This window comes from Oryzias latipes, chromosome 22, assembly GCF_002234675.1.
Source record: "Oryzias latipes chromosome 22, ASM223467v1".
NCBI classification, from domain to species: domain Eukaryota; kingdom Metazoa; phylum Chordata; class Actinopteri; order Beloniformes; family Adrianichthyidae; genus Oryzias; species Oryzias latipes.
The window spans coordinates 9,789,152-9,861,240 of NC_019880.2; the positions used below are offsets into that span (position 1 = coordinate 9,789,152).

General features: G+C 38.0%; 1 protein-coding gene across 1 annotated transcript; it reads right to left on the reverse strand.

Moving 5' to 3' along the window:
• Positions 1–8,674: 8,674 nt before the first annotated feature.
• LOC101172371 (5-hydroxytryptamine receptor 1D) lies at positions 8,675–34,810 on the reverse strand. Its single transcript, XM_020713796.1, has 2 exons — positions 34,344–34,810; positions 8,675–12,734 (listed from the first exon to the last, which is right to left on the reverse strand). The coding sequence occupies exon 2, from the start codon at positions 11,922–11,924 to the stop codon at positions 10,782–10,784; it is 1,143 nt and encodes a 380-aa protein (XP_020569455.1). The 5' UTR covers positions 11,925–12,734; positions 34,344–34,810; the 3' UTR covers positions 8,675–10,781.
• Positions 34,811–72,089: the final 37,279 nt, after the last annotated feature.

The window sequence follows — 72,089 nt, forward strand, 5'->3', positions numbered from 1 at the left end:
CTCCTGTAGCCCAGAGAACCATAGCCACTTCCACTCCAGCAAGTCCCGTTGTTCCATCCACTCCAAACTACTCACAGCTTTCACGTCTATCTGGTGCAACCCCATATTACACCAAACCTCCTGTTCGGTTGGATTTCCCTACATTTGGCGACAAAACTGATTATGATGCACTAAGCTTTATCGAGCAATGTGAGAACTACCTGGATCTTAGACCTTTACCCAATAATGAGCTATTAGGCACCCTTTCTGCTGTTTTAAAAGGGCCAGCTCTGAGTTGGTGGAAAGCCACAAAAGCTGATGTACTTGACTGGTTAACCTTTAAGGAAGCCTTTCTGTCTGCTTTTCTCCCCACTGATTACATGAACGAGGTGGAAGAGAAACTAAGAGTAACCATCCAACAGCCTGATCAGTGTAACGCTGCTAAGTAAAGTTTATTTATTAGGGAAGTGTGCAATAACCGGAGAAGGTGTAACCTCCTTTTATATTTTGTTGTATATTTTTTAACATATCTTTCTTATATTGTCTTATTTCGCAGTTTTTAGTTTTCTACTCTTACTTGACTTTTTATTCCACCGGAAAAAAATTGCACTGTAATTTCGTTGTACATGTACAATGACAAATAAAGATATTTCATTTCATTTCGTATAAGGGATTTTGCTTATGATTACAGAGCATTATGCCTGAAGTGGAAACCAGACATGTCCGAAGAAGAAATAGTGCGTCGAATCTTAAATAACATAAATCCAAAGGTCGCTGGATGTCTACGTGGTACAGTGTCATCAGTTTCCCAGCTGGTGAAAATAGGATCTATGGTGGAGAAAGACTGTACCGGAGTTAGAGATTACTGGCAGAAGGTGCATTCTAGCTCAGACCGACCAACAAGAAGACCAACTGATAAAAAGACAACATCAAAAGGGACTGTTGGTGTCACCTTAGGACAGCCGAGCCATCGCAGAGACCGGGACCCAAGACTTTTGGTGGTTCCCATTACCATAAGAGGTGTGAGGTGTGAGGCTGTGTTAGACACTGGTAGCACTTATACCCTAATCAGAGACGGTTTATGGAGAACCATCGCTCACAAGAAGGAGTCAGGTCAACAGGGGGAAAGAACGAACTTTGTAATGGCAGACGGAACAATTCACCAGGCTTTGGGGAAGAAAACCATCAGGGTTGAGTTGCATGGAGGACAATGGCCTTTGGACATGCATATAATGGATGATGGACATCTGGCCTTCCCTCTGATTCTTGGTCTGGATTTTCTCACAAAGTCTGGAGCCCTTCTTAATCTTGCCAAAAACACTTACGGCCTGAAAACAGACCGTGGATATGTATTTTATGCATTCATTCCTCCCAAAGACTCTCCTTCTGTAAATACTGACTCTAATGTTCATTCATCTCTGCCGGGTGTTCATCTCTACTATGCTTTGCAGCCTGATGAACTTCCTTCGTGTTGGACTACTGCTAATACTGCTGCATCATCATCATTTCACACAGAATGTCCTAAATCACTCCAACAGTTAACCATAAAATGGTCAACAGTTTCTGGTAAAGTTTCCTCAGACTTGCCTACAAATTTATCTGATATCACACAAGAACAAAATAAAGACCCTACTGTATGTGACCTATGCCAGTCCCACCTTAACCATTCTCCTCCAGGCCGCATAGGTTTTGAGACCTGTCAAGGAGTGTTTTATCGGCGGGCTCCTCGGAAAGACCAAGGCATGAAGTACCAGTTGGTAGTTCCAAAGTCACTGAGAGCAGAATTTCTCACATATTTCCACAAGAACCCTCTAGGGCAGGGGTCGGGAACCTATGGCTCGCGAGCCATATATGGCTCTTTTGATGGTCACATGTGGCTCGCAGACAAATGTTTAATTATAGTTTTTTTTTTTTTTCATTAGACCAGTCCTTCTCGGGCGCGATGCGATGCCAGAGGCGTGCAGTTGTAGCAGTGCTTAGAGAGAGAAATCTGCGCCAGCGCTATCAGTTACTATTATCTATTATTTCACAGAGTTTGTACCAGCTGGAAACCTGTGAATTGCCGTGCCTAAAACTACGCGCTCCCGTCTCTGAGAAAGAGCGCGCAGATGCGGGGACGGGATGTGTGAGGGAGAAAGCAGAGGGTGGGGCTGAGGTGTTGTGGGGACAGGCAGCAGGTGAATCGCGCAGGGATTGTAAAAACGTAAAACCCGCTTCCCGTCACTCACTGCAGCGTGTGAGTGTGTGTTTGGCTCCCCGTCTGCATGTGAGCAGTCTTTCTCACATCTACAGAACATTCAGACCTACGATGACGTTTAAAGTCTCAACGCCTGCATGAAGCAGAAACTCACCACGTATCAACCAGACTAGACCATCAGCAAAACTACCACGAGAAATACTCATCATTTATTAGCAACAGAATAACAATATTAAAAAGAATCCACAGACTTATTGTACTTTAAAAATGTTGAAATTAAATCAAATGCACACATTCACTTGTATATTTAGTTTTAAACAAATTGTCGCGGACTGAGTTGGATGGCTGTTGGGCCGCGTTAAAAGTTCTGGAGTTCATTGAACGCGTCAAGCAGAGATCTGATTGGCCCTCAGTTCTGTCGCTCAGCCTGTTGTTAGGTAGTTTGGACCAATGGGGTTCAGCTATGGGCCGAATAAGGAAATGGGAGGGCTGGAGCGGGAGCAGGGGAATATAAAGTTGGGAGAAGCTCTCTCGTGTCGGCGGGAGAGATTCAGGAGTTGCTGAATTAATTGAACGGCGTTTGTTGCGGTCTGCAGTAATCGGAATAAAGAACTTTAAAAGAGGTTAAGTCTCCGTGCCTCAGTGTGGGGAAGGGACACTACATTATTGTATGGCTCTTTCGAAATTACATTTCAAAATATGTGGCATTTATGGCTCTCTTGGCCAAAAAGGTTCCCGACCCCTGCTCTAGGGGGACATCTTGGACAGTTAAAAACCCTGTTGCGAGTTTTGGAGGTTGCTTGGTGGCCCGGCATAAGAAAGGATGTGTGGGAGTACACCAAGAAATGTCACATGTGTGAAAGTATGAAGGCTGATAAAATCAACCCAGCTGGATTAATGCAGTCCACCTCAGTGCACAGTCCAGGAGAAATGCTGGGAATCGACATCATGGGTCCATTTACCAGAAGCAAAAACTCTAATACTATGTTGGTGGTGGTGGTGGACTATTACACCAAATTGGTTGAAATGTTCCCTTTGAAAGATGCTAGAACACCTCGTCTAATCAAAATCCTGAAGGATATTTTTACCCACCAGGGGGTACCGAAATACCTGGTCTCAGACCAGGGTCCCCAATTCACTAATCATCTCATCAAAGAACTGTGTACCACAGGGGTGGTCATTCCTAAATTGACCACTAGTTATCATCCTCAGACCATTCTCACAAAACATTGCAACAAAACCATAAAGACCATGATTGCCTCAGTTGTTGGACAGTATCATACCACGTGGGACCAATGTATTCCGGAATTCCACTTCGCCATAAATGCAGCATGTCAACAGACCACCAGAAAGACACCTGCAGAGCGGGCCTTAGGAAGAACTATCCACGGACCACTGGAGAGACTCATCCACAAACCGCAATCTCCTGATCAGAGATTGGCATACTCTCTGGTTGAAGGACAGTAGACGATGGCGGAAGAGGTTAAAAGGAGAATGGGGTTGCACCAGAAAAGACAAGCTAAGTACTATAATAACCGTAGGAAAGATGCGCACTTCCCAACGGGTGACTTAGTCTAGGTCTGGTCACATCCATTATCCAAAGCAACAGATAACTATCAGCAAAGCCAGCGCCTAAGTGAGAAGGGCCAGCAACATGTATAAGAAAACTGGGACCTATTAATTATAAAGTATGTATAGGTGACTCACAAAGAGAAGATGTGGCACATGTAGTAAACTTGAAAAAGTATCATGGAGCAAATCCCGATTAGCCATCAGCTGGAGGGGGGGCCTATGTAGCATTGCCACACAAATATAGGATTGTCATTTCGCTGTTGGGATAAAAAACAGTAAATACTTTCCAAATTATCCACCAATATTAATGGTCCAGTATGTCATTGTTAAGTTTCCAGGTTAGCACATTATAATAGTTTGATTTGTATTTGGTTTTGGATTATGTTTTTGTGGACTACAAATATGGCAGCCAAGAGACTTCCTGCTGGTGACTTCCGGTTATTCAGGTGTGTGGCTGATGACAGCTAATGACAGCACAAAAGAGAGAAAGATGGAGCCAAGGCGAGGAAGGGGACCAAACTGGCTGGGGTGATGTTTGACTGCCGCTTGAAGGATGGATTAAAGCAACGGATGGTTCTATGGATTAAAAAAGGTGAGGAATATACCGGAACTTTCTGCCACACTTCCTAAGGTCTTCCTTCACCAGAAAGTCTCACGATTTCCATCACAGCTGATCCGGTAAGAAGTCGTTGACCATCAGAAGGCGGACGGAGCGTCACAGGCCCCACTATCTTTGAGACTGCTTTGTCCAGAGGGACAAAAGACGCCAAAGAAACTTTAAAGTACTATGTAAATAAGAAAAAGACTGGTTCTAGTTGGGTGGTGGTTTCTACTAAAGGTGATGTTGTAAATATATGTATATATTTCAATATATCATAATTACCTGGGAAACCTCATTGTGTTGGAGTTGTTTTGTATAAATGGAGAAAAAGAATCAATCACATTCAGTTAAAGAAGTAGATCCCTGATTAATTTTTTTGTAAATACTCTCATTTAATGCTGAGTGTTACAACTGTGATGGTATGGGGATTTTCTTTTGATCTAGGGTCAGTAACACAAGATAGGAGGCAACCTATACACACAGCTACAACGTTGTGCAGTACCATACACTTTCCTCTGGCATTATGTATATGTTAATGTACACTCACTGGCCAATAAGGCACTTGTCCAACTGCTCGCTAATCAGCCAATCACATGGCGCAACTCAATCCAGGATGAAGAAAAGTGATTTAAGTGACTTTGAACGTGGCATGGTTGTTGGTGCCAGACAGGTTAGTATTAGTACTTCAGAAACTGCTGATCTAGGAGGATTTTATCCCGCAACCATCTTTAGGGTTTACAGGGAATAGTCCGAAAATAATCCAGTGAGGAGCAATTCTGTGCGCGGAAATGCCTAATTGATGCCAGAGTTCAGTGGAGAATGGCCAGATTGAATCCAGCTGATAGAAATGAAACAGTAACATTAAAGAAATGGTTACAACCGAGGTCTGCAGAAGAGCATCTCTGGACACACAACAAGTCCAACCTTGAGGCTGATGGACTACAGCAGCACCCCACTGAGACCACACTGAGTGCCACACCTGCCAGCTAAGAACAGGAAGCTGAAGCTACCCAAAATGGACAAGAGAAGATAGGAAAAACGTTACTTAGTCTGATAAATCTCCATTTCTGCTGCAACATTCAGATGGTAGGGTCAGAATTTGGCGTCAACAACATAAAGGCATTGATCTATCCTGCCTTGTATCAATGGTTCAGGCTTGCGGTGGTGTGGGGGATATGTTATTTGGGCCCCATCTGAGCTTCGTAACAACACCACAACCTACCTGAGTATTGTTGCTGACCATGTCCATCGCTTTATGATGGTGACAGAGCCTTTGCAGCAGTGGCTCCATACCTCTGGAACTCCCTTCCCCTCAGCCTCATATCTGCAGACTCTGAGTTTTCTTTTAAAAAGCAGCTAAAAACCTATCTTTTTAAAATAGCTTTTTCTTAATTCCTTTAGTCTGTGTTCTACCATGTTTTACTGTGTTTTATCATGTTTTACTCAGAAGCACTTTGTGATTTTTATCTCGAAAGGTGCTATACAAATAAAGTTTATTATTATTATTTATGACCACAGTTTACCCATCTTCCGATGGCTACTTCCAGCAGGAAAAGGCGCCATGCCATAAAGCTGGAATCATCTCAGTTTGGTTTTTTGAACATGACAATGAGTTCACTGGACTCAAATGGTAACCAGATCTCAACCCAATAGAGCACCTCTGGGATGTGGCGGAACGGGAGATTGGCATCATGGATGAGCAGCCGACAAATCTGCAGAAATGCTATCATGTAAATGCGGACCAAACTTTCTGATGAATCTTTATAGTACTTTATTGAATCTATGCTACAAAGTATTAAGGCAGTTCTGAAGGCAAAAAGGGGTCCAACACAGTACTAGCAAGCTGGACCTAATAAAGTGGCCGATAGTGTATATCTTAGTTAGTCAGGGGTTTGTCCTGCAATAGAATTACCACTCAGAAAGTAAATTCAACCTTTGCCATGTGAAAAGATTTTCTTTTTTGCGCTCAAGATGAACATGTGCTTTGTGTATCATTTCCAACTATGATGTTTTGTCTTTAGCACTTTATGGGGCACTTTTGACAGGTATATACATATTATGGTTTTGTATTGTGCAATTATTTGGAGTTGGTTATTGAAGAAAATAGTTTGATATTTTGTTCTTGATAAATGTGTAAGGAGTCTAAAGAAGTTTTTATTTCCTTCACCACCATTGACTTCATTGCTGGCAAAGCTACAAAGCTCAACATGCCAGAACTATCTGAAGGGAAAAAGACTAAATAATAAACTTGTTAACATGGAGTGATCTGCAGTTTTGAAACTTCAGTTAAGCTGGTTTTGGATGAACTAGACAGGAGAAAGAAATAAAAGCAACCAACAAGTGCCAAACATTGAAGGAAACTTGTAGGAAACTTAAAAACAACTTTCTGAATTTTTAAAATTCTGTTTAAAAAACCATTTTGTTAGTGTGTTCATCCATTAAATCTGTAAAAGGAGGCTGCTGGGATTAATTTAACATGTAGATTACATTTCAATCTGTACGTTTATTCCAGGATTTCTTCTTATAACTTGTTTCTTTGCAAGATGCTTTAATGTCAGTGTAGCGAGACATTAATCTGAACGTGTTTCAAATAAAAAACTGAAAATATTGAATCGTTCTAAAAGTTTCCACCAATTGTGTTGAAGACTCAGTATGTGTCTAACACCCAACATGCTTTCAGTTCACCTGTTATTGTAGCTGTACTCCCCTACTGTGTTGTTTAACAAATTCAGATTTACAAAGTACCTTATTAAAACACATTTATAGGCCTCTGTGATTCCCAGAGGCATAAATCAATAGCTGGGAGGATGCTGGTGTTACATTTAATGCTGGATCCTGAATAATTAGATTGTGTTTGTCTAACACTATTAAACGAGAGACCCCTATAAATCGGGAAAGTACACACAGCTTTCTTTGTGTGGCTCGGTGCATTTGCTAATTAATTTGATGTTGTGAAGGTTATGTTTACTCTTGTCTTGTGACATTTTGATTATTTATTTAAACCAAAAATGGGGCTTTTAAATGAAAATGTGAAAGAGAACAAGTTGTGCTTTTTATGATCTAATTAGAGGCCAGAGTTCTCCTGAACCACACATAAAAAAGATGAGTGTTACTGTTGCTTCCCATTAACAACTGCAGCTAGTACATGACAGATTCAACAGCAACAAACAGCAGTGTGGAGTGAATTTCTTCTAGGAAGTGCAATAAGACAATGGTTCAGTGCTCCAAAGCAATTATAAACACATGGAAGGAATGAATGAATGATACATATATCTTAAGTGGCATTTATGAAAGCACTTTCTAATGACCAGCAGCAAGGTTTCAGGTTATTACAACATTTGATAGCACTCAAGTGTCATGAAAAAAATCATGAATGCTCAGTGGTGGGCCGTCAGGGTCTTCAAGGTCTTCTCCGGAGGCCTAAAAAAACATGAATCATGTCTTAATTATATTTTGTCCATGCATACTCATTAAATAATTCCAAATGGTCTGTCTATTCTTCTTTATTGTTTTTATGATAGTTTTTATGATAGTTATACTGCTTCCAGACAGACATGCTCATTTTGGAGCATTTAACCAATCGCATTTTTTCACATCAAATTAATACAAACAGAACATTATTAGAACATTCTACCACTGTATGGTCACATGTCTTTGCAAAATTGGACTGTAATGGTGGATTGATCATTTTTTACTGCCATCACTTACTGTGATGAAACGTTTTATGTTATAGTAAAATAAATCTACCGTGCCTTAATCACAGTGTTATTTTCCAATATTGATTATAATTAATTAATGTAAAATGATTTTATATTGGTATGGGTAGATTCGATTAAGACCTACCCGCAGACAGATCAATCTGGTTGGTTCATATGAATATGATTCGATTCACTGATTAATTGTTACACCCCACACAATTCTCCCAAATTGAAGTTTGTTGAAAATGACAGTAATTTTAGGTAGGTGCAGTTCATCAAATGACCACTGGGGGGCATTTTCACAAGTGAGGCAAGCTCCGCACTTTTCTCTGTAAAACAGTCTCAGTTTACAAGAGAAATAAACATCCTCAAGAAACCTTTTTTTTTTCTCCATTTCAGGATTTTATGGATGTGTAAATTTGAAGGGCTGCACAGTTGTGCAGTGGTTAGCGCTCTTGCCTCAAAGCAAGAATGCCCCTGGTTCAAGTCCCAGCTGGGGTACCTGAAACAGAACAACAATGGGGGACCTTTCTGTGTGGAGTTGGCCTGTTCTCCCCGTGCATGTGTTGGTTTTCTCCAGGGACTCTGGCTTCCTCCCACCGTCCAAAAACATGCTTCATAGGTTAATTGGTCCCTCTAAATTGTCCATAGGTGTGCATGGGTGTGTGACATGTGTGACCCTGCGACAGACTGGCGACCTGTCCAGGGTTTCCCCTGCCTTCAGCCATAAGTGGCTGGGACAGGCTCCGGTAGCCCCATGACCCCGGAAGGGATAAACGGAAGAAGATGAATGAATGTAAATTTGAACTTTTATGCATCCATCCTTCCATTTTACTCTTGTTTTTATACGGCCCACAAACTAGGGGGAGTTGTTTTGTGATTGGCATTTGAACATCAAATCCTCACAACAGGCTTCTCTTGCGCTTATCAACAACTGCAAGGCATTTTTTTTGTTGTTTTGTTTTTTTTCTGAGAAAATGCGGTTCAGGAACATTTTTGCAGTGCGCGACAATAAAAAAAAAGGTTATTCTTGTTTTCAGTTGTTTTTTAATTGATTATTTTCCATTAGGCATACCTTTTGAACCACTCACCTCCATTCCTGTTACACATTGATGTTAAAATGTTACTGGAAAGCAGTCCTTCTCCCCTGTGTGAGCCATTAGAGGATCAGAATGAAATATGACACATAGAACATAAACTGTCTCAGTGACTTTGAGGATTCCAGACATTCCATTACTATGTTTAGCGTCATTAAATGCTCTTAAACGTGACACTGTCCCCCACGGAAGTAAAATTAGAATCAACCCAGAGCATTAAATCCTAAATAAAACAAACTCGATGTCCAGTTTTGTTTGTTAGTGTCTTTTGTGCTTCTTCGCACTATTTTGGAAGAGTTTTCTAGAGAAAAATGTGTTGCCATGACGCTCAGATATTAAATATTCAGACTGGACATATTCCATTTTCAGTCTGTGTAACCAAAACAAATGGCTCCACTGGAAAACTATCAGGTTGAAATGCAAAACACTTGACAATTTCTCCCTTCCTTAAAGCAAGTATTTGTTGCAGTGACCGCACACTAACACCTCCCTTTAGGAATAATTGCTTGTGGAGACACAGAGTCTTTCCTAGTAGATTTCCATGGAAACATATGGCAGCGGACGCTTACGGTGTTACATAGAGATTCAAACAACATACCTTTCTTGGCTTTTCCCTTCAGTAGGGTTAAATACGGTCACTAGTTTACAGTTATGCTTGTACACAAAAACCAAAAAAACAAACAAAAAACTAGTTGTTGTTTTGAGCAACAAATTGAATTTAACCCTGTGAGTTTCTATTTCTGAAGAAGCTCCACAAAGGACACAATAACATTTTTTAAAGACCCACTCCGATGAAATGGTGATTTTGGTATTTATATGCCACATATACACCAGGCTCCAAAACACTTGTCAATGTAAACGCATGCATATGTGCATTTCAGGGTTCCACATTTAAACGCATCGCTGCGCACGTTTTAAGTCTTCGTACCTCGTACAAAATGTGCTGCCATTGAATGAGTGACAAAAGAGAAACCAGTTAAACTTCGACCAATCAGGGACTCGGGTTTGGTAATGACGCGTGAGTAGTATCCTTCTGAAAACACACAAGTGCTAACCATTTAAAAATTGATCATAAGGGAGAAATTAATTATTGCGGTTTGTGCTTGGCTGGAATTTTTATGACTCCAAGTATTTCATATATCTAAAAAGGACTGTGAAAGAAAAAACCTGGAGCACGAATTCTGAGATTTACACCGCTTTGACATTTTGCAACAAGCTGCGAGTACATGTGCTAGTATTGGGTAGGGCCAGTCCAGACTGAACAACCTTTGCTAAAGTACGTACAAAAAAACACGTTCAGCACGTTCTTGAATGTGTCACACATGCCTGCTGTGAATGTAGCATTATGTTCTTCTAGCATTTATCTAATGATGGAAAACATATTAGGTAAAAAAAAGCTGCTCCATGTCAACAGTCTCACCCACACCTTCAAGACAAATTTGTGAAGCAAGTCCTGCTGCTCTGCAGAAAGTCTGTCCTAGAAAACAACACATAATCATAATTAAAAGCCCACTGGGAATGCTCAAAAGATGATCGGAGTGGGTCTCTAAAGATTTGTGCTTCAGTTTTATAATGCTCACAATGTTGATTGGTATCAATGACACATACAAATAAAAAACTAGCTTGGCTTAAAAGGATCAGAAGTTTCGTCTGCATTTAATGAGTTTCTGGAAAGCCTGCTTGAACTCATCGTTGAATGCAGTGTAGATGACTGGGTTGATGAGGGAGTTTAGGTATCCAAGCCAGGTGAAGAGATCAAACAGAATGGGGTGAAACCAGCATTCCTTACATATGGCCAGGACCAGCGTACCAACAAAGAATGGGAGCCAACAGACGATAAAGGCACCCAGAATGATGCCCAGCGTCTTGGTGGCTTTCCTCTCCCGTGCTGCACACAGACGTTTCCTCTCCAGCACGCTGTCTGCCAGCTTTACTTTCACACTATTCATGAACAGAGGTGACCCTCCACTTCTTGTGCTGCCAGAGTGTAGGTGTGCTTCCTGGTGGGAGGTAGAATTAAGAGAACAGAGAGATGAGCCTGCAGAGGTCTGGATGAGCTGTGCTGTGGTGAAGCGCTTTCCAGACGAGCAAGGGGTCTTTAAAATGCGAGAACGTGCAGCCATGTAAATCCGTCCATAGAGGATGATGAGAAGCACTGTGGGAACATAGAAGGCGCCGAAGGTGGAATATAGGGTGTAGGAAATCTGATCTGTATTCACCACGCACTCCGTCAGTTCCTCGTGTGCTTTAGCCTGCCGCCAGAAAAGTGGAGGCATGGATATGGATATAGAAATCACCCACACAACCCCGACCATCATCGCCGCGCGGCGCATGGTGCGACGCTTCGGGTACTCCAGCGCGTCTGTGATTGCCCAGTAACGGTCCAATGCAATCACACACAGGTGCAAGATGGAGGCCGTGCAAAAGGTGATGTCAGACGATAACCAAATGTCGCAAACAATCTGCCCCAGGGACCAGGTTTTGCTGACAGTGTAGAGGATGCTTATTGGCATGACTAAAATAGACACCAGCAGGTCCGTGACAGCAAGAGAGCCAATCAGAAAGTTGGCTGGTGTGTGGAGCTTCCTGGTCAGAAAGATGGTGGTGATGACGAAGGCATTGGAAAGCACAGTAGCCAGAGTAACAAGGGCTAACAGGACGGACAGGGAGACCTGGAGGCCAAGGAGCATGTCCTCACTCCAGGTTGGTGCTGCAGACTTGTTGGAACTCTCTGTGCTGTTAAAGGTGAGGTAATCCAAAGAGCTATTCTCAAACTCCATCTCGCCTTGACCCCTCCTTTAAGACAGTTCAGACCATTGCTACAAATTTAAGCCCCATCTTGCATTGTTCTGAAAAAAAAGGCAGCACAGTGGTGTGGCACACTTGGTTAGTCCTTCCTTTTAACGTGTCTCTTTGTTTTTCAGCTTTGTCATGGTAGAATAAAGTTATTTCCAAAGCTCAATCATTTTGAGCTAAAATCTTTACTTCTGTTGCTTCAGTGACAAACTGGTTTTAGTTCTGAAGTACCCCGTGTCCCTCCTGCAGCAGTGGGGAAGCCAAGTCCTAATTTGTATTCCGCTGCAGACTGGCTTTCTCTTATCTCATCTCCAACCAGCAGTCAGCAGGAAACTACACCTTCAGACATGGCTTTCCAATCTATCAGAGGCTTTAATAGGCTCCTCCTTTCCAATAAAGCTAAACACGCAGCTGCATGTAGGACGAAGATGACGGCAGATACAACAGTTCCCTTGTCTCTTATCTTCACAGTGGTCCACATGAGGCCTTCTGAATCGAGGTTTGTGTTGAGGCTCGGCTGTGCCTGCTGCGTCTGGGGATGTTAGGAAGGCAGCACATCACAGCCACACTTTCCAAATTAATACCAGGCAAGGGACAGCTTTGTTAGGGTCTGTTCTGTAGGGATAATTGTTGGCTACCCATGACTCGGCCGTTGAACACGACAATGGCAGAATTTGATGATCAGAGAAGGTTTTGATTCTTTTTTCAACTCCCAGTGTTTTTTTCTGTGACTGCTCTTTCCCCAGATGAAACAGTTGGATCCGGCTACTTCCGTGTCTTCTGGACTTTCCGTCCTGTGTGAGAAAAATAAGACGTAAAAAACGAATGCGTTATAATCCCATGTTACATAATCTGTTTCTATTTACAATTTTACACAAATTTGCGGAACCAAGATGACCACACTCTTGTTAAAGAAAATAAAGACACCCACAAATTATTGTTTAAATACTTTATGAACTTTAAATTAGTTATATTATCAAATTTATGTCCAGTGTGTTTGCAGACCCCAACTTTTTTACTACTTACTTAAAGAAATCTGTAGAATCAGCCACAAAGACTAAACTGCTTATTATCTTTGACTTATACCATGATTAAAAAAGTAATAATCCACGGTGATACTACAAAAAGAAGTACTGGTCACATAGTTTAAATGTTCTATAGCACTGCGCTGGCTTCTTTAAAAAAAACGTTTGCATCATCAATTGGACAAAAACAAATGATACGAGGTGAACTTTCTCTTTGAACTGATGCTTCATTTTACCTATCATGACGATCAGCATATATATCACTTTCCTTTGCTGCTGCAGTTGAGGTCAGTGCCAAATCATCAGGCTAAACTGCAATGCGCCGCACCGCAGGACAAATAGTCCGCTCTTTGTGAAAAAAAGTGATTTCAACCAAAAAAATAGGAATGAAGTACTACAAAATTATTGAATTTTTATTTCTTATGTAAGTGACCATGGTATAAGCAGGATAAAGGCCTTTGACGTGTGCATTATCAGAAATGAATGCACTCTGCGGAAACCACGCGTCGGACGATTCAGGCTTCCACAGCGTGCGTTGATTTCTGATAATGCACAGTTCGTCGGACATTACTCTTAAAATACTGTTTTAATCTTCCTTTTCTTTAAACATGTCCTACAAGAGGAAAATAATGACACTTTTTTTCAATTCAAACACAAGAAACAAACACAAAAACCACAATTTTCATTGGAGTGTGTCTTTTCTCCATCAAAAGTCAGCGCCCCTGAATTCCTGACATTGCATGGCGACCTTAGTTCACGAACAGGTCACATCCTGATGGGTCATTCAAGTCATTCAAGAAAATCTGTACTATGATATATTTTCCCTGGAGTAAAAGCAACTCTTCCCCTGCACATAAACAGTTGACAATTGAAAAAGTGACAATGTGAATGCTTGAAAAAACAAAACCAGTGTCACTCATCATGGTTTTTAGTACTCAGACACTATGCACCAATTATTTCATGCAAAATTGAAATGCTTCTAATATTTGTACCCACCTTTTTTATTCTTATTAGTGACAAACAGTTTATGAAACAAGTAACTGAATGTTTTCTACCACTGAGTTCTCAGGAAACCATTCTGTCTCTGTAATTCCTAACATGCATAAAATTGGAACTGTGGTGGTACAAAGAGAAATAGCCATGTTGCCTTTAGGTCAGAATAGGAGAACATTATCATAGGGTGACATGCTGTGACTTACTTTCAAGTGCAGAAAAAAAAAGATTGAATCTGAAATATAGAAATGTGGCAGTATGTCCTAGAGGGGATAAAGACTTCAAATGACATTTAATCACCTCATAAGACATTTTCCCCTCCAGGTATTCATCCTTACAGGGTTTTCTTTATTTTATTATTAATAAAAAGAACAGCAAATTTTAACTACTCATATTTCCTGACAAACTTTGTTTCTTAGCCAAGTAGACAATGTGCACAGTTTATCTTAAAGTAATTACACACCTAAATTTACATTTGTAATATGAATTTGTAATATGAATGGAATGTTGGTCAAATACATTGCAAATGATTTAATTAAATTTAGTTTGTCTTATTAGTGAAATGTGCCAACTGAAGTTGACTCAAGCCACATATAGAATGAAAGAAATTAAAAAAGATCAGAGGATGTCAAGTCAACAGAATATTGTGTTTGGAAACCAAAATGCAGAAGAAGCCCTTTCAACAGAATCTAGACTAAACAGTGAAAATTTTAAAACGAAGGAGCGGGAAACCAAAGTTCTTGACAAAAACCAACAGAGAACCAGACTCTTAAATAACCTCAGAGATAATTGACTAACTGACAGCAGCTGTGATGATTAACAACTGAAACCAGGTGAACCACAACAAGGGGAGAGGGCTGAAAACAAACCTAATTGAAAAGTAATACATCTTGAGAATTAAACCAAGGAAACTGAATAAAAATAAGGACTAATTATTAAAAAAAATTATAAATATAAAATCACACCAATAAACGACAAAAAAATAATTGAAACATTTTACATTTTGTTTAGACATCTGGTTTTGCAGGACTCGCTGTCTTCCTTCTAAGGGAGGCACCTCAGCTCTGCAAAATGTTTCAGTGTCACAACAACCTCCACGTGAAACTTAACCTTTATTTTAACTGTGTCCTATACATTTGTCCTGTCTCTGCCCCAAACCTGAAGTATTTGGGCACAGGGATTCGAATATGATTGACTGGATGTCTCAAAGTTTACACCTGAAGGTACACATATTTACAGAATTGGTGTTTTTAACACATTAGTTACTGAATTATCAATAGAATTGGACATAATTTAAGTTGGGTCACACTGCTGTGAAACCTTAACTGGCAATAATCCTAAACTGACTTCTGAAATTGAAAAAAAAAAAAAACTTAAATCTGGAGCACCTCAGGGTTCAGTTTTCGATCTTTCAGCTTTTAAATGCAGCACGCTGCTAACATATAAGGACACATTTAATCTAGTAACATAGAGCTCTACAGCATTGCACTGCTGTCTTTTTTTTACCATGATGGAGGATATCAGGTTAGAACAAAAGTAAACTTTATTTAACTTTATTTATTTGATGGACCACTGTCCTATTTTGCAGCACAACATTTTTATCTGGGGAACATTTGTAGTTGGGTTGGCTTTTCTTTAAACTTGTTCAGTGGTAGAACAAACACCTTCATTTAATTAATGTTTCCTTCGTGGTGAGAAGAATACATCTCTTCTACAACACTCGAACACAGTTCTTTTTCCACCAATTTCAAAGTATTGGTTTTCTATATATGGTCAAGGTGTTTTTATTAGAAAACAAACCTCCTAATGCTTTTTTTTATGTTTACTTGTTCAATCTGCTGTAAATAATTTAAACTCTACACAGCTGTCAGGTACTCTGAAAGAGACCTTTTTCCTTATCCAGTGCAGCCGGGAGTACAAAGACCTTTGTTCAGGAGAAGCAAAACAACAGTCCCAAGAATGCATGACTCAATACAGGAGATCAATTTCCTCAGAACATGATTTAGCTCTGCAGTTGCATCCTAAGGACCAGAGAGGCTTTTTTATAGACTGAAATGCTCTCATTCTGCTTGAGAGGACTGAAGGAAGCCATCTATTTTAAATGGGAAGAACTGCTGTGGGTGGACTCAGAAATCACCTATTTAACATTTACAACCTCAATTCTCCTCTAGGCTGTTCCATAGACACTCACTTTTAATTATATGCTACCAAAGTAAAATACACGCATGCTTTAGTGAAAAATAGTCCTCGTTCACATGTTGTTTTTTTCTTTGAAATTTTTTTTTCTCAAAAGTCCCACTCCGATCATCTTTTGAAGAATTGTAAAATTCTTTCTGGTGGTCTTTTAATCATGATTATGCCAGTTGTAGCCAAATCAAAACATCAGTATTGTTTTCTAGGACATAGATTCTGCAAAGCAGCAGTAGTTCTTCATAAATTTGCTTCTGGATTGTGGGTGGGACTGTTGGCACATAGTAAGCCCATCCCCACATCCAATGATCCAGCTGGTCAACGCTCTCCCGCTAGCTTACAGCCACCGACACCCCCAAGCTAACATAACCGGTGCAACAAAAATGGCGAGCAATATCGTAGTTATCCAGCCGTACAGTTTTGAGCCAGTTGCCGGCTCAGATGAGGAAAACAAAGATGTACATGGATCTATTTGTCTGCAAGTGTATGCATTGAAATGGAATAGAGCCGGGTTCGGGAACCTTTTTGGCCGAGAGAGCCATAAACGCCACATATTTTTAAATGTAATTTCGAAAGAGCCATACAAAAATGTTCCACACTGAGGCACGGAGACTTAACCTCCTTTAAGGTTCTTAATTCTGGTTACTGTAGACTGTAACCAGCACCGTACAACTAATTCAGCAACTCCTGAATCTCTCCCGCCGAGAGCGCTTCTCCCAACTTTTTATCCCCTCACTGCCGCAACAGCCCTCCTATTTCCCATATTCGACCCATAGGTGAACCCCCATTGGTCCAAACTACCCAACGACAGGCTGAGCGACAGAACTAAGGGGGCCAATCAGCATCTCTGCTTGATGGGTTCAATGAACTCCAGAACTTAGAACGCAACCCAACAGCCACCCAGTCCAACTCAATCCGCTACAATATATTTAAAAGTAAAAATACAAGTGAATGTGGGCATTTTATGTAATTTCACTACTTTTAAAGTACAATACGTCTGTGGATTCTTTTTAATAACCTTTCTATGCTGTTGCTAATAAATGATGAGTATTTTTTTCCATTATTACGACTTCTGGTTGCAGGCACGGCAATTCACAGGTTTCAGGCTATTACAAACTGTGTTATAACAAAAAAAATAAACTGATAATGGCGCAGATTTTTTTTTTCTTCAAGCACCGCTACTACTGTGCCCCTCTGGCATTGCATCACGCCAGAGAAGGACTGGTCCAATGAAAAAAAGATTTTATAATTAAAGATTTGTCTGCGAGCCAGATGTGACCATCAAAAAAACCATAAATGGCTAGCGAGCCATAGGTTCCCTGGAATAGAGCAAAGAGCTTGTGGCTTGCTATGCCACTGCCAGGGTTTTTTTGTCTGCTCCTGATTCTTAATAATTTAAATAAAGAAATACTCAGAAATCAGCTATGTTTTCTTTACATATAGCCATCATCAGAAAAATGCCACGAGAACATGTGAAAAACACCCAAAACCTCATTTTTATCAGACTGCATTTTAAAATCTGTTTTCTGACGTTTTTACAATTATTTTGTAATTTGATTACATTTTCAACCGAACTCTTTGGGAAACACCTTCTAAGATAATTTTTTTCCCCCTCATGTTTGGAACTACAATTCAGGAGCTTAACTGTACTTGTCATCTGATTCTGGGAATTTTCTAAAAAAAAAGATCAACAAAATTTCTTTCCTGCTACGGAAGCATGTTAAATAAATTAGGACAAACATAAGTATTTGGATAAGACTTACATGTTTTCCAATGACTAAAAGCTTGAAAGATTTCCAGTTGACTTGAGCTTGACTTTTTGGATAACCAAGAATCTATATTTTCTTTTTATTAATTAGTTCTTCTTTCAAAGTAAAAACTAAAATGAGAGAAAATTAGATGAGATAAGGCAAGTTAAAAAACGATCCTGAAGAAATTTTGATTACATATAGGATACAAGCAGTGTAGTTTTAAATGAATACATTTTTTCTTAGCAATACAAAAGCCTCAAAAACACAATTTTCTCTTAATATTTATACGTTTAACTAATATTTATTACGAAGTAACAAAATCTATAAATTGCTCAGGTTTGATGGTTTTGCATGTGAATTCTCTACAGTCTGTAACACGAAATCCTCAATACCTTATTAGACTGCTGCAAACATTAGCAAATGTTCAAAAGTGGTACCATGCATAACAAAAACCCAATGGAACAAAAGATCCATGTAACTTATGTCTTTAAAAAACCCACACAGGACAAACTTTGATCACACAGCACGCAACACATAATAAAAAGAAGAACGAATTCTCTATTCATAAGATGGTTGTGTCCAGATAGAGTTCAAATAGGAGAAGTCATGTTTGAATGTTATTTTGATCTGTTTATGTGTCATTCCCTGCTTTGATGAGTGTTTCTCCTGGTGTTTCCCCTTCTTAACAGTGCCTGTCTTTGTTTCTGATAAATTTCTTGACTTTTTTGCGGCAAGTATCCATAGACGAGTACCCAGAGTACCCATAGATGTTAATGAGATCTGGCACCTTGTATAATGATCCAACCTTGAAACAAATTGCATGCAAAATACCACTGTTTTATCAATGCAAGAAATGACATCATAAATTCATTTGTTGCAACAGCTACAGTTCACATCTCATTTGGTTTTGCTTTTGAGAGTAGGACAAGAGTCCGATAAGTGTTTGCTAACAGCACCAGGCATTCTGTTGTTGAGGTCTTGTTCTGATCCCTCATGCTAGCTGCTCTCTTAATACAATTCTGAAGAGCATCATTTGTGCATATGTGCAGCAACATGTTTGATAGATGGTTGAATAGTTTATCTGTTTACACATCAAACCAGTCAAGGACAAAGCTTATCTCCAAATGGCCTGGTTTACTACACAATAGGTTAATGAGGATCATAATGAATGGATGGGAGGAAAAGATTTATCAACTAAGCAGCCTTCATCTAAAATGGGGTAAATGCTGTTTGTGTTGAATCGTGGTGTTGTCACAGTGGGTTTAAACTTAATTGTATAACAGCAAGACACAGTTAAAGCCTCTGTAGTAAAGTGAATCATCAATATACTGAAATATTGTTAATTTAAAAAAAAAAGCTTTTTTTTGTTAAAAAATAATTTCCCTGTAGTATGCACAACATCCATTCCTGATTGACCTCATATGTAAGACATTGACTTTAAATCCAATTCATTCTTTCAGACTCTCATCATATCTGGCAGATGCATGTCTAGTGCAGCAGCCTGGGTTTTGGTCTGGGTGAAACAGTAATACCCTCTGAACCCAGCAGGCCCCCGTGGAAATAGGATAATTGATTTAGCTCGGAAAAGGAAAAACCATCCGCTGTCAGATAATGACTGGTGTTTACTAAAGTGTGCTGTAAATGGTAGAAATGTCCTATGTGTTTGTGTGAGCTGAATTCGAAAGGAAAGGGTAAAACTTTACATCTGTAATGCCAGAGGCCAGGTCCTGATAGTGGGATAATGACACAAAATACTAGTAAAGCCTTCTGATAACTAGCAGCTTTTTTATCAGTTAGACACATTTCACTTTGCAAGCTTCTTGATGGAATTTTTACTTGCACTTTGACCATAATTTCAATAAAAGATGGGTATAAAATTGTTCCAACTACATTGGTAGCATTGATGGCAGTGGCTAGGGCAGTGTTTTTCAACCAGTGTGCCGCAGCACACTAGTGTGCCGTGGGAGAGGGTCAGGTGTGCCGTGGGAAATTGCCCTCATTCACTGATCTGAAAAACATTTACCATCTCCAGGGATGCCAGCTCTTTATTCATCCAAACAGGCCCTGATAAAACACTGAGTAGTTAAGAATATGAAAGACCGTAAAATACTTTTATTTGATTCTATTAAAGAAATTTTGATAAGAATGACAGTACCGCGATTTAGCCACAGCTTCAGCTGTTATCGGAAAAGTCCCGCCCCTTTAACTGTCTCCACCAATCATTCTTGGAGGCTTAATCATACGTCATCAGTCTGACCAATCAGAAGTGGTCCAATTCTTCACTTCCTTGTTCTGATTCTGCTCATAGAGTCGCTCAGTTCTCACACAGCTAAAGCTCGTCTTTAGCGGTGTAGCTTTCCGTGGGATCAGGTATCAGACCGTGGAACAAGTGAACAAAACAATGAAGCTCAGAGAAGCGAGTCTGTCTGCGTTTGCCGGCTGTTTGCACTACATCTCCCATGATGCATTGGGTTAAAGTGACAGCGTCTCAGCACACAATGAATCTTCCTTGTTAAATGTCTTGAAACCACAGCGAACACGCATCAAACAGTTTTCAAATCTTCTAACTTTGCTTTTATTACATCTTTTAGAAAAAACAGCTGCAACTTCCAGCTTTTTCTGCCACAATTATCACAAAAATGCATGTGAGATTGCAGAGGGGCTGTAGATCAATACAGACCGAGTTTCTTCTTTTTTTTTTTAAGTTTTGGACACTGGTGTGCCGCGGGATTTTTGTCAAGGTTAAAGTGTGCAGTGGCTCAAAAAAGGTTGAAAAACACTGATCTAGGGAACTGCAAGAGACACCTGTTCTCCCTTTAAGATCTGGGTGCTCCTATGTCTATGATTCTCCATGGGCCCGAACAACACAAAAACCTGAACGAGTTAACTCCCCGTATGGGTGCGTGTGACTAAGGCATAAGCAAGATGGATCAAATCCTTGCATTTTACAATTAAATCAACAAAATACAGAGATGTCCTTGCTTCCTTATTACTTCGGAGGTTTTCTCAAATCAAAAGATGCATGGGCTGCACATGTGCAGTCACTCATGCTGTTACATCTGGAACACTGTCCATGCACTCACACAACACATTCGTACACAACAGTTGTCACAGGACGTGGCACTGCTGGTCTCGCCCCAAAGGTATCTTTAGATCTATGGTATCTCATTCTGCAATATGTGCTTATAATGACCTGTAGTGAGTGTGGAATTGAAATTATCCACCGGTATAGGGAATGCGTTCAGTTGAAATATCTACACTCATTATACAAACTGAGAGAGATAATCTTAGATCTTTCGTAATCCTATAGGAAGAGAACAGATCGTTGAAAATGGGACAGTAAAGCTTCTTAGCAGGAAAATGAAGATTTCTCTGTTAATGAAAGTCTCTCTATTTCTGAGAGTCTGCCAGGTTACATGGTAGCTTGTTAAAAGTGGATTAAAAGAGGCTCCTGGCATTTTTGTGTCACTTTTGCCCAAAATAAACTTTATCGTTGCATCAAAGCAGTTCGCACTCCCACAAAGTATCCTGTCATGCACCACAGTGAGACAATCCTGACTGTACATTTGTGTATTAACCTCAAAACACAAATTGAGTAAAAATAGAAACACCTGGGAGGACTTATATAATACAAATCTGGACATCAACAAGAACAAAAAGTAGATCAAGTTTAATGTCATCCTGGTTTAATGGTCGGTGGTTTAAAACCACGCAAAACAGTTTCTTTAAAACTGTTATGCCCCACTTGGTCCAGGAGTTGTGGGGCATGGCATTTGGGTGTTCTGCTCAAATAATCCCAACTAGGGGTTTGCATTGATAAAAGAAAATGTTGGATTTATCGGCAATTAATGGTTCCTATCAAGATCAATGAAAAGAGCAGAATGATTAAATGCTTTAGTGGGAACCATAGACCAAAATAATCTAGCCAACAAGTGCTACATTATCTGAAAACAAACAAAAATGAAAAATCCATCAAAAATATTAACTTAACTTCCCAGACAAACATCAGACAGAACAAAATAAGTGATGTGTCATAAAAATGTGGTAAAATGCAAAAGGAAGTGGATAGAACAGAGCAGACCATGGCACTATAGGTCACTCCACATGACTGCACTCTGTTGCTTTCGGGGGGGGGAGCACTCACAAAAGCGGAGGAAAAAACAGAGCGGAAGGTGCACTAGCAGCTAAGCTCAGAAAACAGGGAGTTTATGAAAGTCTCCTTCAACCTGTGACGTGCAGTCTTCTCTCCTCAGCAAATCTCACCTGTAAACAACATTCATAGCTGAAAATCACGAATGCACAAAACCCAACCAGGTCCTACTCTGTCAAAAGAATACCAACAGTACGATACTCTAAAGGATTTAAATAACAACATTCTGTGCTTTGAGAGGGAGCCAGATTAGCTCGTGCTGGTTTGCGGCGCCTTCCATCCGTGAAACCTGTGTTCGAATCCGGGCTGCTCCCTATTCCCTTCTCTGCTTCTGTGCCGGTCCCAAGCCCGGATAAATTGAGAGGGTTGCGTCAGGAAGGGCATCCGGCGTAAAACATTGCCAAGTTAACCATGCGACTCATCCTCGAAAGGGAGGTTGTTTCGCTGTGGCAACCCCTGATGGGAAAAGCCGAAAGAGAAAGAAGAAGATTCTGTGCTTTGAAAAGGTCAAGTAATCTCTAGCAAAGCACATTATTTTAGCTTTAAAATGTAATATTCATTACATTAGGGGTGTAAGGAATATTCAACTTAATTGATTAACAGATTCCTACGATTCAACAAGATCGGCCTGCTTGAGCCAATTTGTCAATCAAATTCATTTGACCTATTGATTACATCAATCTTGGATTATATCAATCTTGGAAAATATCATTTTAATTAAATTACAGTAGTTTTATTTTACTATAACCCAAAAACCACCAAGTGCATCACAGCGGACACACAAGTGTGGTAGAAAGTTCTAAAAATGCTCCCTTTGGATTATTTTGTTGTGATAAAACAACAGTGGCTTAAACTTTATGAAACTAAAATGTGAATGGATTTGCCATTAATTCTTGTATACTTGTTTGTACACATATTTCATTTACACTTGATTATCTGGCAAGAAAAATTCAAGGAATCTGGAACACTTCACCCAGATATCTATCTCTGACTCACACATGTTGAATTTTTGGCTAAGCATGTCCTGGATTGATTTTTGGTCAGTGGATGGGATCAATTCGGATCATTCAAAATGAACTGACATGAATTGGATTGTCATACACGAATTATGATATGAATCTTTACACCTCTATTCACTACCTACATTTACTGGTCATTGTAGGTGCATAGAGAGATCAAATAAAGCTATTGCATGGTTAATAGAAAAGTATCTGTATGGTTTATCTCCATCAAAGAATATACATCTCCCATCTCTTCCTGTTTCAGAAGATTTCATTGTGGGGAAAAAGATCTTAGAGCACACAACAAAAAGAAAATGGATTTGTATTTTTCTGTTTTGCTGACATTTCACCTTCACAGGCAACACATTACCTATTCCTGAATAATGAAAGACAACCACATCTCTTCACTGGCTTCAGCTAGTAAAAGCATCTTTTAACAAATAATCGATTATGATGTACTGTTATAGCATTCTGAGTGACTTTAAGGATGAGGAGTAGCAGCATGTATAGATTCAGATGTGACCTCTGCTGTCAATTAGAATTGAAAAATGTCCATTATTAATGATCATAGACTTTCAATGCAGTTTTAATTACATGTGTTACTGACAGCAGATAAGTCAGAGGTAGATGAAAAACAACAATAAACACAAACAAACAAAGACAAACATGGAGCAAAGAAAACAAACAACACTAGGTTTTTAAGGTTAAATCTGATATGTGTCTACAGTGTATGACAGTGAGCATGGCTTCTTCCTCTGCATTGCAGTCCATGGCAAATACTGAAACACCCCTCTAGTGATTATTGCTATTTTTTTTTTTTAATTTCCTATTAGATCGCAGCTGAGGATACATCGTACCCTGGCCAAACTATGCACAAAAACACGTCCTATACAAAGATAAATTTGTTATGCAACATGAAAAAATAAAGAATCTTACTTTAAGAGTTAACTAAAGCAATTTTATTAAATATATTTCCTGAATACAAGCCAAAGGTGGGAGCACTGCTAAGGGGCTCATTGTGACCTGATAAAAATGTGGTTCTACGAGCTGCATTTCGTCAGTTCTAACAAAGTAATCCCATACTTGGAAATAGTCCAGTAATCCTTCTTGATTTTTTTTCTTTAAGATTTAATAAGATCAGTTTTATATTACACAAAGAACCAAAGCTAATGAAGTTGGTAAATTTATGACTTTATTAATGGATACAGTTGATTAAACTTTCCTGGCCTTATGAGTTGAAGTAATTGCCCCCAGAACTAATAACTGGTTCTGCCACAGTTGGCAGCAAAAACTAGAATCAAGCATTTGCCACGACTGGAACTGAGTCCTTGATGGGAAGTACATTTGTAAATTCTTCTTTGCAGATTATTTTAAATTCAGTCCCATTGAAAAGGTTTTCGAACGTGAATGGTGTCATTAAGATTATGGCACATCATCTTAATCATACTTCATTCACTTAACTGGGCACTGTTAAACTTCCTATATTGCTTTTGTCTGTTTATTTCAGCCATTTAGATGTGAACATTACAGTGTTTTTATCTTTGTGCTGCAGTATTAACAATTATCTTACATGCATTCAGGCAGGTCTAAAAGTTTTTTCCTCTGATAGAAACGAAAAATATAGCCTTGTTCGGTAAATTCCACAAATTCATTTGGAAAATTATGCACCTAAGTGAATTAGCATATTATCATTGTCAACACAAAAGTGCATTATGTCAGAGACAAAGTACCATAGTAACCTGGTTTAACCTAAGAAATGGTGAACTTTGGAACAACACCAATGAAGTTGGTTAAAAGGCAGATAGATGCAAATGGATCTGTTTCCCAGCAGGGAACAATGGAAAATATGTGCCACCATCTCACGCATGCTCTTATTAAAGTAAGGGGCTAAAAGGTAATCATAGAATTGGATAATGTAGTAATGTTCCTACTACTGTCACATTCTGTGTCATAATCACAGGTTGCTCTTGTGCTGCCTATGTCTTATTTAGCTTGACTCTGTAAACCCCAATAGTCTGACAACAAATGTATATTTATGAAAATTACTTATGAATGTATTTATGCCCAAACCTGATTTACATCATAGTCATAAGGATGTTTTGGTGCAGAGGAGTAAGTGACATTCCCACTCACATGGATGTCTTTTCATTCTAGCAGCTTCTTTAACACCAACAATTTTTATTCTGTACCTTCTGCATATGGTGAATGTGCAAATAAAAACAAAAACAATTTCAGTGTGCTTGAAAATACCTGCCGATTCTAAAATCATCAAACAAACCCGCAGCAACCTGTAAAATAAAATTTAAAAAAAACACTGAAATCACTTTAGGGAAGCTGTCATGTGATTAGTTGAATCGATATTTCTATCAGAAAGCAGTTAACAGGAGCAGATGTAAAGCTGTGGGTGTAGAGTGCACTTTTTTTTTTAACTAGATTTTGCTATGTCACATCTGCTAGATTTAATCTAAATTTTATTTTCAAACTGTTTTAATTCCTTGATAATTAGTTCTGATTTCATTCCATCTTAATTTCTACATTCTGTATTTCTGAATAGACCTGACGCAGATAAATATGCCTTATTAACAGAAGACATTGTTGAGTAAAAAGTGGGCAATGTAATTTACAGCATATGTTCAGAGCAGCACAAAACAGCAGCCGTGAAGGGAGAAGTACCATGAAGACAGTAAGGCACTGTTGTGACAGAGCTGTCAGTCATCTTCTGCACTCCCCTCTAAAAACTCTTCTAACTGAAAAACAAGACAATTTTGTTGTCTTCTATACATTTTGTCAAAGCATCCGCTAATCCTGCGTCAGGAATTGCTGATTAGCTGGACTGAGGGAGTCCAGTTTCTGACTGCCTGAACACACCAGATCCAGGTGACCACCCTGAAGCAGGGTTAGCTGCAAAACAAGCAGGGCAGTCTCTCACATGGACCAGGGTTGGAGACCACTGGAACGCTTCATAGACACTGGACACTTCATCGTGTTATTTATTGTATTAAAGCTATATCTTAAATTAAACTTGGTTGTAGAGTTACGGTACTGGAAAAGGTGTCAACACTAAAGCTGAAGCTCTGTTATGAAAAGGTTGAAGCTCAACCAATTTCTCAGCCTTTTAATATTTTTTGCACAGTATTTGATGTATGGATTATTTATAGTACAGGTGCTTTAACTTGTTGATGGTAAATGGTTTGTGTACTTATATAGCGCTTTACTACCTTTTCTTGTGGACCCTAAACATGTTACAGTCACAGTCCTATTCATCCATGCACGCACAAATTTACACACTGATGGTGGCTACCCTGCCAAACACTGGCGCCAACCTATAACCACCAGGAGGAATGTGGGGTTCAGTGTCTTGTCCAATAATTCAACGGAAGATGCAAATCTGTGATCTTCCGATCAGAGGTACCGCTCTACCTCAGCACCACGGCTACCTCCAATTCACTTGGTCTTGATTTTCCTTCTGTCTGTAAACTTTTAGAACAAGAACAGAACAAAGCAACTCCATCCTTGAGCCGCTTTGTATTGTATCTCCTTTACAACTGACAGTAGTACAATAGAAGCATGACAACAACAGACGGGAGTTCTGCTCATCTAAAAACAAACTCAGACTAGGTTTGATTTAACCGGAAATGACAAAAATGTTTAACAATTTCAGTTAGTTTACTTTCACAGTGGATTAAACTACTAGATACATCATGTAGTTCCAACAGGGAGTATTTTTACAAAGACTATTTATCAGGAAAAGAAAAACGCAGGAAGAAAATCCAGATAGTTCAGGTGGTCCTTGACTGCCTTAAGGGTTAGGGCAGGTTGTGGCTGCCTCACTCATCACTGTGAAGTTCATGTCAGAGCTGAAGGCCCTCTCTGAGCATGCAATTGCATATGCACTCCATGACATTGGTCTAGACGTTCATGGGTTGGTTCCTTTGTATCTCTTTTCTCTTCCTCAGACAACGTCCAGTCATTATGCTTGTGCTCTAGTGATTTTCTTTATCTGCATGTTCCTCGTGTTTGGACTGAGTTTGGGATTCAGTTTTTCTGCTGCCTCCGCTTGGAATACTCTCCAAACTGAACTAATCTTTCTGCTGCACAGAAAGTGAGTCGATCCGTCAGCGCCTGTTGTTTTAATTTGTTACTGTCAACTAGTGTGACTCACATCTTTGGTACTTTAACATTCTCATACTGTTTACAACTATTGCACCCTATGTCTGTCTGTATTTGCGTCTATTACACTTTACATCACTAAGTTACTTTGTCGCACCTTATTTTTAACTTGTAATAATTCATATCTTATTTTTTTATTTCTCATTTTTATTATTTTTTGTGATATGTACTGCTGACCTCTTGGTCAGGTCACCCTTGCAAAAGAGATCTTGATCTTAATGATTTTTTTTTTACCTGGTTAAATAGAGGTTACTAACTCATTAACTATGAGCCGGTATGCATCTTCACCTTTGCTTTTACTCTTTAAAAAGTTGGTTTTCACACTGATGTGAAAACACAAAGTTAACCTAAGACCATCAATATCCAGCACACTAGGGTTTGTTTGATCCAGATTAGAGGTGAGCTTTTATACATTTCATATATTTGCATATGACTGTCAGTGAAAATGGACCAAACAGCTCAGTGTGAACACTGGTAAAAATGTGTTTTTGCGAGATTTTATGTTATATATGTTTTTGTATTGAGACCTTCATAAATTCTGGAAAAATCCCTCTTAATTTCCTGTCTCATTAGACACATGCTCCATTCCCATCTGCATCACTGCCTTGGTGTAGATGTTTCTCTTATTCCTCATGTCGATGTCTTCGAAGCTCAAAGAAAACTTTTTTTCACTCAACATGACTGACATCAAGCCACCTCTTGGTGACAGCTGGATCAATGATTCCGAAGGATCTGTCTTAATTGAATGGGATTTCCATGGAGCTAAATAAGGTTAACATCACACGCCACCACCAGAATAAAACATTACAAGCTGAATGATGCGAAGGGCTTATCAACAAGATCGAAGATCAAAGAAGTGCCTCATCTTGGCTTCTCACGTTTATCATTCTTTCAGCCTCTAAATGCAGCTTTTAAGGTTTGCTTGACTTTACTCTTGTTTTGTAGAAGAAACTAAATTTAAGTGACTTATGTGGTTTCTTTGTTTTTGGCTTGTATTTATCATTATTATCGTCTCAGCGGTTGATCCCATTAGTGAGGATGTACTCATACTCCTCATTTCACTTCCTGTATTTCCTGATGGTTATTGGCAATTCTTTGGTGCTGTGGCAGGCACCACGTGAGTTTAACTTCCTCTGATACTTCAAAGAGTTGCTGCACTCCCAGTCAGCTGTCTTACAGCTGACTGGTAAACTCATATTTACAGATGCTGCCCCACCAGATGCTCAGGTCTGATCAGTCAGCACAAATGCTGCACAGAGCCTAGAACTACCCAATGAAAGTCAGTGGTTGTAAAGTATTCTTGTCTGTTTGCTTTGTTATATCTTCTAGATCATGGAAAAGGTGACACACTGGAATAAAACAGTTTATATAATGTGCTGAAAAATAATATATGGTGGAACAAAACTGCAACGCAGCAACCAATTTGCTTTTTGTTCTTTCATTTAAACCAAACACCTTAGCCAGTAACCTCCTGGCCCTGAGCTCAACAAATTCCTGTCATGCACAGCCAGACCCAGACAAAAATGCAGTACAATCGTACGCTCCGCTTTATTTTTCTACGGTTGTGCTTGTGAATTACGAGACAAAAGTTCAGAAGAATAAGCTGTTCACATTTCACTCAGAGCCTCCAGGTTGACCTTTCTCAACTGAGTATTTGCCCATCCGTTTCTTCTTTTGCTTCCATTAAGCCATCTCTCCTTTTTATGCGCAAAAAGTATAGAAACTCTGTGAATAAAAAAAATCGGTTTTAGTCAGAAGAGCAATGGAAAAACTTGATAATTTTTGGGGTTGTTGTCCACTCAGTTACTTGTCAGTGACCAATAATTTTTGTCAAGTTTCTTAAGATATTCTCATATTTCTATCCTAATTATGATGTCAAATTTTAAAATAATAGTCAGCACTTTAAAATAAGGGTCCCTTTATAAATATTGGCTACAGCATAAATAAGCATTAATTAACCATTAAATAAAGTGTTAGTTAGTATTAGTTAGCAGTTATTTTTTTAACATAATATAACGTGTTACAAAACATTAAACAATGCACTTAGTAATGCAAATAAATAATGCATTAATAATGCATGTTAATAATGCATTAATAATGCATGTTAATAATGCATTAACCAATGTTAATAAAGGGTAATTTATTGTAAAGTGTTACCAAGTAATCATGCATCCACCCAATTTCTAGCTTTTTATTACTTCAGCTGAAGTACACAGCACAACTAATGAGCTTGACAGCTGCAGCACTTCTGCTGTTGGAGTCTTGACTAAAACCAGAAAGTAATACCATATCAGGGGGGAATTTGCCTCAAGTTCTTGATTACTTTGCCTCAAGCCATTTGCTGTGATGTCGGACATGAAAAAGTCTAAAGCAGGAACACAGTGCATTATTGTTTAATGAAGTAGCTGCCCCCAACCCACCCACCATCCCCTTTAAGAGTCATAGCATTAAACTTGCTGCTGTCAGCCCTTTTGGTTCAAATGTAAATATAATTTGAAAATATTGGTTAATTCTTGTCTAACACATCTGTGAGCATTAAAAAAAAAACTTCCCAATATTCCTGAATTTTCCAAAAAATAAAAGCTTTTAGCTGTAGTCACTCAGCTTTTGGTTTCTAATAAGAGAAACTGATTAGAGAGATTAAGTTTACGTTTTAAAAATATAAAGGTTTTATTAAAAAGTTTTAGTTTTAAGTAGTTTTTTTTCTTTAAAAAATGCTGCCTGTTTAGTGTGTTGAAGACTGAACAGAAAGCCCACACAGCTGCAGGAAAGGCAGAGACTGTGTTGACAGCTCATAGTACATGCGTCATATGACCTGGAGAAACACATGCGAAAGCAACAGCATTGATTTTTGCACCCGTTTTAAATGGCATGTTGACAAATGGCCCAACTAAAATTCCAGAGCAAAATGTGACACGCGTCAAAACTGTCCAGTCTGTTTCCACACATCTGCTCAATCTTTCTCAGAACTCATCATCAGATGAATTTTTATAAGATACTGCAGCATGTCTGTTGATATTCTGTGTCTTTTCTAATCATTTCACTCTTCCAGACCTGACATGCAGTCCACCTCACTTCTTCAATTTTGTGTTTTTTAAATAATCTCCTGTACTGGTGAGCCAGTTGGAAGCAGCAGCTTTTACAGAAGTCAGGGGGAGCTGGACTTCGTTTTAGGTGCACTCAAGTTTGCTTTCTTGGTTTCTGTGGAATCAGAAACCAATCATACTGTGGAATAAAACAAAAGAGCTCATAACCCTTGAAAAACCCACTACAAAGAAAACCTTGTTTTTTGTGTTTTTAACATGCTTTTGTGACATTTTTCTCATGATGGAAGACAAAAAATAAGAAAACTAGGATTAAATTCTGTATTTCTTTAATCAAATCTTCGTGAATCAGGAGCAAACGAAAAACGTAGTTAGAACAATGTTGTAGCAGCTGCAATCAAAGGCCCACAAGCTCCCTGCTCCGCTCCATTCCAATGCATCCACGTCTAGATCCATGTACATCATAAATCGCCACTTTTGTTGCACCTGTTATAATAATAATTATAAGGAGCTGTAAACTAGCGGGACAGAGTGTAAAAAGATGGATAATGGGATATAGTTGCAGATTTATTTTGTGCCAGTCCCACCCACAACTCAGAGGCAAATTTTTAATGAACTCATCCCACTCTGCAGAAACTATGTTCAAGAAAAGCGTGTGTTCTTTTATTTTTGGCAAAAAACAGTATAATCATAACTAAAAGACCACTGGGAACGCATTTAAAATTGATAAAAAGATGACTGAAGTGGGACTTTAAATAAGTAGCTTTCAATACAATGATGAAGATTACTCACTGCTGATTAGCTCACAGTGCTTGTGGAATGATGCTGCACTACTGTACACATCAGTCGAAGTCTGTCTCTGTGCTCTCAGTAGAAGAAATGCATATCTGTATTCCTGGCATGAAGCTGCCGACGGTGACAAGCTGAACATTTGGAGGTATGCTCTTTTTTGTTTGTTTGTTTTTACAGTAGCAGCAGCTCATATAATGATATCAGTTCAAAGGAGCAGACAAGTGCATAGAGCAACACAGTCAATGCAGATTTGACATTACTACACTGAAAACAAGTGAGAACACTGTGAACTAACAGCAGCACCAGCAAGTGTGCCTGGAATCATGCAAATAAGTGTGAAAGTAACAAAATGGACTCTGAATTCAACAATGAGGCACAGACTTAACATGCAAAAAAGCATATTAAAATTGTTGTTTTTTTGCCGTTTTATTCTACTATTTTTCAGATATACTGAGAAGGATTGTATTTATGAGTATCAACACCAGTAAACAACGTTGATAATGATTTTTGCATTCATTGATAAAGCAGAGTTGCTGGAGCCTTCTGTCTTTTGCATCGTCTCTGTTTGGCTCTGCTGTGGGGGTTTTTTCATAATCTTCCATTTAAAGGGGCTTTTTTAATTTCTTCATTTTTCCTGCTCAGGGCATGGATTAAACCAAAATCATTGAATGTAGTCTGTTTGGAATTTCCATGCATTTTCCATACAGTAAAGACAATCTGGATATATTGGACTGAATTGAATTACAAAAATCACATTAAAAAAGATCAATGTTGACTTTATTGCTTTTTGTTTTGCTCTTTAAGACAACGTTGAATGTGAATTGTTGCTTTTTTAATAAACTGAATTAATATGAATTAATACGTTCTTTATGTTAAAAAATGCACCCTGCTTCAAGGTCAAACAAGTCCATCGCAGACAGTCATTTTTTTTTTTTTAAAGACCTGCAGTTCAACCCAGGGGCTAGGTGAAAATGCCATATTCACACGACTTCTTCTGGCATATTGAAAACATATAAACATATGGTCAGGCTCAAGTCGTTGAAGCTGGTCTGAAACACAGTTTTAAAGCTGCATTCATGCTGTCGTTTGCAACACGCATTCAAGCAACCACTTCTAATGAAAAGTCTATGTAAACATGTGTTTCAGGCATCCAGGTTTAAAACTCTCACATTCAGGCTCTACTAACAAAATGCACAGACGTATTAGGTACAAGGATTTGGTAGTGATGTATGAATGACATCCTTTTTATCCATTGATCATGGAGGAGAAATTCATAACAGGAGTTTTTGCTCGGCTGGAATTATATGACACTAAATCTTTAATATATCGCAATAAAGCTGTGAAAGAAAAAGCCTGGAGCAAAACTTGTAAGACCGGCACGACATTTCACACCAAACCCTTTTCCAACTCTAGGTGCCGGATATGCGCTAGAAAATAGTAGAAAATGAAAAAGAAGCCCTTCCCTGCTTCTCCAGTGTGAACACTGTGGGCTATAACCGTGTTCAAGAACCCACGTTTAGCGCCTTCTTGAACGTGTGTCACATGTGTCCAAAGCTTAACCTGTAAAAAGTGCAGAATTTTCTTAATTTGCTATTTTCACCTGTTTTCGTTTGAACTTATAATTTAAACAGTTTAATACACACTTTATCCAATTATTATTATCATATTATTTCCTTTGCGATCCACAAATTTAAACATAAACCTAAAAGCGAAAAGCTAAAAATACTTTAGATTTATAGAAAATAACCTGAAAAATATTTATTTTTTTGCCAGTGTTCAGTGTTGGAGCTCTTATTGCATGTAGGCCTTTGCATCAGTGTTTGTGTAGGTGCATCCAGGTTAGCTGTAAAGTGTGAATGATGATACTCCTTATAATTTATTAATCTTATAAGCCAAAACTGTTGGCATCAACTCACAGTGCCTGCAGAAAAAAAGTGCAGTAGAGGATGAGAGCTCCAGTAAAGCTCTGTTTTTCATAGGAGGGAAACCAGTGAGACTCCAGGTAGGGGGGAAGAGTAATTATTTTATAAATTGTCTTGTTTAAAATATAAATGCTCCACATGAACATGCTTCTCCATCAGCCATTAATGACTGGTTCTAATTAAATGATAAAACTGAATGCCGGAATTTCAATAAGTCAATCATGACTTTTTCTCCCTCGTGTACTCTGACATCCCAAAGATAAGAGAAGGTTTATAGCATACCATTATGCCACAAACTTAGCTGGGATTGTCAAATTGCACACAGAATTTTTGTTAGTTATTGTCTGCTAAAGAATGTGTGTCGGCAGTTCACCCTGATGGTAAGGGTGTGTGCGAGTGTTTGTGCGTGTGGGTGGCATGTGCATCTAAAATGGACAGCAAGAAAACTATGCTAGTGTGAGAACAAGAAAGGGAACTTTACATGTGAGATCTGCCAGCATCATGGCAGGACGTTGTGTGCTGGAAAATGCTCTTCATCAAAGCACCGTGCTGCTGATTTTTAAGTTTCTCGCCGTTACTCACATCATCCAGCTACTTAATGCAAAAATGCGGCATCTTCCCCGAGAGGAAATCCCAGAGAGCATTTCTGAAAAGCTTGAGAGCACAAATGACAGATCCATTTTTTCTCCCATGCAGCTTAAAAAAGGTCTGGATATGGTGGGCTGCTCGCCTCTCCTCCTTCTCAACTAATGGCAAAGAAAAATCCTCTCATTAAAGATTTCCTCTTCAAAGATGAACCACCAATACTTTCTTCCAATCTGGGTAAACTTGCAGATATTGTCCCCAAAAGATTTTTCTCGAAAGGAAGCATGCCATGACACATGGTGGTACAACCAGTGAGACTTACTTCTTTCCCTTGTCTTTTAGTGACGACCAATTTAATTGAAAGCACATACATGGTGGGATTAAATTTTTACAAAAATAATTAGTGATCAAACTGTAGTGGATGCTTTAATTCTTCCAAAAATCCAGGAGTTCCTTGTTGGGAGTCCTTACCCCCCACATCCCTAAACCTATCAGTATCCTGAGCCTTAATGATCACACGCAGCGTAACACCGTCCTTTCCATGCTGTAAAAGTAGAGCCCTCAAACGGCGCAAAGGATAACACGCTGATATAATCCTCTGGGGAATATTTCAAAACTTTTTTATGAACAACTTCCCCTTGTGTTTTAATCTACAATACAAATAAAACTGAATTTAGCCGCTTCCTCCCTCTCATCATCTGCTCCGCGTTGCGCTGACGCGTGCGTAAAGAAAACCAGCCTGGAGCTCATTGTTTTAAAAAATATATTGTATTTACTTACCAATTTCCTTTTTATTGCCCCTTGAAATTCTGTTTTCATTCAGCTTGATGAAAATAAGCGCACAGAGAGGATCCAGCTTCGAAATACCGCTTTTACGCACTTCCCCTGGGTTCAAACTGGTTCCACTAAGCTCACCAGCCTTTCTCATATTCCAGCTGATCTGGAAGTTAAGGACTGAAAATACTTAACGCAGAGTGAGACTTCATACAGCAGCATCCCAGACAGTCCCGGTATCCCCGTCGTTCCTCTTCACCTGCAAACTTCCCAGTGGAATGAACCCCAGCTTTTTCTTGGATGCTGTGGGACAGTAAAGCACGGAGGAGTATCAGTTCTGATCCAGTCCGCTTCCACACAAAGAATGAGTCTTCAAAAAGTACAGTTCAGATCTACATAACCGATTCAGTATGGACAAAGCACGTGCCGCACGCTCCATGCCCAGACAGCAAGCGAGCAGCGCGCGAGGCAGCACGCGCGCACAAACGAGAGAGAGAGAAGGGGGGTGGTAAATGTTGGTGAATCCGATTTAGTGGTCCAGGGGACCCCCCAGAACCCGTCCCGGAAAGCATCAGCGAAACTGAGTGATTTGGAAATCTCATGAAAATATCAGAACCAAACATAAATGATTCCCATGGTAACAATTGTAATAAATCATGCATGCATGTTTTTATTTGTGTATTTATTTATTGTTACTCTCAGAATTAATGAGGGCATACTCTAGATTCATCAAATTTTCATGATTTCAAAACAGAACTGGAATTCCTTAAAGCAGCAATGCTGATGCAGCACAAAATGGAGATGATACTTGTCTGCAGCAGGAAAGCAGGTGCTAAAAGCATTCATGACACGTTCACTGTTGTAGTGGAGAAAAACTCCCTCTTATGTTATTAACCACAAACCACAAACAGTAGATTCACTTATACTACCAAAAACAGATTTTCCTTGATTTTTTTAGTATAAGGTTTTCTATAATGACCTGATAACAACAGAGGGACCTTTCAAATACACCTCAAAGTGCTGACAGCAAAGAACTGCACACACTTAACAATGATAAAATAATACAGCAAAAATGGAGACTATACATTAAATAAAATCAGGAATAAATCAATGGTAAAATGGCAATATATTGAAGAAAATGAATTAGAACATTAAGCTAAAATGAAGAAATAAGTTATTGGTTTTTCTCTGTGTAATATGCTGGCTGTTCTAATAAGACTGTGTCCCGTACTTTACTTCCTGTCAACAGGAGATTAACCTCTTCCTGTCACTGATTTGCAACGTACTATTAAACCAAGGACTACACCTTACTTTAGCATCAACTAGAATTGAAAATCACACTGAAGAATATTTTTTTAAATAACTAGAAATAAATTCAAGCATGAAGGGTTTTCCAAAGATAAATAGCTCGTATGAGTCTAGAAAGTTTTGCCTATAACCTTTGCAAGGAGCCTCTCAAATATGAGAACCTTGAACTAATTCCCTAACGTTAAAGAAGGTCTATGCAGTACTCCTACAGATTGTTAAAATATTAGCTAATAAACATTTTTAATGACTTGAATTTTCTTAGTCAAGTACAGTACAGTATATTTGGGAGGTGGGGGGATTAACTTCTCTTACGGTTTCTTGGTTTATAATCTAAAATAGAGTGTTTTTGTCCATTTTAAATGTGGGACTTATGTTTGGGGTTTTTTTTGGGGCTTGGAATATAGATTTCTGTTTTTGTTTCCATTTAGGTTTAATAAATAATGACTTAGTTCTTTTGTTTATATCAATGACAATGTGTAACTGTGTTTGGTTAAACAAAATATAATGCACATTTTCCACTGCAGAACACTGTTTAATAATTCACAGAGTGGCAACAAGTATGGGAAAAGTAAAAGCGGACTGAGACAGCTCCCCTGTGGAACTCCATTTTAGGGTGTTTGGTTCGATAAACTGATGGAAAACTTTTTCTTTTTGATATACGCTTAAATTGCAACATTTTTAGAGGATAAAACTTTAAACACATAGTCATAATGGTACAGGATTCAGTGACAGTCTTTTAAAGCTCAGATAATGTAAGAAAAAAGATCAGATGATGTACTGCTAGTGAGTTTCCTCAGTGTTACATCATCCCAAAAGGGTCTGCTGAGGTCATGTGAGTTTGTAGTGGCCTCTGGGTTTCCAGCAAGATTGGTTTTAATTGATGTCGGCTACAACTTCTCTCATCGAGCAGTCTTGCTATGTTTTTTAAAAGCTTTGATTAATCATGTTTTCCTCCCCAATTTCAGTTTAATACACCTTTAATTAAAATCAGTTGCAGTTTAGGTAAAGATAGAGAAGCATTTAATACAAAAATGTGAATGCGGTACTGGAATCCATTATTTAGATAAAGAAAGATGCACTTTAAATACTCCTGTATATGACTCTAAAGCCTGTAATCAAACTGATCAAAATGCTAGTTATAAATATTGTTTGATTTTGTAACTTTTAAACACATAGTCTTTTTCATTCATTTTCATCTTCTGCCGTTTTGTCGCTTTCGGGGGTCACGGGGCTGCCGGAGCCTATCCCAGCCACCCGCAAAGGCAGGGTAGACCCTGGACAGTTTGCCAGTCTGTCGCAGGGCTGCAATCACACACCCATTCACATTCACACTCACACTCATACCTAGGGACAATTTAGAGTTGCCAATTGACCTATAAAGCATGTTTTTGGACAGCGGGAGGAAGCTGGAGACCCTGGAGGAAACCCATGCATGCACAGGGAGGACATGAAAACTCCACACAGAGAGGTCCCCCATTGATCTGCCGTCTGTTTTGGGTCCCCCAGCAAGGGGACTTGAACAGGGGGCCTTCTTGCTGTGAGGCAAGAGCGCTAACCAATGTGCCACCGTGCAGCCCTGCACAGTTTCCTTTATTTACTAAAGACATTATTTACTTTATTTACTAAAGATATTGTCTTTCTTTAGTAAATAAAGGAAACAACATTTTCCCTTTGTCAACTGTTTAGCAACACCATTTAAAGTGATGCCAAATTATTTTAAATACCCACTGTGATGAAAATTGTGTTTTGAACATGTTCTTGTGGCATTTGTATGATGATGCAGGACATATATTAAGAAAATTAAGCTTAAATGTGCATTTTTGAGAATTTCGTTATTCCGATTGTTGTAAATCAGGAGCAGATGAAAAAAAGTCATCTGAAAATGTTTGTATTTGTTCCATAGAAAATTTGATGCTTTGCCCACAAGCTCCCTGCTCCGCTCCATCCACTTGTGAATGACTAGACCCATGTACGTCTTTGTTTTCCTAATCCATTCTGACATCTGGCTCAAAGCTGTACAGCTGGATAGCATAAATATTGCTCTCCATGTTTGTTGAACCGCTAATGTTAGGTTGGGGGTCTGAGCTAGTAAACAGATATAACCTATAACAGATAGTTATGGGTGATGGGAAGGGGGGGTTGGTTTGCTCTGCGCCCACAGCTCAGAGGCAAATCTCTAACGAACTCTTGCTTCTCTACATATTCTATGTCCGAGAAAGCAACAGAAGTTTTGTAAATTTGCTAAAAATGGCGTATTCATTATTAAAAACAAAAGGAGCGCTTTTACAACAGTTCAAATGCTGATCGAAGTGGGTCTAAAGTTAGCATAACACACATTTAAGTGATCTTTGGCGTATCTAATGCAAAACTGGCCTTGTACCAAGTAAATATTCTAGGACTATTTTTAAATGATTATTCTTCACTTCTGTCAGAAATCTGGGAATGAAGGACCCACAACTGTTTGTTGCAGGAACATAAAGATTCAATTAATAAACTTAAACATGAATAAGCTCAGAAAAGATAATAGTGCAGATGACTTGACAAGGATAAACTGAAAAACCAGACGTTAAATACACTGAGGTTGATGAACTTAAATGAATACAGCTGTGGATAACTATTATCCTGAGCCTGATGTGAATTACAGGGTGAAACAGAAGATTCATAACTGAAAACAAACAAAACTATTACAGCTGTAATAGAAGAAATTCATGAATGGTTTATACATTTAAAAATATATATTTAAATAAGATGGTTACCATGCACATATTTAAAAAATGTCATTCTTATATCATAATTATTGTAAAGAATGAACTTTGATCTTTATGTTCATTAATCTCTGAAACTATGCTCATTGAGTCTTTTGGTTTAAAAATATGTGCTGTTTTATTAGAAAACAACTCGTATTTTATCCTAAACCACCATTTTTTTTTAACTCTAAATCACATTTATTCTTTTGTTTTCACTCTCTGAAGCTTCAAGCCCAACACCTCCTGGGGTTCCTCTTGTCTCATCCCAAAAAAAAGAAGAAAAAAAACGCTCTGACCGCTATCCAAGATGCTAACTACTCCCAAGAATTTAAAACAACCACAACATCAGAAAGAGATTTCTCTTTCATCCTAGATGATCTAACTACCGGTACTTCATTTATTACAGTGAATGGAGTCAAAGGCAAACTGCATGGTCGGTTCAAATCAATACATGTACATTACTTTAGCTAGCGCACAATACCTGCAGGCAAAAAAAGGAAAAATACGTTTTTATTTGCAAAGACAGATGCCTGTGTGTGTGTGTGTGTGTGTGTGTGTAGGTGTGTGTGTGGCTGTGTGTGTGTGTGTGTGTGTTTATCTTTAAGCTATCCGCCCCTAAGTTTGCCTCAGGATAATGCTGTTTCCACATGAGTCGCCTGTCCGATACAGTTAGAGCTGCAGAGTCCACCATGTATTTAGCCATGCATATCCACGTCTTTTCATCCCGACACACTACACCTAAGCAGCAAGTAAACTCTGGTTGTAGCTATATTTATGCCGTGTGGTGGACATGATGGAGAAAGTACCAGTGAGGTAATCCCTTCACCATGTGCTACTGAAAGCTCTGGGAACTTGATTGCTCACCAAGGTCTAAGATGGAATCCCAGCAAGCAGGCAGACATTTATAATGCTAGCGAAGAACTGGTTACTGGTGCATCAGGGAGTTGTTTTTAAGACTCAGTATAAGTTGCTAAAAGAGTTGAGTTAAAAACCAAGCAAGAGTAGAGCTTGAGAAAAAGGAGGGAATGTCTAAATCTTTTGCATCAGGCATAGTGAAAGACGCTTTTAGTCCTGTGCTTTTGTTGGACCAGTTTTTACCACCTATCAGATAAAATATTGTCTCCCAAGAATAAAATCCAATGTTGCAATTTAAGTATATATCAAAAAGAAAAAGTTTTCCATCAGTTTTCTACACATTTTGTTCAGATTAGAATCATTAGGCTGGCTGGCACTTGCTGTCGTGAGGCCAAAGCAGAATAAACCAGGGATCTCTACCAGGGCAGCCCCAACCCAGATCCTCAAGATCGACAACCCTGCCTGTTTCCACTGCTTGCAGTTGATTACCTGGATTGGGTGTTCGACCAATCAGAAAGACATATATCAGATAATTGCAGCAAATATACAGGCACACCTACATAGAAAACGGGCACGGTGGTTACAATAAGGGGGATTATTACATAAACACTGTAAAGACCAAGGAGAATGTGCTTCTGTCCTTGGTTGTGGACCTCGTCTTGGGTCCCCAGCTGTCCCCCTGTTCCATCTCGGTGAAGCCCATCTGCTACACTATTCAAACATGTAGTTGTAGAATTAGATACGTGAATTCTTCTGGTGCATCGCCCGTCCATCCTGGGAGAGGATCCCTCCTTCACGTGGACATCCCTGAGGTCTCTACCTTTTTTGCCCTGGAATCGGGTTTTTCCTTACTGAGAAAAAGGGTCAAAGGGCAGGGATGCCCAGTTTAGCTTGGTCTGTTCAGTTTGGTTTAGAAATCAGCAATAGTGTTTTATAACTGATTTTATGTTTTGTGCAATTATTGAAGCCCATTGAGACAACAGTGTTGTAATATTGGGCAATATAAAAAAAAATAAGTTGAATTGAATCTCCCAACTGTTGAGGTAGGTTACACTCTTGGTTGCCAGTGTGTCACAGGGCCACACATCTACACACACTCACATTCACACCTATGAGACAATTTAGTAATCGCCAGATTGCCAATGAAGCACGTTGTTGGACCTTGAGAGGTAGCTGGAGTGCCTGAAGATAACCCACGAGGAAAACATGCAAACTCCACACAGAAACATCCCAGCCTGGGATTGAACCAGGGCCCTCTCATTGAGAGTACTGACCACTACAACACTGCGCAGGCCAAAGCGATTACAATCCACCTAAAATAAAAGTCTGCAATTTTCAAAAACTAGGGAAAGACTGTCTTCCAAAAATCGCACAGCATTTACTTCTGCATGTTTTCTCAGCACAGCTGTGTTTTATCACAATGCTAAAGGTCCCCTTTGTCACCCTCTGTCATAACAAAAGCATCAACAAAATTGGTCTGGAGAGTTTCCACTTTATAAGCGGCTTTGTTCTGTGGATCAGAGGAGTCATTTTTTTCCTGCAGAACGGTTCTATAAATAGTTAATCTGCTGCAATTACAAAGGAAATGTATATTTAATTCAAATTCATACCCAGATATGTTTGTTTTTAAATGTTTAGTAGCTTATTTAGAAGCTTTTGAAAATGTGAGATGAGTCAAAAAAGTGTTCCCATTGATTAGACTTTATTTGCTTTATTATTTAGTTCTTGCCATTTACACCTTTTAGGTGATTAGGAATTCCTTGCACTTGACTTTTATGCAATCGTGGCTTGTTTGATGAATGCAGGCAGAAACCCTAATGCCCTTTTGCAGTTGTTCATCTGGTGCAGGGGTCGGCAACCTTTTTTACTTAAAGAGCCATTTGGGACCGCCCCTAATAAAAAAGAAAGCTCCCGGAGCCACAACCCGTTTTGACATCATTATATATATTATGCATGTATATATTATTCAAAGGTGCTCATTACGTCGATCGCGATCTACCGGTCGATCTTCAATGACATGAGTGTAGATCGCAGGCCAGAAAAGATAAAAAAAAAAAAGTACTTCTTTAAAATCCACCAACCAATCAAAATCCTCACTGAGAAGTACGGGACTTGATTGACATGGAGATTGGCCAATCGGAGATCGTCTGAAGCATACACCGCTGCAAAGAACGTGGAGAGATCAGGATTATTATTTTGAAGAGTTCTACTTGGTAATCATGTTTCCATGTGTGAGTTCATAAAATCATCCCAGAGAAAGTCTCTGCTTCAACTCCTGCACGGAAAGCTGCGTCTCAATCTGACGCCCGTGTTTGCATCTCTTTGACAGAGTTTGAAGCCAAAGCCCCTCCTCCGCCTCTCTACCTGCTATTCCTCTCTACATGTTCACCTGTTCATATCCTCTGCAGCTGAGAGTTGGTTTCCCCCGCGCTCCTCAGTGTGTCCTACACAGAAAGCGCTAAATACGGTAGTCGGGTCGCTCCAGCGCAGCACAAGGATGAAAGAGCCAGACGCAGGTTATAGCGGGGATAGAGCGGGTTAAGAAAATAAATGGAAGAAGGCGGCCTGCTGAAGAAATATTCAATATTGTACACATTTTATTTTTAGTCTGAACTATCTTTTATTTAGAAAAATCTTTTATTTTATCAGTCCAGTATGAAAAAAAAAACATCAACAAAAGCTGTGTTGGGCGGTTTTTGGCTGGGTCTGGCGGTTTTCAGATGACTTTTCGGCTGGAAACCTGTGACTCTATCTGGCAACGCTGGCGCGAACTCTCAGTCTGTCATCAGCGAGTTGGTCTCAGCCCCACGGCACGTCAAGTTCCCGGCAGAAGATCGGAGTGTTTATTGAAGCCGCCCCGCGTGCCTCTCCCTGCTATCAGCTCTGCAGGTCTCGCCCGATAAATACGAGCTCATTACGAAGCTGTTTTTTACGTGGCACTCGCTTCATACGGAGCCATCAGCGCCTTTGAAATGCCATGAAAAATGAAAAAACTAAAATAAAATTTAATTATTATAAAATACTCATTATTTTCCAAAGTCACAGGGAGCCACAACAGATGGATGAAAGAGCCACATGTGGCTCCGGAGCCATGGGTTGCCGACCCCTGATCTGGTGTAATAATGTTTTGGATCTGCAGGGTTATAAGTATCGAAATTTCTCATGTTGTTGGACATAAACTCAACTGTAGACACAGGAGGCACGACTTTGTTAAACCAACCTTTTGTGGCTTTAAACATCACATTTCAGTAACAAAGTTTGGGAAAATTAGGTTGTAATAAAACTTGACAAATGAGGAATTTGTTGACATGTTTATGTTTTCTGAAGTTTTCTGAAAGTACATGTTTTAGTTGACCTTCTCCAGTAAATCAGACACACACGTTTGCACTATCATGTCACTACACTAAAATGAATCAAAGGGCTTTGCTTTATCACACGAGAGTCAGAAGTTAAACTGAATTACTAAAAGATCAAGGCTTTATGGAATCAGGCAGGTCACAGTTAGCCGCCTGAACACCTCATTCAGTTGTCAGTTGTAGTTTGCCCATAAGCAAGTAGGAATTCTAATTCAATGGGAGACTCTGCAGCTCAGGAGATGAATGAAGACAGGTGCAACCTGCAAGTTCAAAGGAGTCAGCAAAGCTGAATGGAGTGAAAACCAGCAATTTGTCTCCATGCAGGATTGACCACAACACAGAAACAGTTTCTGCATCCTGTTTAATTTCAATGTTGTGTTTTCATTCAGGACCAGCATAAAGTAAGCATTTGGTGTTTGTTTGTGTCCCTCCTGTTTTTGACATTTTAATTTTGAGAGAGATTTATGCTGAACGCTAAATTTAAGTCACTAAGCGACCTATAGTTGTCATTTTGTTTTCTTCTCTTTATGACACCTTATTTTTTTCTTTGTCCTTTTCAGAAATGGCACAACAGTTAGAAACTGAGGTGACTATGTACTTTGAATCTTACTAAAATGTAATACTTTCTATAACTTTGGTTATTTTCAAAGTGAGAAAAATATGTAAAATAAATTCAGTTTGAGGATGAGTTGTTTACTTGCTTGCTCTTACAAGTGTAACATTTAGTTTTTCTTTTGTAAAAATATAATAACTTTCTCAAAATACAAAACCTCTTCTTTTCTAATCCTTCTAGTTTTTTACTGTGAAGTTCAGTAGAGTGCAGTGAAGTGTCACATCTCATCAGCAAGTCGTCTCTTAAAATGTCTCTGTGTTTTGACAGGAACGACAGCCAAACTGTCTTGAACGTTGTACTTGGTTTTTGCAGAAATATACAGTCAGGACCATAAATATTTCGACAGAGACACATTCTTTCTAATTTAGTTTTTGTACATTACCACAGTGAATTTTATATAAAACAACTTAGATGCCATTGAAGTGCAGATTTTCAGATTGTATTCCATGGGTTGAACAAAAAGATTGCATAAAAATGTGAAAAACTAATTCAGTACTTTAATAAGTGCCTCATTGGCATTTTATTTTTATCCACAGCTTCTTTTCTGAAAGCCCAAGATTTCCCCTTTGGTTTGACTATAAAGCTTAAGGTCAAAAGTTTCAAATAAAACAACGACAACCAATGTTCAAGTCCGTGCTTGACACGTTTTTGCTGAAATGAGGGAAAATGGGAAAAAATTTATTTCTTTTTTGAAAAGTCCAAGAGGGTGACGACAAGAACACCAGAAAATGCAATCAGGAAATAGTGTGCAAGCGCTTCCAAGCCGGAATATTATTATTTGAAAAAAGAAAATTTAAATAGATCAAGAAAAAAAACAACCTTTTGAGGGCTCTTTTTGCACACAAAAAATACTGTTTTAATACATTTTCATGTATTTACACAAATTGTGAGCACGTTTTTATGTTTTCCACCAAAGGTAAACAGTCAAAAAGGGCCAAGGAGGTCAGAAAAGGAAATGAAGCTTGTTTTCTTTTTTACATGTTCATTTCCAAGTCTAATTTCCAATCTCTTTCTAGTTATGAATGGAATAATATCAAATGATTTGCATAGATTCTGTTTGTTCAGCAACTAAGTGGACATACATGTAAAGAGAAAAGATCCACTTTGACTTTATGCAAAACTGAGACTTTAAAGTCCAGTGATCTGGAAAAAAATGTCAAGAAAAAAAACCGGACATCTAATCTGTTATTTCAGAACAAAGACATTTTGGGAAAAAGATAACAAAAAAAAACAAAGAGCAGAGAAGGTGAGGACAAGACAAGTACACAATTTTACATCAAAACAACATTCCGGCTCTATGGACAACATAGTTCCTTGAAAATTTAGAAGAAAAGCCCTGAAGCAGCACTTGGTTAAATATAATCCAGTGCTAAATTATCAGAACAATCTTTAAATAGTTGTTTTCCCACAACACTGCCAAGTCAGAAATATTTAGCTCATTCATCGCCTACAGCTATTTCACCTTTAATTAAAATTATTTTCTGAAGAGGAAATCATAATCAAACATAAAAATAAACTATCCAACTAAGTAACAAACCTCAGTGGGCTGTCCAACTTCATCATCTTTTATCTAATTAGCCAATATATATATATATATATATATATATATATATATATATATATATATATTTTACCAAACCTTGTTTAAACGCTGCAAAAACTAATTAATGCTAGAACTACAAAGGCAGTCATTTTGACTGATTTGGAACATAATAACTTAGTTCAAAAACAACCTATGGACTAATGGGATTCTGACTTTTCCTAAATGTGTGTTTATTCTAACATTTATTTATTGTTAAAATTTTAAAACACAAAATAGATATAAGTGTAACTACCTCCAATGAACCATTCATCCATCCATTTATCCATTTTCTTAACCCGCTGTATCCGTTTACGGTCACTGGGCAGCTGGAGCCTAACCTGGCTACTATTCGGTGAGGGAGGGGTACACTGTGGACAGGTCACCTCACTAATAGTTGCAACAAAAATAGCGAGCAGCATTGGAGCTATCCGGCCGTACAGTTTTGAGTCAGATGCCAACTCGAAAAATAAAAATAAAGACGTACATGTATCTAGTTGTCTACAAGTGGATGTATCAGGATGAAGCAGGAGCTTATTTCCCGCTGATTGTAGTTTGTACATAAAAGCTACAAGCAATGTAAAACTATGAGGTGCCGTGTAGGACATTATTCAGAATTAGCATTCACATACACATGTGAAATCTTTCACATACACATGTGAAATCTCTCACATACACATGTGAAATGCTCTCACACACACTACTGAAAATGCTCTCACATACACATGTGAAATGCTCTCACACACACTACTGAAAATGCTCTCACATACACTACTGAAAATGCTCTCACATACACATGTGAAATGCTCTCACACACACTACTGAAAATGCTCTCACACACACTACTGAAAATGCTCTCACACACACTACTGAAAATGCTCTCACATACACATGTGAAATGCTCTCACACACACTACTGAAAATGCTCTCACACACACTACTGAAAATGCTCTCACACACACTACTGAAAATGCTCTCACACACACTACTGAAAATGCTCTCACATACACTACTGAAAATGCTCTCACACACACTACTGAAAATGCTCTCACATACACTACTGAAAATGCTCTCACACACACTACTGAAAATGCTCTCACACACACTACTGAAAATGCTCTCACATACACTACTGAAAATGCTCTCACATACACTACTGAAAATGCTCTCACATACACATGTGAAATGCTCTCACACACACTACTGAAAATGCTCTCACATACACTACTGAAAATGCTCTCACATACACATGTGAAATGCTCTCACACACACTACTGAAAATGCTCTCACACACACTACTGAAAATGCTCTCACACACACTACTGAAAATGCTCTCACATACACATGTGAAATGCTCTCACACACACTACTGAAAATGCTCTCACACACACTACTGAAAATGCTCTCACACACACTACTGAAAATGCTCTCACACACACTACTGAAAATGCTCTCACATACACATGTGAAAATGCTCTCACACACACTATCCAAAATCCTCTCACATACACATGTGAAAATTTCAATAGAAACGGAAGGCATTTCAGTAGAAACGTTTTTTTTTTTTACTTTATTGTTAGAAACGAAGTTGCTCGACTGAAGGCATTTCAGTGGAAATGAACCTGTGTCCGAATTCCTGCCCTGATCCCTAACTACTAAAACCCTATATAGTGCAGAACTATATAGTTCTATATAGTTCTCTGAATTTAAAAGCAATTCAGACACCCGTGCTCAGTACTTTTTTCTTTTGGGTGTTGTTCATAACGCGCTTGACACGGAAACAAAGTGGCGCATTACCGCTACCACCTGGTCTGGAGGCGAACTACTCCTATTTAACGCGGAGAATGACACTTATTTGTCAGAGTAAAAACATAATAAATATGAACATTTTACAAAGACTATTTATGAATCTGCTGTGTTCTGATCATGGAAAACGTGACTGATTTATAAATAATTAAATTACAAACACTTTGGTGTTGATTTAATGTATTTGTTCATAAATAAACCCCCAAGTTATTTTTTCATGCCAATATTTATTTTGTTTTTGTGCCGCTGAACGATTAACGGGCTCTTGCAAGGAGGCATTTTTTTCTGTAGTTTTCTTACACCTTACTGAAAATGGCTTTGAAAATGAATCTGTCCGTGTTCCTGGCAATAATTCAACCGTTTTTCGTGAGATCAAACTGAAAACGAGCAGATATGCAGCATCACAGGACGGCAAGGACAAGCAGACATCTCAGAAGATTTCCTCTGGATGCCCTGACCAGACAGAATAACTTGTGAGTTAAACTTAAAGCTTTTTTTTTAGTTAAACCTAAACTTTAACTTAAACTTTGTTACTAATCATGCTCAAGGTTACACAGTCTGCTTGGTAAGAGTTTAACATTCTTTTTCAAGTGAGTTGTGTAGTCCAATTACATGAAACACTTGTGAGTTCAAAGTTTAGAATTTTTTATTCAGAGTCAAACCATATCACTTGTTTTAAACAAAAACAAAACAAAAACTTTCATTTTTAAAAGTTTAAATGAAAATCAAAAAACCCAGCCAAATAAAAACCACGAGATTTTCCAGAATTAATAAATACTTCATAATCTAAAATGTAAGACATCAAAATAAATAGAAACATTAAAAAAATGTGATTTAATTTCCTCAATGAAATAATTAATGTTGCATTTTCCAGGGTCTTCCACGTCTCTACTGCTTTACCAACACAAAGGTGTCTGTCCTGGCCCTTTACGCTGACGGTCAGTCCGACACAAGACTGGATTTTCGGTTGACCCGCAGGACCATCGAGCATCTGGGTCGATGGTCCTGAAGCATCAGCTTCGGGTTCCTCACACTCTGGGGGGTCACAGGAGACTGACGTCCTGGTGTTTCTTTTCTGGCTGGGGTGTGGCACATCTTACAGTGTGGTAGCCAGAGTCTTTGACATGACACGGTCCACCGTGAGCCATGTTGTCCACAGGACGGCAGACCGCATCCTCCGGCTGATGAGCAGGGTCACCCAGCTTCCCAGTGGGAATGAACTACCATAAGTCGCCTCTGGATTTTAGCAGCTCGCTTGGTCTTTCTCCTTCCAAAGGGTCACAAGGAGCATTGATGGCTGCCACATAAGAATAAAGGCCCTAAAAGATAATGCAGCTTGTTATTTTAACAGGAAGCTTTTTTATTCCATTAAAATGCATGCTGTATGTGACTCTAATGCCAAATTTATAGATATTTTTGTTGAGAATCCAGGATCAATCCATGATTCACGGGTTCTACGTAAAAGCCCAATTTATGTAAATCAAACAAACCCACCTGAAGGATCCTTTTGGGTGATGGTGGGTATCCCTGCATTGCACATCCCATCATGCTGCTGACACCCTACAGGGAACCCATGAGGAATGCCATTGAGGCAGTTACAACCAGAACCACTCCAGAACACACTCTGTTGAGAAGAGAGCATTTGGCATGATAAAGATGAGGAGGAGAGCAATATTTCTGAGGGAACTGGAAGTAAAACCAAACTTTGCAATGAAAATCATTGCCTGCAGTTCAATTCTGCACATTCTGTGCATCAGCAAAGGCGACTGCTTAGCCACAGATGTTGAGCCACAGCAGGACAACACCAGGAACATGCAGGACGAGCAGAGTCACGTCCGTCTGCAAGGACAAATCTTTGCTTTCCTTTCAGCTCCAACTGTGACACACATGACTCTAGAAGACCAGGATTATTGTTAACATGTATAAAAATAAATATTAACATATAAAACGAAATTCTAAATATGTACATCTGATATTTATATGAAAATCCTTTTAAGATTGTTAAAAATAGCTCAGATTTAAATAATACATGTAAATTATTCATTTTTGTTCATACATTTATTAAACAAATTGGAAAAACAATGGCTGCATTACATTTTAGAACAATAATTTCAACTCAAGTAAACTTAACAGACTCTCCTGTCGCTGTTCCTCCCTTCTAGCCCTTTCCTCCTCTCTCTTCTGGGTCTTTAACATAAACCTTTAACCCAGTACGACAACGATTAACCGTTTATTAAAATGAAGTCAAATCTGATCATGTGTCTCTACCCATCTGGCACGAGCTAGCTTGAAAACAAACAGGCTATCTTTCTCCATCCGCAAATGGATCGGATTTTCCTCATCCTCGTCTGTCCCTACATATATGAACACATTTAAAACATGTGTTAATAACTTGTGACTACGGTTAGAAGTCACTGCTTTTTGATGTAATATCTAGCGTTTGTTTTTAGCCTTCGGCGCTAATTCGCGTTAGCGTTAGCTTTAGCATTACTGAAATTGATGAGCTTCAAAACAATCTAGGTTGTTGATTGAGGAATATAACATATTAAACACATCATCTTAAGTATTTACAAATATATTTTACAACAGATACTGGATATTTTTTAATATACTTACACGTTTCGGTGGTTTTCCTTGCGCAACCGGCTGCCATTTTCGAATGATTCAGACGAATGATTATCTCGCTATAATCAGCCAACTTCCGTTTCTACTGAAATGCCTTCCGTTTCTGTCGAAAATTTCAGTAGTGTGTGTGAGAGGATTTCAGTAGTGTGTGTGAGAGGATTTCAGTAGTGTGTGTGAGAGGATTTCAGTAGTGTGTGTGAGAGCATTTCACATGTGTATGTGAGAGATTTCACATGTGTATGTGAGAGATTTCACATGTGTATGTGAGAGATTTCACACGTGTATGTGAATGAATACATTTTCAGTTGTATGTATACAAGCATTTCACTAGTGTGTGTGAGAGATTTCACATGTGTATGTGAATGCTAATTCTGAATAATGTCCTACACGGCACCTCATATAAAACTGCCTTTTTTATTACTCCTGATGTGAAAAAGAAACACTCAGAAATACAGTTTTAATCTTATTTATCTATCTCTATATGTCCTCCATCATGAAAAAAAATGCAGCAAAAATGTCAAAAACACCAAAGTTCCTTTAAAGTAAAACATGTCAACACGTTTCTGTGCTTTTTGTTCCAGAAAGTTAAAATCCAGATGTTCAAACCAGAATAACAAGGCTGTCATCACAATCTTTGTAAGTTCAAATAGTTTTGTTAAGTGCTAAAAAAAATGTCTCAAATATTTTAGAAATTGTTCAGGTTACAGGGTTGCAACATTTATTTTTCTAGAATTCTTTGATTATTTTTTTTAATCTTCCAAATGTAACATTCTATTCTATGGGTTATAGGTTTTGTTTGGAACTTGCAGCTGATTTCAGTCTCTATCTCCTCTTTCTTTCAATCCCCTTTTACTTTCAGTTTTTCCTTTTTTTCTTCACTGATTCCAGTTTTCAGTGAGAAGTGGTGGGAGGCAGGATCCTCAGATACAAGCAGGTACTTCCTCACTCTGCAAGCCTTCTCACTAATTCAGGAGGATCAGGGGTTATGCAGTGGAGTCCCGTTTATCACTATGACACCCCCCTGTCAGCAGCGGAGTGTCAGCCGAGCTGGCAGAGTTTGACAGGATGTGATGCCTGCCATCAACAAGCTGTCTCAACATTTCACCCAAACCAACAAATGGCTCTGACTCTTTCCTGCTTGTTTGTAGCCAGAACCCAGTGACTCACAAAGAGCACAGCCCTCAGCAAACATCCTTCTCTGGATTGTTGAATATCACAACCACATTTGTTTAGGCTTAGTTTTTTTTTTATGTTCACAGGCTTTGAAGATGTGGGTCTTTTTGAATAGGTTCAAACACAGTTTAGAGGACAGAGGACAACCATGACTTGCTGACTGAGCTGCACATGTTTCTAAAAGCATGAAATAAACATGTTTTTTGCCTCAAACCATATTGTTTTAGAGAAAGGCATATTAAGTATTACTTTTTTTTTGTGTATGGAAATTCTACCACATAAAAAGTTAGTTACCATCATTGTCATCAATCCTGCTTTTCTGAACATTCCAATTATTAATTTTTCCATCATCAACTATAAATAAATTGGCAAATAAATGGATTTCAGACACCAAAAAAAGTTATAATAACAAATATGTTGTCGATGACATTTGTACAAAAAAAAAAACTGTGTCAGTGTTCAAACTAAAAACATATTTTGGCTTTCAATGGGCTGATAACGTGATAGAAACCACCAGCAGCAGCAGGTGGTCACATCACACTACTACCACCGTTTATGTGAAAAAAACTCTCAACTAACATTTCAATATTTGTTTGTAAACACACACATGTTTAGAATTTTTTAAATTATTATCCAAAATTGGGGGACTCATTGAATTTAATTGGTAAAAAGGAATCTGTTTCCATAAAATAGATCAAAAACAGTGAAAATTCAAAGCTGTTTTTTAAAAATGTGTGACTTTTTCACTTAGTTCATTTTTTTATTAAAAAAAAAACTTGCATTAGAATCATGGTTTTACTTTGTTCAAAAAGTGATGGCTAAAAAAACGTTTAGCGAGTAGAGAAGACGGCGGGAGTCTTTGCTGTCACTGCTTTGAGGTAAGGGATGGATCAAAGCAGCACCCGCTGCTTGTTGTGAAAAGTCTGGTATTTTTCTTAAATCTAACACAATAGAAAGCAAACATTCTTAGATACTAACCCTTGTGTTATCTTAGATGACCCCACCCTTACATTGACGTGTTCTTCCTACCATGACAAAGGTGGACAAAGGTGGAAAGATTTCATGTAATCCATGGACACCAGTGAAGATCACAAATCATTGAAGAAAAAAGGTTCAGCGCACTGTCTAGTGGGTCTAGATGACCCAACTCCCAATGTTAAAGTGCCTAGGATAGCACAAGGGTTAGACACAAAATAAAATTCATTTTAGTTTCACTTGAAAAAATAAAACATTCACATGAACGACATCTCTTTATCAGTAATGGGGGTCAGGAAGATCCACATGCAGGGAAATCATGAACAGGACCTCAGTTCAGCAAATAAACCTAAACCGAAAACCTAAAATATGTTAAAAAAATGGTAAAGACAAGATAATCTGGGTCAGGAAAAAACTGATTTTTACATAGACTGAAGTCAATTATCCACCTCAGAGGTAAAACCAAAAGGCCAAAATGCTATTTTGTGTAATTTTTCACTGCAAAACAAGGACGTTGAGACATAACTGTAAAAGTTTACATCCCAGAGTATCTGTCCTGATTTAAAAGTAGTAGCAGTAAGACAAACTCCACGGAGACCCTGAAGAGAAGAGGTGAAGCCCTCTAAATGTTCCCTTTGGTGACAGCCCATATGACACAGCTCGATGCTTCTGTTGGCACAATGCAGCACCGGGAGAAACAGTTTGTCATCCACGCTCCCACTATTATCCACAGATTGTGACGGAACCCCAGAGGTGAAGCTCTCCACAGCGGTCAACATGAGATACATATCTGCAGTCCTGAAAAGCTCACAGATTTACATTGATATTCAAAAAACCTTGAGATACGGAGGCCTCTTTCTTTGGATTTCATTTAAATATAGTTTAAAAGGTAAAGCACAGGAAAATGAAACTAAGTTCCTCTCAAAGAAAACAGATGCATTTTCAATTAATCCATTTTAATTTTTGAAAGTTTTTATAGTTTTATTTTATTTTTTTATTTTTTTCTGATGTGCTAATGTTGCCACTATGGGATGTTATTTGGGATAAATAAAGATTCTATTCCATTCTATTCTATTCTGTTTTGTGTTACTTTCTATCAGAAAATCAACAAAACTATAATATAAATAGTGAAGAGGTAGAATCATCTTGACATCTTATGTAGACAGAAATTCACTGACTGCAGGTTCTACGGTCAGTTTTCCGTGTTTCTGCTCACCAAATTGGATTTCTGACCAACGTACCTAAAAAGCACAGATGGTGTTATCAGTGAAAAGTGCAAATGCAGACATCTGCGATGGTTGCATCGGGTGACGTTCACATGTGAAGACACCAATGATGTTTTTAATGGCACATATCAAGGTCATCAAGATGATGTTTTCCCAGGAGGATAAGTGGTTGTTAACTGACAAAACCTGACCTCTTCAGGCGTGACTTTGAAGGCGGCTTCATTGGACTGAATGCTTGTGTCGGGCAGCAGGAAGCCCAGATTTACCTTCAGCTGAAAATGCTGAAAGCTTAAAGTCTTGCATCAGACTGCAAAAAGACCCCTTATGAGTCAAAAAGTCTTAAAATTTGAAAATTGTTCCTTGAATAAGCAAATTAAAAAAAATGGCCAATGGGTAAGAAAATTGGTCTTACCATGAATTCTTATTTTAAGAAAAAAAATGTAGTCACTGAAGTATATTTTTTTACACAAAGATCATTTAGCTATTAAAAAACTTTCTTAATAGGATAGTTTTTTGTGCAAGACAAAAAAAAACTTGTCTTGAAGCAATGGGTCTTTTTATTTTCTTAAAATTCAGTTTACGGAATACGTTCTCAAATCATAAAAATATGGTTTCTGTGTTTCGTTTTAATATCTTTTTGTATTAAGTGTACACAAGCCATTACGTTACAACCCTTTTTATGAAGATTAAGCGTGTGAGTATGACATTAACTCTTTGACAGCCTAATTGTGTACAAAACCAACTAATAATTGTCTCATTTACCAAAGGATTTTTAATGAAACCTAAATATTGTTTAGTACAATTTGGCCTCAGTGTTTGGTTTCTTGTCTTTCATGGTTTATAGTAACTATGGTTTGCAAATGGATTTTAAATATACCTGTTAATCTAAAAATCATTTAAATTAATAAGTTTTAGTTTATTAAAAATATTTGCTCTTCAAATAAAATGTTAAATGCTGAATGTTTTCTTTATATTTGGCACCTCTCTCGTCTTTGGGACATGTCAGGCAGCTTCGATGTTCTCATTTGAACCGGCACTACAAGGGTACAAGACAGTCATGTAATCTGCGCTTGTCAAAACCAGGTCTCCTGCTATTTTTTTGTGTGATCCTTTGAAAAAAAATATCATAAGGGTTTCAGTAGAGTGCACATGCACGCCTTAACTTGATCACATTGCTCCAGCTTTTCTCTGCTTTCTAAAGAGGTCGATACAGATTCTGCTGCCTGACTCTCTGCTGGGAGCCACTAAGAAATGTCAATAGCAAACCTCATTGGAGAGTCACCTCTAGATCGAAAGGCTGACCCTTTTTCTCATTTAAGAACCCATCAGGTCACTAAATCCCAAGGAATCGAGCCACACCAGGCAATTAACATGGATTTTATAAGCTTTTATTGTCTTATCTAGAACTAAAAACCTTATTGAAAACTGCAAGTTATAGAAGCTGCATTCAACAGAGGGTTTTTTTTCCGTCCAGCAGTAAACAGCCACACATTTTATTTTGCGAACAAGCAATTTTCCACGCAGCTCTCTCAACCACAATAAGTACCAGTAATTGAACGTTTACGGCTTGTTAAACAGAAATTACAGTAAGCTCCTAATAATGATAAAAGGGACCTCTGGGGGAGAGTGTTACAGTCAGGACACCTGCAGAATCAATTTAGAAACCTCTTTGGAGAGCTTGGAGCAAGAGTTTCCTCTATTAAAAATGTTGTAACCCACAGTATATAGTATATCATGAGTTTTTATTTTTTATTTCGTGGATTTTGGGCCTTTCTGGTCATTTTTTAGATTAATTTTATTATGGCATTAAAAAGAATATCAACAGTTGAAAATAAGTACACCAAACTGTTTCTGTGAGCTTCAGTGTTGCACAATAGAAATTATTTAATTTCGAAGGGGTTTTTCTTTCCCAGATGATAATTTTACTATTTTTTATTTTAAAAACAAACATACTAGAGATGATTGGTAATTCACATTGGCACTCATGAGGCCTTTTAGTTTAACACAGTGGTTAAAGAGAGAATTTTTCTATTCTTTTTCTTTACAGCTTCATTTAGAGCTTTTGGTTTTAGGGCTGATGGGGGGTTTTTGACTTTACTTTGAACAAACAAATGCATCTATAATTAAATTCAGTTCAATTCAATTTTATTTATATAGCCCAAATTCACAACAACAGTCGTCTCAATGGGCTTCGTATCGGTAATTGTAAGGTAAACATACAATCAAAAAGGATCATAAATGCATAGAATTCAATAGGATAATACTAAAACGTTAACTAAACAGACTAACTTAACTGGGCATCCCTGCCCTTAGACCCGCCTTCGCGGTAAGGAAAAACAAAAAAAAAATGGAATCCGGAAAAAAACGAAGAAACCTCAGGGGTGTCCTCATGAAGGAGTGATCCTCCCCCAGGACAGACAGGCGATGTACCAGAACTCTTAGAGAAGAATTAGCTTATCTAACTCTACAACTACATGTTTAAAGTCCAGCAAATGATCTTCATCCAGTTGAAGTTGGGGGACGGCTGGGGGCGCGAGACAAGCCGGAGACAGGATCGCCAACCGTGTAGGAACAGAGGCAAGCCAGAGACAGATTATTCGCAATAATTGCATGCAGAATACATTAATACCATTTCTAAGAGTGTGCATCTCATATGATTTGGACTTTTTCTGTCTTTATGTGTTTTGTGCACATTGAGAAGGCTTAGGAGCTGCTCTGTTTGTGCTTTCAGATAGATTGAATAAGCATAAATCAATCAGTGATCGTTGTTGTGTGTACTGCCCTTAAGCAAGCTCCTGCTGGAACTCCCAATTAAATCCCAAATGTAAAATTCAAATTATTATTGCGGTAGTCCAAAAAATGTAAAGAGGCGTACATACCAATACCTCCACATTTGGGACTGGTAACAAGAGCCCTGTGTTTTTTATCGGTGGGGGATAGAATTATTTCAATGTTCCAATACTTTAAAACATAGCAAAAAATAAAAAATAAAACTAAATTTTGTTTAACACCATAATGTCATCTGAGAAATTTAGTCTGCAAAATTGAAAGCAAACTTGAATCTGTCAGAAAACAAACCCTAAGGCTTGAAAATAAGATGATTCAACATCTTTAAGGTTTTTTTTTAAACTATTAAATTAAAGGTCAGATATCAAAAAGCTATATTTGAGTTGTACAAACTAATGTTTTAAAGGAAAAGCTGCACACAAATGCAAAACTTAGAATTTACTCATGATTACCTTTCCATAGTTTCAAACAATGAAAATAGTGGATCTCAAGTTCCAAAGTTAAAGTCTAATAATAGTGCTCTTGTAAAAGGTAACAGATGAAGGGGCCAAGAGTCTTCCAGTGGAATTTTTTTCAACCAAAATAAACCTATAGCAGAGAATACATAGAACATGTTTATAAACATTATTCTATTTTGAAATGCACTGTTCCTCGTCAGTATTTAGGAGACAGACAGAGAGGTAAAAGCAGCTCAATGTTCATCTATTCTGTGCTGCAGTGCATTAGCGTGATGCTTGACCGAGCCTCCTGATTAGATCTACATCAGATGTCTTAAATGGATCATTCATGTCTGTGTAACTTGTGTAATACTTGTGTGTGTGGTTGGCCACCTTCTATATTATATCATGTGTCTCTTCTCTCAGATAGCATCAGTGTGAATTACTTCATCATGAGAGTAAATCCTTTTAATGAATAACCTTTGTCATACCAGCTACCGCTCAAGATAAATGTTACAGATAAGCTGTGTCAGTTCATATAATATTACTCAACTCCATGTACTGCTGAAAGACATCACACTAAATCAAATTTACACTGCGCTAACATCATTCCAGCGTTCGTCCTATAAAGTCAGCTGTAAATGTTGGTCGTATTTTTATGTTCTGGGGCTTGCAGATGAGCATAAAAACATACTAAAGTCCAATTCCAATCATCTTTTGTCTTTTGTAAAAGCGTTCCAAGTGGACTTTTAATTATGATTATGCCGTTTTTAGGCAAAATCAGAAAACGTGTCTCCTTTTCTGGGACATTGTTTCTGCAGAGCAGCAGTATTTCATTAGAAATTCACCTCTGAGTTGTGGGCGGGACTGTTGGCATGGAGTAAGCCTGCCCCCTTCCTATCATCCATCTGTTTACGCTCTCTGCTAGCTTACTTTAAAGCACCAACCTAACATTGCTGAGGCAAAAAATATGGTGAGTATTATTGGAGCTATCAAGCCATTCAGTTACAAGTTCGGATGGAGAAAATGAAGATGTACAGATGCATCAGAATGGAGCAAAGCAGGGAGCTGGTGCATCTACTATTCGTAGTTTTCACTTCCCAACTACAAGGCTTTCCAAACAGCATTTTTTCATCTGCTCCTAATTCACAACAATTTGAAAAAATTAATACTCAGAAATGCAACTTGAATATATGTCCTCCATCAACACCAGAAAAATGCAACAATAACATGTTAAAACACCAAAATCACAATTTTCACATCAGTGTTTTATTTTTAAGCAATAAGTCTAATCCCCATGTAGAGAAGAAAATGAACAATCATGCCAACACAGTATTTGTTTGAAGTCATTATAGCTGTGATCCACTGGTGATCCATCAATGTTTGTGTTACGAGCAAAACACGGAGAGGTCAGTCTACATGAATGTCATTAATACCAAACATGGTCTATTCCCAAAATTTAAATAATTCGTGTTCAGCTTCTATAAAAAATGTTTAAACTATTTTCTTAACTTTCTGCAAACTATCTTTTTTGTTTGCTTTTCCTTCATATTTATTTTCCTTTTTATTGAAATGGAAAAGCCTGGAAAACTTACAGCAGTTTGAAATCAAAACTGGCTAACATTGCAAACAACGTAGCTCCGACCCTATTTTCTAGCTTTTAAATGTTAGAAAAAGGAGCATGCTCAGCAACCCAAGAGGGCAGGGAGCCATGCACAGGTAAGTCTTAATTACAGGAACTCAAGCAGCTAATCGAAGCAGAGTCGACGCACTGCAACGGTAACACTGAGAACTTTGAGCCAACAAACAAACAAAAAGATCAGGCAGGATTTAGCTCTGAAATGATTCCGTATGGTGGCTGCATTTGTTCTTTCAGGGGTGACAGGAGGAACACATGCAGACAGACCACAGCATAAAAGATCGAAATACTGATGTTAGTGTGAGGTAATGTTAAGTATTTTGAAAGTAACTCTGGGAAATGTATTTATCTTAGTTTTATTGTATTTTTTCTGAGTCATTCCTAAACTTAAAGGGGAAAAAAAGCAATATTTTTATAGCATGTTTTTCAAAACCTGTTGACTTTTCCAAGTATTTACACAAAGCTCATCTTTTCTTACTCTTAGTACCATATTCTATACATCTATATAATATGTGATATTATATTACTTCTATATAAGTCAAAAAGCTACTTATCTTGGTATCAATACTCTGCCTTTGGTCAGGCCTCGGACCGATTTAATTTCAGACAATATTTTTTTAGATTGGACTAAACAAGGCTGTAGTGGGTGTCCAAAATGTGTTTTTGTTTTTTTTCCAATTTCCCTAAACTTTTGTGGGTCAAGTTCACTCTGTAAAAATAACTGCAGCTAGTTAAACTTTTTTGTACCCTAGGAACCATTAAAATGTGATTTAGATTTTCCCTTAACCCATAACTGTCAAAGTGGAAGGTAAAAAATCGGACACAAACAACAGCCTCGTCTGACTTTATGGTGAGACGGATAAATCCCCCCCAAAAAAGTAGGTCACTAAAACTAGTATGTTTTAAAATATAATAATAAACGTGAATCCACTGTTATGCAATTTATTGGCAGGGGTGGGGGGGTGTTTAGAATCTTTGCATGCCCAGGTATGAGGGACACAGAGAGAGCGGCAGGTGCAACAACAACAGACTACATCGACAAAAAAATGTAGGGTAACACGTCTTTGCCAAATTCAAAGTGTTTCCACTCATCGGACTGTGGTGATGGCTTGATCATTTTTTTGGTAACACGTGTGTTGTTCGCTGTGATGGTACTTGGTTGTTTTTACGTTAGGATGAAATAAACCAATCGTGTCACAATCCAAATGGTATATTCCAATATCAATTATCATCAATTTGTTTTTATTTTGAATCGATTTTATGATGGTAAAGTTTGATTTGATTCAATTAACTTAAAATCAGTCAGATCAATTTGGTTGGATTAATCAATCCATGGAATAATCATTACACCCCTAATCTGCATTTACTGCTATTTAAACATTTGTGTTGATGAAACTTGTTATATTACCGGCATAAATAAAAATCTACTTTCACCCCTGGGAACCAGTAACAGCAGTCCATGTGTTCACATCGATTCCCCATTTTGAAAAACTTTCCAAAGTGATTTCAGTTCACTCTTTGTATCAACAACACCAACTACTCCACTTATAATTGATGTACCACAAATATTTCACATTCCATTTAAACCATTTAAACCTAGAAAATCTCTTTCATCAAAAACAATATAACAGAAATCACCTCCAATACTACAAAAACATTGTTGCTATTGATCTAAATGTTGTTCAGCTACAAAACATTTCTTACGCCAGGGTATAATTGTGCATTATTAAAACATAGGGGGCTGCAGGGTACAGACACTACATCAGTTATACAATCTCTTATCTAAGCTACAATTCTTTTCCACTCTTGGTGCTTCCTGAAGGCTCAACATGCCTCTGCTCTTTGCAGAAATAAGTCTGGTTTGGCATGAAGCTCAAAATGATTGAGAGTGTATGTTTGTACTGCTGCCTCATTGGTTAAAAAAAATTTACCGTGTATAATTATAAAAATCTAAGCAGATTTATTTAAAAAAGCTATTCAATTGATCCTGCCCTAAAGATTAGATGTGTTCTTTCCTATCTTTAATTTACAACATTTTTCATGGATTCCTTGTTTTGCTGAAATGTAACTGTAATCTTTACTATGAGAGGTGAGGGTCAGGAATTAATCAATAAATGCACAAGAACTTGTAAAAGTATAAAACAATAAATTTGTTTTGAATATACAATGTTTTTACATAACACAACACTTTAGCTGATTCTTAGGCAACGGGAAGGGGGGTGGGGTTGCTCTATGCCAACGGTTCCAACCACAATTACAAGCAAACTTGCCGCTCAGCAGAAACTGTGTCCAAGAGGTTTTATGATTGTGGCTAAAAACAGCATAATCATAATTACAAGAATGGGAATGCTTTAAAAATAGATCAAAAGATGATCAGATTGGGACTTTAAGACCATCTAGTTGAGAGGTATTTTAACAGAAACACTGTGATTGTTTTAAAGTGACCTATAAATGTACCTAGAGCTACAGCTTTGCACATTAAAAAATAGAGGAATTGTGCATGGGACCAAGCAAAACCTCAAGAAACAATAAAAAAAAGGCCCCAAAGCAGAGCCCTGTGGAACTCCAAAAAATAGGGGTCCAAAAACGAAAAAAGAAGCAGAAAATTAACAATGCTGTCACTCATAATCTACTTGATTTCAGCCCCTGATGAATGTTGCAACCCATTGAGGAGGAAGAACGCCGATTGATGCTAATACTCGTCAAACTGCTTCCCCTCCAAACTTTACTTTATTTAGCGTCTGCTTAAAAGCCAAAACATGAGTGATTTCCTTTTTCAAAATTGAAGACAAATTCAGGCGTCGGGAGTTAAAAGATTCGATTCATTCATGTCATCTAAATGATAACCTCCCTATAAATGCACATTAACTAGACTTTGTTGTGAAAAATAAAGATTTTAACTGGATTTCACCTATAAACCATGAATTTTTTGAGTTTTATTTGCTCAAGGTGCAGACAGCTCTAGAGGCAGAGTTTCTTTCAAGCATCAGTTGGCTATTCTTCCTAAAAAAAACTGATAAATGTTTGGTTCAAGATTTATTAGACTGTGAAGCCCCTAAATATAACCCCAAATGACTGGAATTCAAACTTCAGGCTACAGTGACAGCTGATGCTTGCTTTGAGAGAATTTCCTTTCAAAGGTTCCCATCATCCATTCTCCTTCAGGGAGTCTCTGTTCTTGTACGATGGTATCTTTCAAAAGCTTTTCTGAGAGTGCCTGATTTGAAAGTTTTATTGAAGGTAAAAAAAAAAAAAGAAGCAAACTACATGTTGCTACTTGTTCGAAAAAATATGTTACCATTCCGTGGGATAGCTGGTACCAAGGTGCAGAGAAATAAAAAACACAAGCTACGCTTTTTCCAGTTCACAGGTAACCTGATTCTGAAGGAAGTTTTATTTTGAAAAAACAGTGGATTCTCCCCTCCACATCTGACTCATTCTTGATGCACGTCAAGTCACGTGTCGAAACTTTCTTAAAGCCACTGCACAGACTGCTAAATTGAAACCCTCAAGCTAGCAAAGTTAACAAAAAACAAACGTATTTAAACTTTTTTTTAATACAGAAAAATATGCTTTGACTTTAAAGGAAAAGAAATCTGCTCTTAACATACAAAAAGCAGAAGACTAAATACTCCAAACATGGATTTATTGCGACACTTGTTCCCACACACTGAAATAATGCATAATATTCAGCAACTAACTATATAAGAAGCTGTAAAGACAGTGTGTACTTTCCTGTTCTTTCTATTTTTTTTTCCTTTTTATTTATTAATATTTCTGTTAACATAAAATCAGTGGGTTTTTTGTCATGTCTTTTTTTTGTTGTACTTATTTTAATTTTACCTGTTGTTATCAGAAATCAAGTCAGTGGCCCCCATCTTCCAGAGAAGGTGTTGAGAGTGAATCTCTTCACTCAGGCTGACTGTACGGGAAATCTGGCACCTGAATCCTCAACGATGCATCTGCACGTTCACACATTTGTTCATGCGTGCTCTTAATCCCTGTTCCTGTCATTTTCATTGGGCTCCATCTCTTTTCACGGATCTGCACGTTTCTCTGTGTAGGCACCAGTGGTAGAAAATTATGACATAAATTACAACTTCTTTGGCTAAAGTTGACAGAGCATGAATAACTGCGATGAAGCCCAATGTGCAATAATGCAGAGAGCACGAGGAAAGCAGAAATGTGGCTGATGAATTAGATTTGCAGCAGAAAAAGAAAAATGTACTTTCTTTTTTTTTCTGAAGTAATTTAAAACTAAATTGACATCTTAAAAAAAGTAATACATAATTAATCCAGCTGTGCACAGCTGGATTAAATACCTCAGAGGGTTGATAATGCAGGGTCACTCCCCTGGGAGAGGGGGTTTAAACTTTCCATGACTGAGGGAATTTTCTGGAACTTAACTCAACCCTTTGTAAGAGGGTGTTTAAGACAATAAACCATATACGAACACAGGAACCGAGTAGCAGAGCGGAGCTTGTGGTCCATCGATTGTAGCACTTCCATCAGTGCTGCAAGTTTTTTTCCAACAGCCTTTTTTCATTTGCTCCTGGTTCACAACTATTTAAATGAATACATTCTCAGAAATTTAATTTTTAGCTTATTTGTCATGATAAAAAAATTTTTGCCACAAGAACATGTTAAAAACAGGAAAAAAAACTCTAGTCTCACTGGAAGGGGTCTCTAAAAGCTGCAGATGATAGATAGATAGATAGATAGATAGATAGATAGATAGATAGATAGATAGATAGATAGATAGATAGATAGATAGATAGATAGATAGATAGATAGATAGATAGATAGATAGATAGATAGATAGATAGATAGATAGATAGATAGATAGATAGATAGATAGATAGATAGATAGATAGATAGATAGATAGATAGATAGATAGATAGATAGATAGATAGATAGATAGATAGATAGATAGATAGATAGATAGATAGATAGATAGATAGATAGATAGATAGATAGATAGATAGATAGAGTACTTTATTAATCCCGAGGGAACTTGCATAACCATCCGATGCTGCTCAAATACACAAACATTCAATAGAAATTTAAAGTAGTTGAGTAATAAATAGTCATAAATTCATAAAATAGTAACCCCACTAAAAACAGAATAAAAGGAACAAAAATATAAGAGCAGTAAAAACAAAATAGAAGAAGTAAAAGCAAAACCATAAAAGTGGTAAAAAGTAGATGCCCGTTTAGTGACTCCTCCTCATGCCCCCTCCCCTTCCAGCAGCATTGAACAGTCTAATTGCACTCGGTGCAAAGGACTTCCTGAGTCTTTCTGTGGAGCATGGCAGAGAGCGAAGGCGGTCGCTGAACACGCTCCTCTGGTCACTAAAGAGTCCATGTAAGGGATGACCAGTGTTCTTCATGATGCTGTCTAGTTTGGACAGCATCCTCCGCTCTGCCACCACCTCCACTGTCTCCAGGGTCCGCCCCACCACACAGCCTGCCCTCCTGACCAGACGATTCAGTTTTTTTATGTCCTTTTTGTTCGCGCACCCCCCCAAACACACCACCGCATAGGACAGGGCACTTAAAACAATAGATTGATAAAACATCAAAAGGAGATCTGAGCAGACATTAAAAGAGGCGAGTCTTTTTACAAAGTACAACGTGCTCTGCCCCTTCCTATTTATGGAGTCTATGTTTACCGACCAGTTCAGCTTCTTGTCCAGGAGGACTCCAAGATATTTTTAGTTATGCAACTTTATTTGACAGGTCAGGTTGTTGGATTATTGGTTGTAGATTATTGCCATTTAACCAATTTTAAACCTTTGAAATGTGAAGAATGACAAACTTTTACAGTAAACGATTGAGATAAAATGCTCTATTAAATTAAAAAGACTCACTTTTTCTAATATTGTCAAAAAAATGCTTATGACCGTCTGGTTTTCTAATGCCAAAAGGAAAGACCACAAGATAGACAAGTGAGAGGAGTGTAGCATAGCATCTGGCTGGCTTTATTCCTTTGTGTGCAGCAGAGGTTGTGGAATAAAAGCATTTCATGGTAGCTGCTGCCCTCAGATACACGCAGAAAGCTAAAGGATTACCACTGCTGTGAATGGAAGTCACAATGGCATGATATCCTCTGGGAGCTAAAAGTTGACGACATGACATTACCTGCTCTTGCAGAAAAACTCTGTTTTGTAGTACCGTCCAACAGACCTACATTTGCTTTACAATAACTTCAGAGGAAATGACTCCCTTATATCAATTTCCTGCAGATTTACTCTAATCCCAACTATAAACAGCACCTGTCAGGCTTTAACCAACCAGAAGCGCCATGTTTTTAATCGGATTCTATTGTTGTTTGATAAATTTATTGGAAAAAGAAATAATTTCCAACAACAGTGACTAAAGTAAGAGACAAACAATGTTTTAACCCCATTTTTAACCCTTGTGCTATCCTAGGCACTTTAACATTGGGAGTTGGGTCATCTAGACCCACTAGACAGTGCTCTGAACCTTTTTTCTTCAATGATTTGTGATCTTCACTGGTGTCAATGGATTACAGGAAATCTTTCCACCTTTATCCACCTTTGTCATGGTAGGAATAACACGTCAATATAAGGTTGGGGTCATCTAAGACAGCACAAGGGATAAAGCCCTCACAAATGAACAGAGGGAAGCAAAGAGTTGGAAACCCTTTAATATTTCTTTTTTATGATACACAAAAATTTTAGTTTAAGGTACTTAAAAATATGGATTTCTTTGTATGAATAATTTTCAAAAAATGGTTAAATTAACAACAATGAGGTGTTTATAATTCTAAGACTTACATTAAATTCTAATAAATTTTGAAATATGGATAACATACTTTTTTATTGTATTTTATTTTTTAACACTTTTTTTTAAAACAGAAGAGAAGATTGGTTTTCCTTTGTAGAATTCTCATAAATATTTTTTATTTATATGGCTTCATCTGATATCATTTTAGGAGTTTATTTTTCAGGGGTTTTCATGTTTAACATGCTTTATCTCAACTTTTAGCCCAGAATTACTTGCGAGACAACACTGACTAACAACTTTGTAAAGACTTTATTTTGCAGGATAACTGTCTCCTCAAGCACAAACACATAGCATGTGACCAATTTACATTAAATGAATAACATAATTTCTCAGTTTGCTGCAGATTTTGTTAATAAATGACAGTGCAGCCTTTGTTAGGAGTAATCTGGAAAGCAAATTATACTTTTCTGGACTTTCTGCAAAATAACATGTTTTTTAAAATTAAACTTGTGGTGAATTGGGTTTTTTATGCAGAAACAAAATCTGTTTCGAACAGGAGCATAAGGCTTATTTAAAGGCTTTTGAACAAGTTGTTTGTTTTTCTCTGAAGGTTATGACTATTTACAATATCTCATCTATCATGGCTGATATTTTTGTCGTCTTTAATCAAAGTTACTCTGGAGGTTTCAGTTTGATCACATTGGGAGGCTTTGGTAAGCTCTTTTTTTAACATTTAAATATAAATGTGTGTCCTCTTGCATTTAGTGCTGAATAACAGCAGAATTCTAAAACGTAACCACCAGGTCTGCATGAAAGCATTAAATAGTTCACTGAAATTTCTTCCAAGCCAGCTCCTTCCTCTCAGAAAAGGAGTGGCTCATGTTAAAATAAACTTTGAAAACCCTTTAATCGTATGGGCACACTGTGCTTGTGCTAAAACGTTATCGCCGTGCCCTCAGCTCATATCTCCAGCTTTGTGTAATAAAAACCCACCAATGTGGACCCATTAGGTTTTAAGGTTATGAGGCAATACTGAGCTACAATAAATCTGGGCTTTTATCAGTTTAAATGTTTTCTATTTCTTGTGTAAATCTGATATGGCAAGAAATTTCATGCATGACTAAGTAGATATGCCACACTCAAGCAGAACTAGAATATAGATTGCAGATTATGTAGACATGATTTTCATAGAGTATCATGCACCACGAGTTTCCTGTCTGTATATTGACTTTGAACCTTCTGTACAAGTGTGCCTGACTGACCTAAATAAATTAAAACAAATGAATTCACCAGTGGAAAACCACTCAGCTGAGATTTTCTATGTATTATAAAGTTAATGGACCAGAATTCCTTCTGCTCCACTGAACAGGGTATGAATGACACTAAATTATATGCTTCTAGAGTTGTTAGAAGCCCCATGGTGTTTACTGTTTAACCAGAAAAGAAAAAAAATACTATTAAAAGTTGAAAAACTCTTAGAGCTGGATTTACAGTGTGTAGAAATGTGCTGAATTCTAACATTACATTCCGAAAAAAGTTGTACAGGTAAAACAGTGCAATCTGTTTTGCACATTCATCAGTATACCTGCATTATGGTTGTGTTGGAACTTGCAAAAGAAGTTTAGAGGATGCAAATAAATGAATGTAATGCACAGAATGTAATTTATTAAATGGAAACATGCATTGTTTTACCTTTTGCTTTTTGAAAGGCAATCTGGCACAACTAAACCCCCCAAGTGACTGCAGTCATTGTTCTGAGGTGGAGGTCTGGACAAAATGAAAGACGATTGAGATAGTGCATCTCTCATCTTAATAACTTCTGGAGTACAAAAGGAAGAGATTATTAAGACACATCTACCTATTGGTGTGCAAAAATACTTGTAATCTGTGTTTTTAGTCAGTCTGACCCTTAGAGTGTTCAGTCACTTTCAACTAAAAATGTTCCAGAAGAAGTATCCAAAACGTTGGGTTGCACACTCTGGGAACCATATTTTCCGTATTGTTGGCCAAATATAAAAGCCTTGTTTTTCCAAAAAACAACTGTGTGCCTTATTATCCAGAGCCCTTTTTACATGGATAAACTGGCGTTAACTGATGTTTAAGAGAGAGGTGGCTACTTTGTCAAAATGTCAAGTTTTAAGCAAGGTTGGGTGTGATTGTAAATACACTACTGTGGCTAACGCGTAGCAATTTCAGGCATGACATGTTACTGGCAAGGTTAGATGTTGACGTAGTCACAGTAATGTTTGTTTTAGCGGTATCAGTCTGTATTTTCATGGGCTGCATACCAGTTTGGGAGTTACAGGTATTGTGAATATACAAACAGACTTTGCCCCGCCCATTTCTGTTGCTGTCACAACTTGGAGCTTTTTCAAATGGCAGGTTTTCGTCTGCTCCTGATCCGCACGGTTTGAATAAAGAGATACTCTGTGACGCAGTTTTAATCTTTAATCTTTGATGTTTTTAAGACTTTAACCTGAAACAAAACTAAAAGAAAGTTTTCAAAACTTTAACCATGTAAACTAAGACCTATGGAAACCTGTTTTCCTCTATTTTGAAAAATTCTCTTTCCACCATAACACAGCAGCTGAGGATAATATGCTTAAATGTTATCATTAAAAAAAAAATCACATCTGCTCACAGCATCACCCCTACAATCAAAAATGAAAATGTTTTATTTAGCAGGGGTTTTTTTTTGTTTGTTTTTTGGCACCTGCAGGACATTAAAAATAGTTATTTGTACTTTTCTTTCTTTTACTGTGGTGGACTATAAAAATGTTATGAGTTTATTAGAAAATTTACTTTTATTCGGTTTTCTACTGAGAGTAATAAACGTAATTAAACAGGAAGCAAAACTATGCATGGAGGCAAAGTTGTAACAAATGTGTAAATCCTGATTTGTGATTCAACACAGTTCATTTACTTTTCCCCATTAATCTACCTTGGATTTAGAAAACCAGACATAAAATGACTTAAAAGATTTTACACTAAGGTGAAGGAAGAACAACCAAAATGACAAACAGTAAGAAAGGAGAAAAGACAAAAAGGTGAGTAAAGGACATGTCAGGAAAAGTTAGATGCGATTAATATTTTTGACATTGTTATTCTTGACTGAGATGGTGAAATGCCTGAGATGTTGCATGCACTGTAGCATGAGTCTGAGTGTAAAGTTGCATTTTTTGACATGTCCCATCAGGGTTTGGCAGAGATTTTCACGCCGGATGCCCTTCCTGACACAACCCTGTATTTTATCCGGGCTCAGGACCGATACAGGAGGACCACGACTTGGGCCCCCTGGTGGCTACATAGTTAGGCAGCAGCGCAAAGGGTCTTGTCTAAGGACCCACACTGGATGAAACATGATGCGCCCCCTGGGAATCGAACCCTGATTTGGTTTTTAGCCCACTCCTAGAAACATTTTCTTCTGTCTTAAATAACTTCCCCTCATGAAATACTTTAGTGTATGAGAATAAACTTTAAATGAATTTAAAATGGATATAGAACCAGTTTTAGACAAGATATGAACTTAATGTTTTTTTTTAATATTCCCTAACATGAAAAACAGAAAATCTATTTGGAGTACGTTTAATTTTTGCTTTTTTATTTTTTTTAATATACAACGGTACCATTTTAGCTATGTGCTTTTATTACCGTGAGACTGTTTGACTCAGTTTATTAACTGGTGGTCCTTTTATATCTTTAGAGTTTATTAAACCAAAAAGCTAATAACTTGGTTTTATGCTCCTGAGTTGGCAGAAGCAGTATGGTGAAATGGGTTCAACAGAAGAGGCATAACCTTTCTTGTCAATGAAGTTGAGTTTACTTAGTAATTAGACGGTTGAGCCTCTGTTTTCTCTGGTTTAATGTTTGGCAAAGGACAGATCATAGGAACAGTGTACACTACAGAAAAAAATAAATGGTGGGAGAAAGTACAGGTGAGGTACAGAGCGAGTTGTGTGCAGTCTGCTCCCAGCAGTATGAGGTAATATATTGTACAGTTAAACTGGAGTGGTCAGACAAGAGGAAAGAGTATGGACCTACAATTAGAGTTCAAATAAATAAACTTAAAGATGCAAAAACACATGAACAAAATGAGAAACCAAAAACTGAACTGAAATCCAGACACTTAAATATAACACTGTGGATGATTACTTGAATTAGAGACAGCTGTGGATAATTGACAACCTGAACCTGGAGGGACAGACAAGAGGAACCAAGAGCCAAGAAAACAATAGTGAAGGCATACGCCGTAAACAAAATGATGCAAGGCTTCTAGAATGTGTTGTTGCATGCAAAAAAGGGTGTTTTAACCCTTCATTTAGTTAGAGGTCTGTCACGGAGGGGAAGGGGTGTCTGATGGTTCTCTCCCTTTAGAGCTTCTGTCGTTCTGCTTCCGTGCAGAGGGGAAACCACACAGGGATGCAGTAGGACAGGATGGGCTCGATGGCTGATCAGTAGAAGGTCCTCAGCAGCTTCTGGCTGATGCTGTTTCTCCTGAGTGCCCTCAAGAAGTGCAGGCACTGCTGGGCCTTCTTTAGGATGGCCTACATGTCTCCATTTGAAACACAGCTCTGGTTGATGAAAGAAATATTAAAGTTAAAGAATAGTTAAAGTGCAGCGTCCAAAGTTGTCAAAATGAACACTGTCAATCTGATCTCTGATTTTTTAAATAGAACCGACAAGATTATGAAATACCTTTGGAAGAAAAATAACCTAAAAACTCTATGTCCTAACATTTTCTGACATTTCTGACTGTAGTCACCCTCTCTACCAAACATGCAGACTAATTAATGATTTATTGTTTAAAAGTACGATGATTCCTCCTTCTTTTTATGGAAACAGCAGCTGTGGTCAGTTTCAATTCATGTCAGATGCACTTTGCTCTAAAATGACAAGTTTCTGCTCGCAGCTTAGTTTAAGAAAATATCCTCAAGTCCTCTGTAAAATCCTTTTTTCTTATCGTTCTGGTGGCTTGAATGTTCCAGTAGCAGACGTCTTTTACTGATACTGGAATAAACCTTTGCAAACTGACACTAATACAGGCTGAGAGATAAAAACTCTTAAGGAATAAGACAACATTATTTAAAAAAGCTGTCATCTGAGCCAAAGGAAAGAATTATTTGTGCGTTCATGGAAAAGGTCATACTGCTTGAATAAACTTTAAAGTCGTGAGCTCTTATGTGAATTTTTGAAGAAGTAAAGTCAAATATTAAACTTTTTTAAAATTTCCGTAAAAATGTGGGCTATGAAGTATGGAAGCAAGTTTCCATCCATCTGTCCATCTTCTTGCTTTGTCCTGTGCAGGGTCACAGGGGTTGTTGGCGCTTATCCCAACTGTTTGGGCATTCACTCCCATGGGTCAAATTAGAGTCACCATTTAAACAGTAAAGCATGTTTTGGACTGCTAGAAGAAATCAGAAAACAAAAGGACATAAAAAGGACCTCACCAGGATTTGAACGATGACAAAAATCTGTTGAAGATTTAAAAATGTGATGTATTCGTGTCAGAAAACTGTTTTTTACTTTTGATTTTTTGATTTAACATATCTTCTAATATATTTTTAACTTTGTACGCGTAACTTTTATGCTTCCATACAACTGAACCCTACATTTCCACCTGGACTTTTGCAGTTGTTCTGCAAGAAAAAAAAAACCTCTTATCCATGACATAGGGGAAAAGACAAGAGTAGTGGAGGATGGAGATTAAGTGGCTCTGTGATGTGGAAAAATCCGAAAATGCAGCTTGTTGAATATGCTGGGCGAAAAACAAAGCAGCTTTTACTGAGAGTTTTAGGCTCCACCTCGGGGAGGAGGTGAGGATGGGGAGGTGGGGGTGTTGACAGGAGCAAAACAGCATCCCTCAAATGATGAAAAAGAATGGATGCACAGACAGATTGAGTCAGGATGATGAATGCACTGAGAAAAAGCTGGTACTTGAGCAACTAAGCCACTCTTTAGCTTTAATCCATTTATATAGAGTGGATTTCTGAAAGCAGAAGATCGCTGTGAAGGACCAAATGATCAAATGGCCATTAAATGCATCCTCAGTCCAACTGCTTTTCCCTCCCTTATGTTTCTATTCTTCTTTCTGACTTTGATCACAGTTGTCATGTTCTTTTAAATAAATACTAAATATTGTTTTTGCCGTTTTAACATGTTGTTGTTGCATTGTTCTCATGATGTAGGACATATATAAAGAAAATAAATCTTAAAGCTGACCCAGTGGTGTTCCTGAAACCATCCTATGCTGAACATCACCAAGACAAAGAAGGTCAAAATAGGTTACAAGAAGTCCAGTACAGGAAGGTGGACAGAGCATGCTCTTGTTTTTATACAAGGGAAGAAGACTTAGCCCGAGTAGTGAGGACAGCACACGGGATTATGGGAGGTCAACCTCCAGATCTAGACTGTTTATTTTGCCAGAATCTAGGAAAAAGCTACAAGACTATCAAAAGATTACTCCATAGTGCACCCTGCACGACAAGGCTCAAAATCCACAATAATGCACAACCTCAAAACACCTTCACCTGCTAGCTTGTTTATTTATTGGTTTTTAATTTATCTAAATCAAAAATCTTCAAAAAAGTCATGTTTATTGATGGCAATAAATCTCTTGATGGAATAACATTCTCTACTTATAAACTCCAATTCCTTTTCCTTTTGAAATTATATTTTAATCATTACTAATCGTGTACAAATGTTTTATTTAGTCATTGCTGTTAATTTGAAAAGAAGTTTACCCAGTCAAAAGATTCTTGATTTGACACATTTTTGAGTGAATTATTTGTGCTGCATTGATTGCAAACATCCAATCCCAAATCATTTGAGTATTCATTTTTAAAATGTATTTATTCCAGCTTTACTAGGTTTTTTCTGTTGCTCATGCAAATACAACACTAAAAGCCTCCAAGTCTAAATTGGATCTTCACCTCAACAGGAAAAGCTCTGGTGCTGTGTGACCTTGATGATGAGTAGTTTGAAATATTGATAGATGGATGCCCAATTTGTCTTCAGTTAATCATCCCGCCCTTTAACCAAAAGATCCCATAATTGCAAATGGCTTGTTTCTCTCACCTTCTTTTTAATGGACTTGAAAACAAATGAGACATTTTTGATTTGGGGGTTGTCCATTAAAAATGATTAAATGAAAGCACATGTTGAGAATTAATAATCCAGGATAACTTTAATTAGATTGGCCTCATTGCAGTGCTTTTTTAATAAATAAAAAAATATACTTAATCTGCAGACTCGTGTATAACCAAATATTTAAAAAAATAAACAAAAAAAAAATAATGTTTTATGAATAATGGATGAAAGAGCAAAAAAAAAACGCATTGCATTGTACAGCAAACAGTCTTTGTGGTCATTTATGAAATGTTGCACAACCAAGCCAACACTTTCCACGCCTCGTTTTTCCAGCTCCAAGCTGCTGGCCAACATTGATGAATGGCAGCTTTCGCTTTTTTGTTCCTTCTTCACTGGGAATTGTTCCACAGCCAAAACCAAACATGAAGAATAAGTTAGTGTGAATATGCAAACCAAAACTGCTTCAAAAACGTTTCATCCTCAAACATGTCGGCTGAGGTCCAAGTTTGATGCAGCAATGGAAAAATAAACTGAAAGATTTACATGATTTCTTCCAAAGAATGGTTAAATTCCCTCAATTTTTGAGCAGGGTTTTCTGCCAGTCCACTGACGGCATCTTCAAGACCTACATCTGAGTACCTTTAAAAATTATTTTGGGCATATTCTTCTCTGAAAGATGAACTATACTGATCGCAGAATTCTGTCATTCAATACCAGACTAATTCAGTTTAATGAAATCACTTCTCAGAAAGAATTTAGGTTTTGTTAGAGAAAACATTTGGAGAGCAG

Coding starts and splice junctions, on each gene's coding strand:
- LOC101172371 (XM_020713796.1), bottom strand. CDS start 11,924: ATGGAGTTTGAGAATAGCTCTTTGGATTACCTCACCTTTAACAGCACA.